The 72,089-nt window shown below is 35.4% G+C and overlaps 5 protein-coding genes across 6 annotated transcripts; all 5 read right to left on the bottom strand.

Annotated features, from left to right (window-relative positions):
* Positions 1-5,886: 5,886 nt before the first annotated feature.
* On the bottom strand, positions 5,887-6,713 carry LOC145005041 (putative germin-like protein 2-2). Its single transcript, XM_078964088.1, has 2 exons — positions 6,531-6,713; positions 5,887-6,437 (listed from the first exon to the last, which is right to left on the bottom strand). Exons 1-2 carry the CDS (start codon positions 6,643-6,645, stop codon positions 5,902-5,904), a joined length of 651 nt encoding a protein of 216 aa, XP_078820214.1. The 5' UTR covers positions 6,646-6,713; the 3' UTR covers positions 5,887-5,901.
* Positions 6,714-15,219: 8,506 nt separating this feature from the next.
* Positions 15,220-16,100, bottom strand: LOC145005037 (putative germin-like protein 2-2). The gene is made up of 2 exons (XM_078964083.1): positions 15,918-16,100; positions 15,220-15,824 (listed from the first exon to the last, which is right to left on the bottom strand). The coding sequence occupies exons 1-2, from the start codon at positions 16,030-16,032 to the stop codon at positions 15,289-15,291; spliced, it is 651 nt and encodes a 216-aa protein (XP_078820209.1). The 5' UTR covers positions 16,033-16,100; the 3' UTR covers positions 15,220-15,288.
* An 8,573-nt stretch (positions 16,101-24,673) lies between these two features.
* On the bottom strand, positions 24,674-25,554 carry LOC145005018 (putative germin-like protein 2-2). The gene is made up of 2 exons (XM_078964052.1): positions 25,372-25,554; positions 24,674-25,278 (listed from the first exon to the last, which is right to left on the bottom strand). The coding sequence occupies exons 1-2, from the start codon at positions 25,484-25,486 to the stop codon at positions 24,743-24,745; spliced, it is 651 nt and encodes a 216-aa protein (XP_078820178.1). The 5' UTR covers positions 25,487-25,554; the 3' UTR covers positions 24,674-24,742.
* An 8,544-nt stretch (positions 25,555-34,098) lies between these two features.
* LOC145004994 (putative germin-like protein 2-2) lies at positions 34,099-34,979 on the bottom strand. Its single transcript, XM_078964022.1, has 2 exons — positions 34,797-34,979; positions 34,099-34,703 (listed from the first exon to the last, which is right to left on the bottom strand). The coding sequence occupies exons 1-2, from the start codon at positions 34,909-34,911 to the stop codon at positions 34,168-34,170; spliced, it is 651 nt and encodes a 216-aa protein (XP_078820148.1). The 5' UTR covers positions 34,912-34,979; the 3' UTR covers positions 34,099-34,167.
* Positions 34,980-50,831: 15,852 nt separating this feature from the next.
* Positions 50,832-59,752, bottom strand: LOC145005578 (putative germin-like protein 2-1). 2 transcript variants are annotated; one of them, XM_078964688.1, is made up of 3 exons: positions 59,642-59,752; positions 59,046-59,074; positions 50,832-51,574 (listed from the first exon to the last, which is right to left on the bottom strand). In XM_078964688.1, exons 1-3 carry the CDS (start codon positions 59,745-59,747, stop codon positions 51,065-51,067), a joined length of 645 nt encoding a protein of 214 aa, XP_078820814.1. In that variant the 5' UTR covers positions 59,748-59,752; the 3' UTR covers positions 50,832-51,064. The 2 variants fall into 2 exon arrangements, with proteins under 2 accessions (XP_078820814.1, XP_078820815.1); XM_078964689.1 differs by lacking the exon at positions 59,046-59,074 and having other exon boundaries at positions 50,832-51,585; positions 59,633-59,752.
* Between the last annotated feature and the right edge of the window lie 12,337 nt (positions 59,753-72,089).

Here is a 72,089-nt window from a genome sequence, read left to right as displayed (position 1 = left end):
TATAGTTGTAGTGAGTCCAAATATGTTCTTTCAATATGACAATAATGAAATGATCTTTGATGTTTACCAAGATAACGATATCAATAATTTGTTAACAATAATATTGGTATGAAAGTAGAGATGTATAGAATGAAAATTCTACTATACATATATATGATACATTAATATTCTGTTTATGATATATTAATACTCTGTTTATTTACTCAATACTCACATATTGGAGTTGTGACCTGACCCAAAGTTAATAATTAACGTGAAATACTTATTTCAATAATTTGTCCGTTGATGTACGCAAATTAGTAAATACAGAAAAAGATATTTTACAAAAAAATCTGTTTTTACTTAACTTTACTATTTTAATATACATATAAAGAACACTCACAAAAAGATATTCATGATTGAATCAAATATGGTAAAAGATATTCAATTGCCTCAACCGACCCAAAATTCATAAACGAATTCATATCTCTAAAATTTATCTTTAACAACATGTTATATCTTAACCCTCGTGGTAACCCAAATAATAAGTAAAAATTTGACCGTTGGTTACCGGCTTTAGGCTGAAATAACAAAAAATAAGTAAAAATTTGATATATTTTTTTTCTAAAACAGAAAAGTCAACATATAAAGTTTTTTTTATATAATAAACATTTTTTATATTATAAATTTTGTTTTGATGAATCGCGGAACAAGAAATTCACATTTCAATATAAGTATTTAAGATGAAAAGTAGCTCACACAAACTTGCGGCTGAAATTCACATTTCGTACACTGCATGCATAGTAAATGGTGTCCGATTTGTCGTGAATAGTCGTGATCTCCGACGCACTACTCAAAATAGTGGTGTTGTTACATTCGGAGAAGACGGTACACCATTCTATGGTCAATTGGAGGAGATCATAGAGTTGCATATATATATGATAAATCAGTTGTACTCTTTCGTGGTAAATGGTTCAATGCCTCATTACGTAATGGACGTTTAAAGACTATAAATAATATGATTCTTATCGATACCAGTCATGAATGGTATGTCGGTAAAACATGGTTTGATGATCAACAATACATCTTAGCCACACAAGCTAAACAAGTATTTTATCTCCAAGATCCCACTCAAAACAATAACTGAAGAGTTGTGGAAGAGGTTCATCATCGAAAACTTTGGAAACATCCAAGTATCGGTGTTGTGAATGAGATAGATGTTGTGAACAACACTCAATCAACTGATTTTACCTTGGTTGTCGACTTAGGCACCTTACCTATGCAGACGACTTTAGGTGAAGTTGGTGAATCAAGTGTGGTTGCTAGGAGGAATGTTGCTCCTAATATAAATGATGACGATTTCATTAACGACGAAAATGACGATGATGATACGTACTCTTCAGATGAAGAAATAAATAATGAAAACTATGACAATGATGATGATGTTGTACATGTATATTGTTCTAGTGATGAATCTGATTGATGGTATGTTATTGTTATTATATGTCGTGATTGCTTATAATATTTGTTAAATTTTGAAATGTTGTTTATTTGTAGTTTTATTATATTTTCTGAATGTTTATAATATTTGTTAAACAGATGGCAGAAGTCGCGATGGGACACGGAGGAGATGGTGGGGATAGACCTCCACACAGGATTGCACGCGGTGTACCATCGGGTTGTCAATCTTGTAAGTTATATGAAATTTTTAATTATTATATATATTAAAGTTTTAAATTTCTAAATTTCCAATTGTATATGTAAATATAGCACAAGCGAAGAATGTGAATGTGAATATGCGTGGCAAAGGGAGAAACTTAAATTTGTACGAGGAGTATGACAAAAACAAGTGTAGGCCTTTGGATCTAAGAATTGATATCTCCGGGCGGACGTATCGATTTATAGGGGACAACGGGTAAATGTTTGTCAGACTGATCTCAAATCTGGTGGGATCAAAGGTACCGTTGCATTATCATACTTGGCGTCGTGTTCCTACCAAGTACAAATAAAGTTACTAGGTCGAAACTTCCACACACTTGGCGTCGTGTTCCTACTGAGGAATACAGACGCACGTCGGAAAAAAATAAAGTTACTAGGTCGAAACTTCCACACACAAGTGCTCACGGATGTAGACCCTATGCTCAACGACGTTATTTAGAGGTAATAAAATACATTAGTATTATTTAAAATTTTTATTAACATTTTTACAAATATATTTATTATTTTTTCACTTATTATAGGAACAAATGGGAATCACGCCGCAACATATTGAGGGTTGGAGACAAATACGCTACAAAGAAGGTTCGGGTTGGTGTACAAGTCGAGCAGAAGAAGATTGGGTAAGTGATAAACGAAATGAATATGTTGTTTAAATATATTATTATTAATTATAGTTTCTTGTTTAAGGAATATTATTATTTTTTGAATGTTTAAGTTTAGTTGTTTGTTTTAATTAACGTATGTTAATTATTTTCTTTATTTTAGGAGAAAATTCAAAATGAATATGAGAAAATGCAAAACGAGGTTGGGGAAGGAGGAGAAGTAAACGAGGAAGAATGTTTAGAATGTACCCTTGGGACGAGACGTGGACATGCCCGCGGGGTGGGTAGGAGACCAATCGCCAACTTCGGTATAATTCCAAATGAATGGCCTTCCACTTCCAAATCGTCTCAATCTCAATCCCAATTCGATGCATAACAAATGCAAGAATATTTGCAACAATATAATGCATCATTGGCGGCTTGTATTCCGAACTTCCAACCACCACCATTTCCTAACTTTCTATTCAACTATAACACACAAGCAATTAGCTCTCAACAATCTGCCGAAAGGATGGAAGAAGACGGAGAAGGAGAAGAAGAAGAAGAAGAAGAAGAAGAAGAAGAAGAAGAAGAAGAAGAAGAAGAAGAAGAAGAAGAAGAAGAAGAAGGAGAAGAAGGAGAAGAAGAAGAAGGAGAAGACGATTATTATAATGATGATTGATGTTTTTTTAGTATTATGAACAATGTTAGTTACCTACTTATTGTAATATTAAACTTGAATTTGATGTTTTGAATTTGAACAAAAGCTAAAAAAAAACAACCAATAGCTATCCCGACGACTAGTCGTCGCTATAGTCCATAACCATTAACTGATAAAACCCTTTAGCGACGACTAGGCATCGTAATAGCCTCAACTTGTCCCGGCGACTTGTGGTCGCCATAGCTATCCCGAGGATAAATAGTCGCCATAGGATTTTAATAAAACATAATTTTTTCCCTCGAAAATGTCGTTGATGAAATCTGTGCCGACGACATGTCGTCGCAATAGAGCTAGCTATTCCAACGACCTAACAGACCTATGCCGACACGCCTGTGGCGACTTTTTCCCGACGACGACTTGTCGTCTCCATAGGGTCTAAAATCGTCGTTGCACAGGCTCCGATTGTTGTAGTGTAGTATTTGACATGTTATATCTACTAGAAAAAGTTAATATTTTACTTATACATGTCATAATATGTGTTCAGATGGTTATGGTACATGATTACATGTGAAAGTATGAAGACTTGATAAAAAACTAAAGTACGTTGCCAATGGTACCGATTTCGGTTTCTATTCTACTTATAAATAAGCCAAAATCAACTACAAGTTAAATGCAAAAGATAATTCTTACACATATCTAAGCCGTACGCATAAATCTAGTAAAAGTATTATCGCGAATCCACATAAGCAAGCAAACTCATGTCTTTTACCATCGGCATCTACCATCATCCATTGTGGTATACATTTGTCTATATGGTGTTTTATTTTCTGTTGCTATCTATCACCATCTGCTATCAAGTATTACCAATTACATCTTCATATCATCATATACATTAAGGTATAACCTACCAACCGCCTAAGTTTTTGTTTTGTCAATATGTTTAAATCAACATTATAAATCTAAATATGATAATCACCATCAATTAAACCTCCTTTATTGTCTTTTTCCATACGATGGCCATCATAAAACTTACACAAGTAACACAACCTAACCGTGCTACAACACCTCACTAAATTCTCCCATCTTTGTCATTTGTACACGCCCTATTGCCGTATACGATAAATAATAAAGAACATTGCTTTTATGGATAAAAAATGTAAGGATATTGTCTATATTGGTATAAAGAATATAGTATGTTGCTATTATGGTTAAAAATAACGTATGATGATATTATGTATAAAAAACAATCTATTGCTATTATGGCAAAAAGTAAAATACATTACCATTATGGATAAAAAACTAATGTAAGTTTCTATTATGAAAAAATGATTATGTCTCCGTTATTGGTAAAAATGTATGTACGTTACCCAAGGTTGTAAACGTCGCTAGCCGGTGGTCGGGCGGTCTACTGAGGTTAAGGGACTAATAGGTCTAGGCGGGATAAATCGACGCGTAAGCGGAGACCCTTAATTGTAGCATAATTTATTTTAAAAAAAATAAATATTACCTATATCCTAACAAAATAAATCAATAATCATAAAAGTTTTGTATATTCATTTGTCTAAATATTTAAATCATGGTACATAATACTTTTTAGACTATTTGATCATATTTGTAATAGTTTTAATCTTCAATCATCATAATTTAGTCACCCAATATCATAAATGTGAATCGGATGCATAAAGACATTTAATTATTTTTTGAACTTCGAGTTTTATTTCTGTTTTTTTACAAATTTTGTAGAAATGTTACGGGATGAAGCACACAATTATGAAAGTTCTTTGTTATCTGTTCAAAACATATATCCAAAGTACCATGACTCAAAAAGATTGAATGAATTAACAATTTTTAGTATAGAAAGTGATTTTGTTACAAAATATGGATTATTGTAAAATAAGAGATGTTCGATTCAAAAAATGCACGAAGACATTGTTTTAGGTGATTTTTGTAGGTTTATATATATATATATATATATATATATATATATATATATATATATATATATATATGTTTTCTCTATTTTACGGTAAATAAAAAAGGGCATAAAATTTTTATCTTGCCCCGGGTAGTAAAAAAGAATGGACCGGCTCTAGTTCAAGTCACGTCGTGGAGAAATGAATAGTTTTGGAGTTGGATTTAAAAGATGTGTTTGTGTAAACCTTCAAAACAAATACTAAAAAAAGTAAAACTAAATAAAAAGAACTCTTGTTTTACGATGGGAAATTTGCAGCTAAAAACTCACTAACAGATTCAAATTGCATTCCATCTGAAATGATCAAAACCGACATCTATGGGTATTTAGTAAAATATGTAACACAAACCGGTCTTTGAGAAGTGCATCGGTAGCATTCAAAATTTTCTTTTGGAGAAGTGTGAAGATGTATATCCATTTGAAATCCTTCATAATTATTTGTCTACACCTTATTTTGGTAGATTTGTATTTCGGAATTCTGTGGTAATAGCTTTTCCATATTATTACCACCGACGGAATTAGCAGTCAGAATGTTCCCATTTTTCTAGTAGTGCCGGTGGCCTAAAACCTTGTCATCTTGGTTATATCAATAGTCGCAAAATTACCTTTATCGACTTAGTTAACATTTTAAACTATGTATTTTTGATGTAGCAATGTAAATACATCATAATGATAGGTGTTCTAGATTTTACTGGTTGTAAATTTAAACCCTTCTTGCATTCTATGAGATTTAAGAGTGTAAAGTTCCGCGTCTACAGGTAATATTTTGTTGTCAGTAATTAAAACTTTCAAAATTATAAGCGCTATCATATGAAACCAACAGATCAGATAAATTACACAATGAATAATAAATACCAACTTGAAAAATCATTGCACACAAATAATTTTGAATGGAAGCTTTAAATTAAAGAAGCCTATGAATGAAATCAAACGCACGATTACGCCAACACCAATTGTAAACCTTTTTAGTCATTGAACTCGTTGTAACTTTAGAACTTGGCTTGTAGCTGATCCACCACACTCTTATCCACTTGGAATGCCCTGGCGAGGATATCCCATGGAATTGAAGGATTTGCACCGAAAACAGCATTTCCAATTGTTATTGCACCTGGGTTTTGACTGCTTAATGCAGCAATAACAACCGCATTTCCATTACCCACATTCCGCTGGAAATGAACAAGTCCCACAGGGAACACGAAAACATCACCCTTTTGCAACACCTTGGTGATAAAGCGGTTATCAGGATTAGAAGTGACAAATCCAACTTGTAGGGTCCCTTCAAGAACTGTAAGAATCTCTGTGGCTCTTGGGTGGGTGTGAGGAGGATTAAGTCCCCATGGTGCATAGTCAATCCGAACCATTGAGATGCCTAAAGTGTTTAGCCCTGGTAACTGAGTCGCAAAGACTGGGGTCACCTTTGATCCCAATTGGTTTGATGTGTTACCCCTCAGGTGTAGCCCACTGAAGAAGAAATCAGCTGCTTGAACTTGCATTGGGTTCTTGCATGTTACACCATTTACTTTGACTGCACGTTAAAGACAATATTTTTTTTGTTAAAAATAAAAGGTAAATGTAATTAAAGGAGCACATCAGATGTGTAACAATGAGTAGACAATACCTGAGCTGTTGGGGTCGGCTACACAAAAATCTTGGAGGGGGCTAGGCTCGTAGGCTAAGGCAAGGTAGTTAAAAGTAAGTGCTACAACACTCAATAGAATTAGTTTGTTCCACATTTCTTTTAATATTAAGAATAACAGCAAAAGAAAGATATGAGAATGAGAGCTCTCGGAAATAGAAATAGTGGAGATGGTTTTTGTTGGTGAAAGAATCTGCTTTGTGGTTCCATATATATAGGGCTTATTTGCATGGTTCATGATTTTGTTCTTTACTGTGTCTTTCCGCATCCAAAGAAAAATAATATATCTATTAGAATTGCCGTCTAACACGTAAAAACAGCATTAGGCCCCACTAAAATATGAATAGATGGCTGATCACTTTGGATTATAAAGAATTGGTCAGCCGGCTTTTTAGCTAATTCCTTTATGTTGCCAAGAATTTGTCAGTATCAGTTCTGAAATGTTAAGAAGCGAAATTACGTACCATGTTCCTTTTAAGTGCTAATTTTACAAATTAATAACACTCGAGATGAGAGTGATTATCATTTCTGGCTAGGGGGCCGATAGGATAGTTAGATATTATATCTGTTAAATAAAACAATATATTATCTGTAGCTGAACTCTAGAAGGATGCCATTGTGAAAGGATACAATTATGTTAGAGTCTCCTAGGAGGAGCTCACCTACATTAAAGTGTGGGTGTGTTGCAACCGAGCATGAAACTCACCTAGCTTTGATTAGGGACATACGATTTGGCGGGCAAACACCTGTTTTGTGTGGTGTCACATAGGCATAGACACAATGTAAAAATGCGCAAAGGTACCAAACTGTGTCGATACACATGTGACACGGTATTTATAGGGATGTGTGTCAATGGTATTGAAAGGTATGAGCTAGACAATGGTAATTAGGTCATTATATATTAAAAAAAATAAACAATATTTATTATCAAGGTTTATGGTATTACTTCAGGACCGATTAGTCTGAACCATTGTATTGGTTTGAATCGATTTAATTTGTTGTTATTTTGTTAGTAATCCATCGTTAATTGCAGATGGTGCTCATGCAATCGATTTCATTTGTTGTTATTCCCGTCATTTTTTTTTTCACATCATTATTATCGTTTTTCGAGCATCAAACATCTTTTGACCACACAATATTCTGTTGTTATTCCGTTAAAAATTCTCCAAAAAATTACGGTTGAAAATTCGTTGATTTTTCATGGGTATTTATCGGAAAAATTTTCATTTGTGATTTGAACTCTATTAGTGGAGCGAAAATGGTCAAACCAATATTATTTTACCGAAGATGAAGGAGTTAAGGGTGGACACTAACCACTAGACAAACTAGAAAGAGTTAATGGTCGCAAATTCGTATTGTTTAGTCAATTTTTTTATTTATTATGTAGTCTTGAAACAATGACAATAACGTGGATCCACATTCAGTTGTTTTCTTCGTGGACAGTGCTTTACAACTGATGTTGGTCCTATATGTAACTTATGTGATGCTTCATCTTATGATGTTAAAATATTTTTAATGCAGTCTTTCAAACGTATTCAAAGTGTTAAATATGCCAAGTCTATAGAAAGTAATGAAATGAGGGCATATTGTAAACAATGCTAAAATATATGCTAATTAACAAGTCTATTGAGCTGTTCGGTAGGTCTTAAAATGTAACTTTGGATGAAAGCTAAAAGTTAAAATGTGCACTTATATAAGGAATGGTTGATTTAGCAACGTACATTGTTAATTTACTCAAAGGTGGGACAAAAGTATAAATGATAGAATATTAGCACTACAAGAATACAAAGCTAAGGCGACGACACCTATCCCGACGCCGGCAGTCATCGCTACAGGTCAACCTATGCCGACGACAAGTTGTCACCATAGCTTTTGGAACGTTTGACCAACTTTCTTTGACCACTAGTCGTCGCCATAGGTCTCGCGGGAACAACGAAAATGTTCGCGGTAATATGAAAATATATACCGACGACGTGTCGTCGGTATAGGTAACAAAAAAAGGATTTTTCCTTTATTTTTATTCCAAATGCCAGAAAAAGAAAACGACGTAGTTTTTGAACACCCTAGCCCGACGACATGTCGTCGGCACAGGGTTTTTAATTTACATTTATATTTTTATTCCAGGATTAAATGATACGGCGTCGTTTATGTCGACCCTATGTCGACGGCATAGGGGTATACCCTAAACAGATACGCAACTTTCTTTCATTTGCACACAGCGACGATTTTTCTGCATCCTCTCCCCCCAAGCGACGAAATCGGCTACCCAGCTTCAATTTCCGATGATTAACCCAATCCAAGATCGTTTCTACCCCCTAATTTGTTTTTTATTGTTGTTTGATATTGATTTTTACCTCTAATTTCGGGTTTTTTTGTGTGTAGCAACCGGTGGTGAAGCTCCACCGATCTAGTGACTGCCTCACCTTCCACCACCTAGTGTTGCCGCCTGAAATCACCACCAGCCACCACCTTGCTTCTTTGAGTAGCAAAAAAAATAGAACATCACGAACAAAAGGTTAGTTTTTTTTTTTTTTTTTTTCTAATTTTTTTTGAAATTGAATTCAAATTGTGTTGAAATTTTTTGTTGTTTGTATGTATGTGTATATATATATATATATATATATATATATATATATATGTGTGTGTGTGTGTGTGTGATTGTGTTGTATATATATGTGATTGTGTTGTTGTTTGTTGTTTTTTTCTAATTTTTTTCTAATTGTATTGTTTGTTTTATATATATATATATATATATATATATATATATATATATATATATATATATATATATATATATATATATATATATACATACATATATATATATATATATATATATATATATATATATATATATATATATATATATATATATAGTTGTAGTGAGTCCAAATATGTTCTTTCAATATGACAATAATGAAATGATCTTTGATGTTTACCAAGATAACGATATCAATAATTTGTTAACAATAATATTGGTATGAAAGTAGAGATGTATAGAATGAAAATTCTACTATACATATATATGATACATTAATATTCTGTTTATGATATATTAATATTCTGTTTATTTACTCAATACTCACATATTGGAGTTGTGACCTGACCCAAAGTTAATAATTAACGTGAAATACTTATTTCAATAATTTGTCCGTTGATGTACGCAAATTAGTAAATACAGAAAAAGATATTTTACAAAAAAATCTGTTTTTACTTAACTTTACTATTTTAATATACATATAAAGAACACTCACAAAAAGATATTCATGATTGAATCAAATATGGTAAAAGATATTCAATTGCCTCAACCGACCCAAAATTCATAAACGAATTCATATCTCTAAAATTTATCTTTAACAACATGTTATATCTTAACCCTCGTGGTAACCCAAATAATAAGTAAAAATTTGACCGTTGGTTACCGGCTTTAGGCTGAAATAACAAAAAATAAGTAAAAATTTGATATATTTTTTTTCTAAAACAGAAAAGTCAACATATAAAGTTTTTTTTTTATATAATAAACATTTTTTATATTATAAATTTTGTTTTGATGAATCGCGGAACAAGAAATTCACATTTCAATATAAGTATTTAAGATGAAAAGTAGCTCACACAAACTTGCGGCTGAAATTCACATTTCGTACACTGCATGCATAGTAAATGGTGTCCGATTTGTCGTGAATAGTCGTGATCTCCGACGCACTACTCAAAATAGTGGTGTTGTTACATTCGGAGAAGACGGTACACCATTCTATGGTCAATTGGAGGAGATCATAGAGTTGCATATATATATGATAAATCAGTTGTACTCTTTCGTGGTAAATGGTTCAATGCCTCATTACGTAATGGACGTTTAAAGACTATAAATAATATGATTCTTATCGATACCAGTCATGAATGGTATGTCGGTAAAACATGGTTTGATGATCAACAATACATCTTAGCCACACAAGCTAAACAAGTATTTTATCTCCAAGATCCCACTCAAAACAATAACTGAAGAGTTATGGAAGAGGTTCATCATCGAAAACTTTGGAATCATCCAAGTATCGGTGTTGTGAATGAGATAGATGTTGTGAACAACACTCAATCAACTGATTTTACCTTGGTTGTCGACTTAGGCACCTTACCTATGCAGACGACTTTAGGTGAAGTTGGTGAATCAAGTGTGGTTGCTAGGAGGAATGTTGCTCCTAATATAAATGATGACGATTTCATTAACGACGAAAATGACGATGATGATACGTACTCTTCAGATGAAGAAATAAATAATGAAAACTATGACAATGATGATGATGTTGTACATGTATATTGTTCTAGTGATGAATCTGATTGATGGTATGTTATTGTTATTATATGTCGTGATTGCTTATAATATTTGTTAAATTTTGAAATTTTGTTTATTTGTAGTTTTATTATATTTTCTGAATGTTTATAATATTTGTTAAACAGATGGCAGAAGTCGCGATGGGACACGGAGGAGATGGTGGGGATAGACCTCCACACAGGATTGCACGCGGTGTACCATCGGGTTGTCAATCTTGTAAGTTATATGAAATTTTTAATTATTATATATATTAAAGTTTTAAATTTCTAAATTTCCAATTGTATATGTAAATATAGCACAAGCGAAGAATGTGAATGTGAATATGCGTGGCAAAGGGAGAAACTTAAATTTGTACGAGGAGTATGACAAAAACAAGTGTAGGCCTTTGGATCTAAGAATTGATATCTCCGGGCGGACGTATCGATTTATAGGGGACAACGGGTAAATGTTTGTCAGACTGATCTCAAATCTGGTGGGATCAAAGGTACCGTTGCATTATCATACTTGGCGTCGTGTTCCTACCAAGTACAAATAAAGTTACTAGGTCGAAACTTCCACACACTTGGCGTCGTGTTCCTACTGAGGAATACAGACGCACGTCGGAAAAAAATAAAGTTACTAGGTCGAAACTTCCACACACAAGTGCTCACGGATGTAGACCCTATGCTCAACGACGTTATTTAGAGGTAATAAAATACATTAGTATTATTTAAAATTTTTATTAACATTTTTACAAATATATTTATTATTTTTTCACTTATTATAGGAACAAATGGGAATCACTCCGCAACATATTGAGGGTTGGAGACAAATACGCTACAAAGAAGGTTCGGGTTGGTGTACAAGTCGAGCAGAAGAAGATTGGGTAAGTGATAAACGAAATGAATATGTTGTTTAAATATATTATTATTAATTATAGTTTCTTGTTTAAGGAATATTATTATTTTTTGAATGTTTAAGTTTAGTTGTTTGTTTTAATTAACGTATGTTAATTATTTTCTTTATTTTAGGAGAAAATTCAAAATGAATATGAGAAAATGCAAAACGAGGTTGGGGAAGGAGGAGAAGTAAACGAGGAAGAATGTTTAGAACGTGCCCTTGGGACGAGACGTGGACATGCCCGCGGGGTGGGTAGGAGACCAATCGCCAACTTCGGTATAATTCCAAATGAACGGCCTTCCACTTCCAAATTGTCTCAATCTCAATCCCAATTCGATGCATAACAAATGCAAGAATATTTGCAACAATATAATGCATCATTGGCGGCTTGTATTCCGAACTTCCAACCACCACCATTTCCTAACTTTCTATTCAACTATAACACACAAGCAATTAGCTCTCAACAATCTGCCGAAAGGATGGAAGAAGACGGAGAAGGAGAAGAAGAAGAAGAAGAAGAAGAAGAAGAAGAAGGAGAAGAAGGAGAAGAAGAAGAAGGAGAAGACGATTATGATAATGATGATTGATGTTTTTTTAGTATTATGAACAATGTTAGTTACCTACTTATTGTAATATTAAACTTGAATTTGATGTTTTGAATTTGAACAAAAGCTAAAAAAAACAACCAATAGCTATCCCGACGACTAGTCGTCGCTATAGTCCATAACCATTAACTGATAAAACCCTTTAGCGACGACTAGGCATCGTAATAGCCTCAACTTGTCCCGGCGACTTGTGGTCGCCATAGCTATCCCGAGGATAAATAGTCGCCATAGGATTTTAATAAAACATAATTTTTTCCCTCGAAAATGTCGTGGATGAAATCTGTGCCGACGACATGTCGTCGCAATAGAGCTAGCTATTCCAACGACCTAACAGACCTATGCCGACACGCCTGTGGCGACTTTTTCCCGACGACGACTTGTCGTCTCCATAGGGTCTAAAATCGTCGTTGCACAGGCTCCGATTGTTGTAGTGTAGTATTTGACATGTTATATCTACTAGAAAAAGTTAATATTTTACTTATACATGTCATAATATGTGTTCAGATGGTTATGGTACATGATTACATGCGAAAGTATGAAGACTTGATAAAAAACTAAAGTACGTTGCCAATGGTACCGATTTCGGTTTCTATTCTACTTATAAATAAGCCAAAATCAACTACAAGTTAAATGCAAAAGATAATTCTTACACATATCTAAGCCGTACGCATAAATCTAGTAAAAGTATTATCGCGAATCCACATAAGCAAGCAAACTCATGTCTTTTACCATCGGCATCTACCATCATCCATTGTGGTATACATTTGTCTATATGGTGTTTTATTTTCTGTTGCTATCTATCACCATCTGCTATCAAGTATTACCAATTACATCTTCATATCATCATATACATTAAGGTATAACCTACCAACCGCCTAAGTTTTTGTTTTGTCAATATGTTTAAATCAACATTATAAATCTAAATATGATAATCACCATCAATTAAACCTCCTTTATTGTCTTTTTCCATACGATGGCCATCATAAAACTTACACAAGTAACACAACCTAACCGTGCTACAACACCTCACTAAATTCTCCCATCTTTGTCATTTGTACACGCCCTATTGCCGTATACGATAAATAATAAAGAACATTGCTTTTATGGATAAAAAATGTAAGGATATTGTCTATATTGGTATAAAGAATATAGTATGTTGCTATTATGGTTAAAAATAACGTATGATGATATTATGTATAAAAAACAATCTATTGCTATTATGGCAAAAAGTAAAATACATTACCATTATGGATAAAAAACTAATGTAAGTTTCTATTATGAAAAAATGATTATGTCTCCGTTATTGGTAAAAATGTATGTACGTTACCCAAGGTTGTAAACGTCGCTAGCCGGTGGTCGGGCGGTCTACTGAGGTTAAGGGACTAATAGGTCTAGGCGGGATAAATCGACGCGTAAGCGGAGACCCTTAATTGTAGCATAATTTATTTTAAAAAAAATAAATATTACCTATATCCTAACAAAATAAATCAATAATCATAAAAGTTTTGTATATTCATTTGTCTAAATATTTAAATCATGGTACATAATACTTTTTAGACTATTTGATCATATTTGTAATAGTTTTAATCTTCAATCATCATAATTTAGTCACCCAATATCATAAATGTGAATCGGATGCATAAAGACATTTAATTATTTTTTGAACTTCGAGTTTTATTTCTGTTTTTTTACAAATTTTGTAGAAATGTTACGGGATGAAGCACACAATTATGAAAGTTCTTTGTTATCTGTTCAAAACATATATCCAAAGTACCATGACTCAAAAAGATTGAATGAATTAACAATTTTTAGTATGGAAAGTGATTTTGTTACAAAATATGGATTATTGTAAAATAAGAGATGTTCGATTCAAAAAATGCACGAAGACATTGTTTTAGGTGATTTTTGTAGGTTTATATATATATATATATATATATATATATATATATATATATATATATATATATATATATATATGTTTTCTCTATTTTACGGTAAATAAAAAAGGGCATAAAATTTTTATCTTGCCCCGGGTAGTAAAAAAGAATGGACCGGCTCTAGTTCAAGTCACGTCGTGGAGAAATGAATAGTTTTGGAGTTGGATTTAAAAGATGTGTTTGTGTAAACCTTCAAAACAAATACTAAAAAAAGTAAAACTAAATAAAAAGAACTCTTTTTTTACGATGGGAAATTTGCAGCTAAAAACTCACTAACAGATTCAAATTGCATTCCATCTGAAATGATCAAAACCGACATCTATGGGTATTTAGTAAAATATGTAACACAAACCGGTCTTTGAGAAGTGCATCGGTAGCATTCAAAATTTTCTTTTGGAGAAGTGTGAAGATGTATATCCATTTGAAATCCTTCATAATTATTTGTCTACACCTTATTTTGGTAGATTTGTATTTCGGAATTCTGTGGTAATAGCTTTTCCATATTATTACCACCGACGGAATTAGCAGTCGGAATGTTCCCATTTTTCTAGTAGTGCCGGTGGCCTAAAACCTTGTCATCTTGGTTATATCAATAGTCGCAAAATTACCTTTATCGACTTAGTTAACATTTTAAACTATGTATTTTTGATGTAGCAATGTAAATACATCATAATGATAGGTGTTCTAGATTTTACTGGTTGTAAATTTAAACCCTTCTTGCATTCTATGAGATTTAAGAGTGTAAAGTTCCGCGTCTACAGGTAATATTTTGTTGTCAGTAATTAAAACTTTCAAAATTATAAGCGCTATCATATGAAACCAACAGATCAGATAAATTACACAATGAATAATAAATACCAACTTGAAAAATCATTGCACACAAATAATTTTGAATGGAAGCTTTAAATTAAAGAAGCCTATGAATGAAATCAAACGCGCGATTACGCCAACACCAATTGTAAACCTTTTTAGTCATTGAACTCGTTGTAACTTTAGAACTTGGCTTGTAGCTGATCCACCACACTCTTATCCACTTGGAATGCCCTGGCGAGGATATCCCATGGAATTGAAGGATTTGCACCGAAAACAGCATTTCCAATTGTTATTGCACCTGGGTTTTGACTGCTTAATGCAGCAATAACAACCGCATTTCCATTACCCACATTCCGCTGGAAATGAACAAGTCCCACAGGGAACACGAAAACATCACCCTTTTGCAACACCTTGGTGATAAAGCGGTTATCAGGATTAGAAGTGACAAATCCAACTTGTAGGGTCCCTTCAAGAACTGTAAGAATCTCTGTGGCTCTTGGGTGGGTGTGAGGAGGATTAAGTCCCCATGGTGCATAGTCAATCCGAACCATTGAGATGCCTAAAGTGTTTAGCCCTGGTAACTGAGTCGCAAAGACTGGGGTCACCTTTGATCCCAATTGGTTTGATGTGTTACCCCTCAGGTGTAGCCCACTGAAGAAGAAATCAGCTGCTTGAACTTGCATTGGGTTCTTGCATGTTACACCATTTACTTTGACTGCACGTTAAAGACAATATTTTTTTTGTTAAAAATAAAAGGTAAATGTAATTAAAGGAGCACATCAGATGTGTAACAATGAGTAGACAATACCTGAGCTGTTGGGGTCGGCTACACAAAAATCTTGGAGGGGGCTAGGCTCGTAGGCTAAGGCAAGGTAGTTAAAAGTAAGTGCTACAACACTCAATAGAATTAGTTTGTTCCACATTTCTTTTAATATTAAGAATAACAGCAAAAGAAAGATATGAGAATGAGAGCTCTCGGAAATAGAAATAGTGGAGATGGTTTTTGTTGGTGAAAGAATCTGCTTTGTGGTTCCATATATATAGGGCTTATTTGCATGGTTCATGATTTTGTTCTTTACTGTGTCTTTCCGCATCCAAAGAAAAATAATATATCTATTAGAATTGCCGTCTAACACGTAAAAACAGCATTAGGCCCCACTAAAATATGAATAGATGGCTGATCACTTTGGATTATAAAGAATTGGTCAGCCGGCTTTTTAGCTAATTCCTTTATGTTGCCAAGAATTTGTCAGTATCAGTTCTGAAATGTTAAGAAGCGAAATTACGTACCATGTTCCTTTTAAGTGCTAATTTTACAAATTAATAACACTCGAGATGAGAGTGATTATCATTTCTGGCTAGGGGGCCGATAGGATAGTTAGATATTATATCTGTTAAATAAAACAATATATTATCTGTAGCTGAACTCTAGAAGGATGCCATTGTGAAAGGATACAATTATGTTAGAGTCTCCTAGGAGGAGCTCACCTACATTAAAGTGTGGGTGTGTTGCAACCGAGCATGAAACTCACCTAGCTTTGATTAGGGACATACGATTTGGCGGGCAAACACCTGTTTTGTGTGGTGTCACATAGGCATAGACACAATGTAAAAATGCGCAAAGGTACCAAACTGTGTCGATACACATGTGACACGGTATTTATAGGGATGTGTGTCAATGGTATTGAAAGGTATGAGCTAGACAATGGTAATTAGGTCATTATATATTAAAAAAAATAAACAATATTTATTATCAAGGTTTATGGTATTACTTCAGGACCGATTAGTCTGAACCATTGTATTGGTTTGAATCGATTTAATTTGTTGTTATTTTGTTAGTAATCCATCGTTAATTGCAGATGGTGCTCATGCAATCGATTTCATTTGTTGTTATTCCCGTCATTTTTTTTTTCACATCATTATTATCATTTTTCGAGCATCAAACATCTTTTGACCACACAATATTCTGTTGTTATTCCGTTAAAAATTCTCCAAAAAATTACGGTTGAAAATTCGTTGATTTTTCATGGGTATTTATCGGAAAAATTTTCATTTGTGATTTGAACTCTATTAGTGGAGCGAAAATGGTCAAACCAATATTATTTTACCGAAGATGAAGGAGTTAAGGGTGGACACTAACCACTAGACAAACTAGAAAGAGTTAATGGTCGCAAATTCGTATTGTTTAGTCAATTTTTTTATTTATTATGTAGTCTTGAAACAATGACAATAACGTGGATCCACATTCAGTTGTTTTCTTCGTGGACAGTGCTTTACAACTGATGTTGGTCCTATATGTAACTTATGTGATGCTTCATCTTATGATGTTAAAATATTTTTAATGCAGTCTTTCAAACGTATTCAAAGTGTTAAATATGCCAAGTCTATAGAATGTAATGAAATGAGGGCATATTGTAAACAGTGCTAAAATATATGCTAATTAACAAGTCTATTGAGCTGTTCGGTAGGTCTTAAAATGTAACTTTGGATGAAAAAGTTAAAATGTGCACTTATATAAGGAATGGTTGATTTAGCAAAGTACATTGTTAATTTACTCAAAGGTGGGACAAAAGTATAAATGATAGAATATTAGCACTACAAGAATACAAAGCTAAGGCGACGACACCTATCCCGACGCCGGCAGTCATCGCTACAGGTCAACCTATGCCGACGACAAGTTGTCGCCATAGCTTTTGGAACGTTTGACCAACTTTCTTTGACCACTAGTCGTCGCCATAGGTCTCGCGGGAACAACGAAAATGTTCGCGGTAATATGAAAATATATACCGACGACGTGTCGTCGGTATAGGTAACAAAAAAAGGATTTTTCCTTTATTTTTATTCCAAATGCCAGAAAAAGAAAACGACGTAGTTTTTGAACACCCTAGCCCGACGACATGTCGTCGGCACAGGGTTTTTAATTTACATTTTTATTTTTATTCCAGGATTAAATGATACGGCGTCGTTTATGTCGACCCTATGTCGACGGCATAGGGGTATACCCTAAACAGATACGCAACTTTCTTTCATTTGCACACAGCGACGATTTTTCTGCATCCTCTCCCCCCAAGCGACGAAATCGACTACCCAGCTTCAATTTCCGATGATTAACCCAATCCAAGGTCGTTTCTACCCCTAATTTGTTTTTTATTGTTGTTTGATATTGATTTTTACCTCTAATTTCGGGTTTTTTTGTGTGTAGCAACCGGTGGTGAAGCTCCACCGATCTAGTGACTGCCTCACCTTCCACCACCTAGTGTTGCCGCCTGAAATCACCACCAGCCACCACCTTGCTTCTTTGAGTAGCAAAAAAAATAGAACATCACGAACAAAAGGTTAGTTTTTTTTTTTCTAATTTTTTTTGAAATTGAATTCAAATTGTGTTGAAATTTTTTGTTGTTTGTATGTATGTGTATATATATATATATATATATATATATATATATATATGTGTGTGTGTGTGTGTGTGTGATTGTGTTGTATATATATGTGATTGTGTTGTTGTTTGTTGTTTTTTTCTAATTTTTTTCTAATTGTATTGTTTTATATATATATATATATATATATATATACATACATATATATATATATATATATATATATATATATATATATATATATATATATATATATATATATATATATATATATATATATATATATATATATAGTTGTAGTGAGTCCAAATATGTTCTTTCAATATGACAATAATGAAATGATCTTTGATGTTTACCAAGATAACGATATCAATAATTTGTTAACAATAATATTGGTATGAAAGTAGAGATGTATAGAATGAAAATTCTAGTATACATATATATGATACATTAATATTCTGTTTATGATATATTAATATTCTGTTTATTTACTCAATACTCACATATTGGAGTTGTGACCTGACCCAAAGTTAATAATTAACGTGAAATACTTATTTCAATAATTTGTCCGTTGATGTACGCAAATTAGTAAATACAGAAAAAGATATTTTACAAAAAAATCTGTTTCTACTTAACTTTACTATTTTAATATACATATAAAGAACACTCACAAAAAGATATTCATGATTGAATCAAATATGGTAAAAGATATTCAATAGCCTCAACCGACCCAAAATTCATAAACGAATTCATAACTCTAAAATTTATCTTTAACAACATGTTATATCTTAACCCTCGTGGTAACCCAAATAATAAGTAAAAATTTGACCGTTGGTAACCGGCTTTAGGCTGAAATAACAAAAAATAAGTAAAAATTTGATATATTTTTTTTCTAAAACAGAAAAGTCAACATATAAAGTTTTTTTTATATAATAAACATTTTTTATATTATAAATTTTGTTTTGATGAATCGCGGAACAAGAAATTCACATTTCAATATAAGTATTTAAGATGAAAAGTAGCTCACACAAACTTGCGGCTGAAATTCACATTTCGTACACTGCATGCATAGTAAATGGTGTCCGATTTGTCGTGAATAGTCGTGATCTCCGACGCACTACTCAAAATAGTGGTGTTGTTACATTCGGAGAAGACGGTACACCATTCTATGGTCAATTGGAGGAGATCATAGAGTTGCATATATATATGATAAATCAGTTGTACTCTTTCGTGGTAAATGGTTCAATGCCTCATTACGTAATGGACGTTTAAAGACTATAAATAATATGATTCTTATCGATACCAGTCATGAATGGTATGTCGGTAAAACATGGTTTGATGATCAACAATACATCTTAGCCACACAAGCTAAACAAGTATTTTATCTCCAAGATCCCACTCAAAACAATAACTGGAGAGTTGTGGAAGAGGTTCATCATCGAAAACTTTGGAATCATCCAAGTATCGGTGTTGTGAATGAGATAGATGTTGTGAACAACACTCAATCAACTGATTTTACCTTGGTTGTCGACTTAGGCACCTTACTTATGCAGACGACTTTAGGTGAAGTTGGTGAATCAAGTGTGGTTGCTAGGAGGAATGTTGCTCCTAATATAAATGATGACGATTTCATTAACGACGAAAATGACGATGATGATACGTACTCTTCAGATGAAGAAATAAATAATGAAAACTATGACAGTGATGATGATGTTGTACATGTATATTGTTCTAGTGATGAATCTGATTGATGGTATGTTATTGTTATTATATGTCGTGATTGCTTATAATATTTGTTAAATTTTGAAATGTTGTTTATTTGTAGTTTTATTATATTTTCTGAATGTTTATAATATTTGTTAAACAGATGGCAGAAGTCGCGATGGGACACGGAGGAGATGGTGGGGATAGACCTCCACACAGGATTGCACGCGGTGTACCATCGGGTTGTCAATCTTGTAAGTTATATGAAATTTTTAATTATTATATATATTAAAGTTTTAAATTTCTAAATTTCCAATTGTATATGTAAATATAGCACAAGCGAAGAATGTAAATGTGAATATGCGTGGCAAAGGGATAAACTTAAATTTGTACGAGGAGTATGACAAAAACAAGTGTAGGCCTTTGGATCTAAGAATTGATATCTCCGGGCGGACGTATCGATTTATAGGGGACAACGGGTAAATGTTTGTCAGACTGATCTCAAATCTGGTGGGAGCAAAGGTACCGTTGCATTATCATACTTGGCGTCGTGTTCCTACCAAGTACAAATAAAGTTACTAGGTCGAAACTTCCACACACTTGGCGTCGTCTTCCTACCGAGGAATACAAACGCACGTCGGAAAAAAATAAAGTTACTAGGTCGAAACTTCCACACACAAGTGCTCACGGATGTAGACCCTATGCTCAACGACGTTATTTAGAGGTAATAAAATACATTAGTATTATTTAAAATTTTTATTAACATTTGTACAAATATATTTATTATTTTTTCACTTATTATAGGAACAAATGGGAATCACGCCGCAACATATTGAGGGTTGGAGACAAATGCGCTACAAAGAAGGTTCGGGTTGGTGTACAAGTCGAGCAGAAGAAGATTGGGTAAGTGATAAACGAAATGAATATGTTGTTTAAATATATTATTATTAATTATAGTTTCTAGTTTAAGGAATATTATTATTTTTTGAATGTTTAAGTTTAGTTGTTTGTTTTAATTAATGTATGTTAATTATTTTCTTTGTTTTAGGAGAAAATTCAAAATGAATATGAGAAAATGCAAAACGAGGTTGGGGAAGGAGGAGAAGTAAACGAGGAAGAATGTTTAGAACGTGCCCTTGGGACGAGACGTGGACATGCTCGCGGGGTGGGTAGGAGACCAACCGCCAACTTCGGTATAATTCCAAATGAACGGCCTTCCACTTCCAAATCGTCTCAATCTCAATCCCAATTCGATGCATAACAAATGCAAGAATATTTGCAACAATATAATGCATCATTGGCGGCTTGTATTCCGAACTTCCAACCACCACCATTTCCTAACTTTCTATTCAACTATAACACACAAGCAAGTAGCTCTCAACAATTTGCCGAAAGGATGGAAGAAGACGGAGAAGGAGAAGAAGAAGAAGAAGAAGAAGAAGGAGGAGGAGGAGAAGAAGGAGAAGAAGAAGAAGGAGAAGACGATTATGACAATGATGATTGATGTTTTTTTAGTATTATGAACAATGTTAGTTACCTACTTATTGTAATATTAAACTTGAATTTGATGTTTTGAATTTGAACAATGGTAACTAGTTAATGTATTTCAATTGATATATGCTGCAATGTTTTTTAGATTTGTTAAAAATGCAGGAATGGTAATGTACAAAACCTATAAATCTAAAAAAAACAACCAATAGCTATCCCGACGACTAGTCGTCGCTATAGGTCCATAACCATTAACTGATAAAACCCTTTAGCGACGACTAGGCATCGTAATAGCCTCAACTTGTCCCGGCGACTTGTGGTCGCCATAGCTATCCCGAGGATAAATAGTCGCCATAGGATTTTAATAAAACATTATTTTTTCCCTCGAAAATGTCGTTGATGAAATCTGTGCCGACGACATGTCGTCGCAATAGAGCTAGCTATACCAACGACCTAACAGACCTATGCCGACACGCCTGTGACGACTTTTTCCCGACGACGACTTGTCGTCTCCATAGGGTCTAAAATCGTCGTTGCACAGGCTCCGATTGTTGTAGTGTAGTATTTGACATGTTATATCTACTAGAAAAAGTTAATATTTTACTTATACATGTCATAATATGTGTTCAGATGGTTATGGTACATGATTACATGCGAAAGTATGAAGACTTGATAAAAACCTAAAGTACGTTGCCAATGGTACCGATTTCGGTTTCTATTCTACTTATAAATAAGCCAAAATCAACTACAAGTTAAATGCAAAAGATAATTCTTACACATATCTAAGCCGTACGCATAAATCTAGTAAAAGTATTATCGCGAATCCACATAAGCAAGCAAACTCATGTCTTTTACCATCGGCATCTACCATCATCCATTGTGGTATACATTTGTCTATATGGTGTTTTATTTTCTGTTGCTATCTATCACCATCTGCTATCAAGTATTACCAATTACATCTTCATATCATCATATACATTAAGGTATAACCTACCAACCACCTAAGTTTTTGTTTTGTCAATATGTTTAAATCAACATTATAAATCTAAATATGATAATCACCATCAATTAAACCTCCTTTATTGTCTTTTTCCATACGATGGCCATCATAAAACTTACACAAGTAACACAACCTAACCGTGCTACAACACCTCACTAAATTCTCCCATCTTTGTCATTTGTACACGCCCTATTGCCGTATACGATAAATAATAAAGTACATTGCTTTTATGGATAAAAAATGTAAGGATATTGTCTATATTGGTATAAAGAATATAGTATGTTGCTATTATGGTTAAAAATAACGTATGATGATATTATGTATAAAAAACAATCTATTGCTATTATGGCAAAAAGTAAAATACATTACCATTATGGATAAAAAACTAATGTAAGTTTCTATTATGAAAAAATGATTATGTCTCCGTTATTGGTAAAAATGTATGTACGTTACCCAAGGTTGTAAACGTCGCTAGCCGGTGGTCGGGCGGTCTACTGAGGTTAAGGGACTAATAGGTCTAGGCGGGATAAATCGACGCGTAAGCGGAGACCCTTAATTGTAGCATAATTTATTTTAAAAAAAATAAATATTACCTATATCCTAACAAAATAAATCAATAATCATAAAAGTTTTGTATATTCATTTGTCTAAATATTTAAATCATGGTACATAATACTTTTTAGACTATTTGATCATATTTGTAATAGTTTTAATCTTCAATCATCATAATTTAGTCACCCAATATCATAAATGTGAATCGGATGCATAAAGACATTTAATTATTTGTTGAACTTCGAGTTTTATTTCTGTTTTTTTACAAATTTTGTAGAAATGTTGCGGGATGAAGCACACAATTATGAAAGTTCTTTGTTATCTGTTCAAAACATATATCCAAAGTACCATGACTCAAAAAGATTGAATGAATTAACAATTTTTAGTATGGAAAGTGATTTTGTTACAAAATATGGATTATTGTAAAATAAGAGATGTTCGATTCAAAAAATGCACGAAGACATTGTTTTAGGTGATTTTTGTAGGTTATATATATATATATATATATATATATATATATATATATATATATATATATATATATATATATATATATATATGTTTTCTCTATTTTACGGTAAATAAAAAAGGGCATAAAATTTTTATCTTGCCCCGGGTAGTAAAAAAGAATGGACCGGCTCTAGTTCAAGTCACGTCGTGGACAAATGAATAGTTTTTGAGTTGGATTTAAAAGATGTGTTTGTGTAAACCTTCAAAACAAATACTAAAAAAAGTAAAACTAAATAAAAAGAACTCTTTTTTTAGGATGGAAAATTTGCAGCTAAAAACTCACTAACAGATTCAAATTGCATTCCATCTGAAATGATCAAAACCGACATCTATGGGTATTTAGTAAAATATGTAACACAAACCGGTCTTTGAGAAGTGCATCGGTAGCATTCAAAATTTTCTTTTGGAGAAGTGTGAAGATGTATATCCATTTGAAATCCTTCATAATTATTTGTCTACACCTTATTTTGGTAGATTTGTATTTCGGAATTCTGTGGTAATAGCTTTTCCATATTATTACCACCGACGGAATTAGCAGTCGGAATGTTCCCATTTTTCTAGTAGTGCCGGTGGCCTAAAACCTTGTCATCTTGGTTATATCAATAGTCGCAAAATTACCTTTATCGACTTAGTTAACATTTTAAACTATGTATTTTTGATGTAGCAATGTAAATACATCATAATGATAGGTGTTCTAGATTTTAGTGGTTGTAAATTTAAACCCTTCTTGCATTCTATGAGATTTAAGAGTGTAAAGTTCCGCGTCTACAGGTAATATTTTGTTGTCAGTAATTAAAACTTTCAAAATTATAAGCGCTATCATATGAAACCAACAGATCAGATAAATTACACAATGAATAATAAATACCAACTTGAAAAATCATTGCACACAAATAATTTTGAATGGAAGCTTTAAATTAAAGAAGCCTATGAATGAAATCAAACGCGCGATTACGCCAACACCAATTGTAAACCTTTTTAGTCATTGAACTCGTTGTAACTTTAGAACTTGGCTTGTAGCTGATCCACCACACTCTTATCCACTTGGAATGCCCTGGCGAGGATATCCCATGGAATTGAAGGATTTGCACCGAAAACAGCATTTCCAATTGTTATTGCACCTGGGTTTTGACTGCTTAATGCAGCAATAACAACCGCATTTCCATTACCCACATTCCGCTGGAAATGAACAAGTCCCACAGGGAACACGAAAACATCACCCTTTTGCAACACCTTGGTGATAAAGCGGTTATCAGGATTAGAAGTGACAAATCCAACTTGTAGGGTCCCTTCAAGAACTGTAAGAATCTCTGTGGCTCTTGGGTGGGTGTGAGGAGGATTAAGTCCCCATGGTGCATAGTCAATCCGAACCATTGAGATGCCTAAAGTGTTTAGCCCTGGTAACTGAGTCGCAAAGACTGGGGTCACCTTTGATCCCAATTGGTTTGATGTGTTACCCCTCAGGTGTAGCCCACTGAAGAAGAAATCAGCTGCTTGAACTTGCATTGGGTTCTTGCATGTTACACCATTTACTTTGACTGCACGTTAAAGACAATATTTTTTTTGTTAAAAATAAAAGGTAAATGTAATTAAAGGAGCACATCAGATGTGTAACAATGAGTAGACAATACCTGAGCTGTTGGGGTCGGCTACACAAAAATCTTGGAGGGGGCTAGGCTCGTAGGCTAAGGCAAGGTAGTTAAAAGTAAGTGCTACAACACTCAATAGAATTAGTTTGTTCCACATTTCTTTTAATATTAAGAATAACAGCAAAAGAAAGATATGAGAATGAGAGCTCTCGGAAATAGAAATAGTGGAGATGGTTTTTGTTGGTGAAAGAATCTGCTTTGTGGTTCCATATATATAGGGCTTATTTGCATGGTTCATGATTTTGTTCTTTACTGTGTCTTTCCGCATCCAAAGAAAAATAATATATCTATTAGAATTGCCGTCTAACACGTAAAAACAGCATTAGGCCCCACTAAAATATGAATAGATGGCTGATCACTTTGGATTATAAAGAATTGGTCAGCCGGCTTTTTAGCTAATTCCTTTATGTTGCCAAGAATTTGTCAGTATCAGTTCTGAAATGTTAAGAAGCGAAATTACGTACCATGTTCCTTTTAAGTGCTAATTTTACAAATTAATAACACTCGAGATGAGAGTGATTATCATTTCTGGCTAGGGGGCCGATAGGATAGTTAGATATTATATCTGTTAAATAAAACAATATATTATCTGTAGCTGAACTCTAGAAGGATGCCATTGTGAAAGGATACAATTATGTTAGAGTCTCCTAGGAGGAGCTCACCTACATTAAAGTGTGGGTGTGTTGCAACCGAGCATGAAACTCACCTAGCTTTGATTAGGGACATACGATTTGGCGGGCAAACACCTGTTTTGTGTGGTGTCACATAGGCATAGACACAATGTAAAAATGCGCAAAGGTACCAAACTGTGTCGATACACATGTGACACGGTATTTATAGGGATGTGTGTCAATGGTATTGAAAGGTATGAGCTAGACAATGGTAATTAGGTCATTATATATTAAAAAAAATAAACAATATTTATTATCAAGGTTTATGGTATTACTTCAGGACCGATTAGTCTGAACCATTGTATTGGTTTGAATCGATTTAATTTGTTGTTATTTTGTTAGTAATCCATCGTTAATTGCAGATGGTGCTCATGCAATCGATTTCATTTGTTGTTATTCCCGTCATTTTTTTTTTCACATCATTATTATCGTTTTTCGAGCATCAAACATCTTTTGACCACACAATATTCTGTTGTTATTCCGTTAAAAATTCTCCAAAAAATTACGGTTGAAAATTCGTTGATTTTTCATGGGTATTTATCGGAAAAATTTTCATTTGTGATTTGAACTCTATTAGTGGAGCGAAAATGGTCAAACCAATATTATTTTACCGAAGATGAAGGAGTTAAGGGTGGACACTAACCACTAGACAAACTAGAAAGAGTTAATGGTCGCAAATTCGTATTGTTTAGTCAATTTTTTTATTTATTATGTAGTCTTGAAACAATGACAATAACGTGGATCCACATTCAGTTGTTTTCTTCGTGGACAGTGCTTTACAACTGATGTTGGTCCTATATGTAACTTATGTGATGCTTCATCTTATGATGTTAAAATATTTTTAATGCAGTCTTTCAAACGTATTCAAAGTGTTAAATATGCCAAGTCTATAGAAAGTAATGAAATGAGGGCATATTGTAAACAGTGCTAAAATATATGCTAATTAACAAGTCTATTGAGCTGTTCGGTAGGTCTTAAAATGTAACTTTGGATGAAAGCTAAAAGTTAAAATGTGCACTTATATAAGGAATGGTTGATTTAGCAAAGTACATTGTTAATTTACTCAAAGGTGGGACAAAAGTATAAATGATAGAATATTAGCACTACAAGAATACAAAGCTAAGGCGACGACACCTATCCCGACGCCGGCAGTCATCGCTACAGGTCAACCTATGCCGACGACAAGTTGTCGCCATAGCTTTTGGAACGTTTGACCAACTTTCTTGGACCACTATATCTGTGCCGACGATAAGTCGTCGCCATAGGTCTCGCGGGAACAACGAAAATGTTCGCGGTAATATGAAAATATATACCGACGACGTGTCGTCGGTATAGGTAACAAAAAAAGGATTTTTCATTTTTTTTTATTCCAAATGCCAGAAAAAGAAAACGACGTAGTTTTTGAACACCCTATCCCGACGACATGTCGTCGGCACAGGGTTTTTAATTTACATTTATATTTTTATTCCAGGATTAAATGATACGGCGTCGTTTATGTCGACCCTATGCCGACGGCATAGGGGTATACCCTAAACAGATGCGCAACTTTCTTTCATTTGCACACAGCGACGATTTTTCTGCATCCTCTCCCCCCAAGCGACGAAATCGGCTACCCAGCTTCAATTTCCGATGATTAACCCAATCCAAGGTCGTTTCTACCCCTAATTTGTTTTTTATTGTTGTTTGATATTGATTTTTACCTCTAATTTCGGGTTTTTTTGTGTGTAGCAACCGGTGGTGAAGCTCCACCGATCTAGTGACTGCCTCACCTTCCACCACCTAGTGTTGCCGCATGAAATCACCACCAGCCACCACCTTGCTTCTTTGAGTAGCAAAAAAAATAGAACATCACGAACAAAAGGTTAGTTTTTTTTTTTTTTTCTAATTTTTTTTGAAATTGAATTCAAATTCTGTTGAAATTTTTTGTTGTTTGTATGTATGTGTATATATATATATATATATATATGTGTGTGTGTGTGTGTGATTGTGTTGTATATATATGTGATTGTGTTGTTGTTTGTTGTTTTTTTCTAATTTTTTTCTAATTGTATTGTTTGTTATATATATATATATATATATATATATATATATATATATATATATATATATATATATATATATATATATATATATATATATAGTTGTAGTGAGTCCAAATATGTTCTTTCAATATGACAATAATGAAATGATCTTTGATGTTTACCAAGATAACGATATCAATAATTTGTTAACAATAATATTGGTATGAAAAATAATATTGGTATGAAAGTAGAGATGTATAGAATGAAAATTCTAGTATACATATATATGATACATTAATATTCTGTTTATGATATATTAATATTCTGTTTATTTACTCAATACTCATATATTATAATTAACGTGAAATACTTATTTCAATAATTTGCCCGTTGATGTACGCGAATTAGTAAATACAGAAAAAGATATTTTACAAAAAAATCTGTTTCTACTTAACTTTACTATTTTAATATACATATAAAGAACACTCACAAAAAGATATTCATGATTGAATCAAATATAGTAAAAGATATTCAATAGCCTCAACCGACCCAAAATTCATAAACGAATTCATAACTCTAAAATTTATCTTTAATAACATGTTATATCTTAACCCTCGTGGTAACCCAAATAATAAGTAAAAATTTGACCGTTGGTAACCGGCTTTAGGCTGAAATAACAAAAAATAAGTAAAAATTTGATATATTTTTTTTCTAAAACAGAAAAGTCAACATATAAAGTTTTTTTTATATAATAAACATTTTTTATATTATAAATTTTGTTTTGATGAATCGCGGAACAAGAAATTCACATTTCAATATAAGTATTTAAGATGAAAAGTAGCTCACACAAACTTGCGGCTGAAATTCACATTTCGTACACTGCATGCATAGTAAATGGTGTCCGATTTGTCGTGAATAGTCGTGATCTCCGACGCACTACTCAAAATAGTGGTGTTGTTACATTCGGAGAAGACGGTACACCATTCTATGGTCAATTGGAGGAGATCATAGAGTTGCATATATATATATATATATATGATAAATCAGTTGTACTCTTTCGTGGTAAATGGTTCAATGCCTCATTACGTAATGGACGTTTAAAGACTATAAATAATATGATTCTTATCGATACCAGTCATGAATGGTATGTCGGTAAAACGTGGTTTGATGATCAACAATACATCTTAGCCACACAAGCTAAACAAGTATTTTATCTCCAAGATCCCACTCAAAACAATAACTGGAGAGTTGTGGAAGAGGTTCATCATCGAAAACTTTGGAATCATCCAAGTATCGGTGTTGTGAATGAGATAGATGTTGTGAACAACACTCAATCAACTGATTTTACCTTGGTTGTCGACTTAGGCACCTTACCTATGCAGACGACTTTAGGTGAAGTTGGTGAATCAAGTGTGGTTGCTAGGAGGAATGTTGCTCCTAATATAAATGATGACGATTTCATTAACGACGAAAATGACGATGATGATACGTACTCTTCAGATGAAGAAATAAATAATGAAAACTATGACAATGATGATGATGTTGTACATGTATATTGTTCTAGTGATGAATCTGATTGATGGTATGTTATTGTTATTATATGTCGTGATTGCTTATAATATTTGTTAAATTTTGAAATGTTGTTTATTTGTAGTTTTATTATTTTTTCTGAATGTTTATAATATTTGTTAAACAGATGGCAGAAGTCGCGATGGGACACGGAGGAGATGGTGGGGATAGACCTCCACACAGGATTGCACGCGGTGTACCATCGGGTTGTCAATCTTGTAAGTTATATGAAATTTTTAATTATTATATATATTAAAGTTTTAAATTTCTAAATTTCCAATTGTATATGTAAATATAGCACAAGCGAAGAATGTGAATGTGAATATGCGTGGCAAAGGGAGAAACTTAAATTTGTACGAGGAGTATGAAAAAAACAAGTGTAGGCCTTTGGATCTAAGAATTGATATCTCCGGGCGGACGTATCAATTTATAGGGGACAACGGGTAAATGTTTGTCAGACTGATCTCAAATCTGGTGGGATCAAAGGTACCGTTGCATTATCATACTTGGCGTCGTGTTCCTACCAAGTACAAATAAAGTTACTAGGTCGAAACTTCCACACACTTGGCGTCGTGTTCCTACCGAGGAATACAGACGCACGTCGGAAAAAAATAAAGTTACTAGGTCGAAACTTCCACACACAAGTGCTCACGGATGTAGACCCTATGCTCAACGACGTTATTTAGAGGTAATAAAATACATTAGTATTATTTAAAATTTTTATTAACATTTGTACAAATATATTTATTATTTTTTCACTTATTATAGGAACAAATGGGAATCACGCCGCAACATATTGAGGGTTGGAGACAAATGCGCTACAAAGAAGGTTCGGGTTGGTGTACAAGTCGAGCATAAGAAGATTGGGTAAGTGATAAACGAAATGAATATGTTGTTTAAATATATTATTATTAATTATAGTTTCTTGTTTAAGGAATATTATTATTTTTTGAATGTTTAAGTTTAGTTGTTTGTTTTAATTAACGTATGTTAATTATTTTCTTTATTTTAGGAGAAAATTCAAAATGAATATGAGAAAATGCAAAACGAGGTTGGGGAAGGAGGAGAAGTAAACGAGGAAGAATGTTTAGAACGTGCCCTTGGGACGAGACGTGGACATGCCCGCGGGGTGGGTAGGAGACCAATCGCCAACTTCGGTATAATTCCAAATGAACGGCCTTCCACTTCCAAATCGTCTCAATCTCAATCCCAATTCGATGCATAACAAATGCAAGAATATTTGCAACAATATAATGCATCATTGGCGGCTTGTATTCCGAACTTCCAACCACCACCATTTCCTAACTTTCTATTCAACTATAACACACAAGCAAGTAGCTCTCAACAATTTGCCGAAAGGATGGAAGAAGACGGAGAAGGAGAAGAAGAAGAAGAAGAAGAAGAAGGAGGAGGAGGAGAAGAAGGAGAAGAAGAAGAAGGAGAAGACGATTATGATAATGATGATTGATGTTTTTTTAGTATTATGAACAATGTTAGTTACCTACTTATTGTAATATTAAACTTGAATTTGATGTTTTGAATTTGAACAATGGTAACTAGTTAATGTATTTCAATTGATATATGCTGCAATGTTTTTTGGATTTGTTAAAAATGCAGGAATGGTAATGTACAAAACCTATAAAGCTAAAAAAAAAAAACCAATAGCTATCCCGACGACTAGTCGTCGCTATAGGTCCATAACCATTAACTGATAAAACCCTTTAGCGACGACTAGGCATCGTAATAGCCTCAACTTGTCCCGGCGACTTGTGGTCGCCATAGCTATCCCGAGGATAAATAGTCGCCATAGGATTTTAATAAAACATTATTTTTTCCCTCGAAAATGTCGTTGATGAAATCTGTGCCGACGACATGTCGTCGCAATAGAGCTAGCTATACCAACGACCTAACAGACCTATGCCGACACGCCTGTGACGACTTTTTCCCGACGACGACTTGTCGTCTCCATAGGGTCTAAAATCGTCGTTGCACAGGCTCCGATTGTTGTAGTGTAGTATTTGACATGTTATATCTACTAGAAAAAGTTAATATTTTACTTATACATGTCATAATATGTGTTCAGATGGTTATGGTGCATGATTACATGTGAAAGTATGAAGACTTGATAAAAAACTAAAGTACGTTGCCAATGGTACCGATTTCGGTTTCTATTCTACTTATAAATAAGCCAAAATCAACTACAAGTTAAATGCAAAAGATAATTCTTACACATATCTAAGCCGTACGCATAAATCTAGTAAAAGTATTATCGCGAATCCACATAAGCAAGCAAACTCATGTCTTTTACCATCGGCAGCTACCATCATCCATTGTGGTATACTTTTGTCTATATGGTGTTTTATTTTCTGTTGCTATCTATCACCATCTGCTATCAAGTATTACCAATTACATCTTCATATCATCATATACATTAAGGTATAACCTACCAACCACCTAAGTTTTTGTTTTGTCAATATGTTTAAATCAACATTATAAATCTAAATATGATAATCACCATCAATTAGACCTCCTTTATTGTCTTTTTCCATACGATGGCCATCATAAAACTTACACAAGTAACACAACCTAACCGTGCTACAACACCTCACTAAATTCTCCCATCTTTGTCATTTGTACACGCCCTATTGCCGTATACGATAAATAATAAAGTACATTGCTTTTATGCATAAAAAATGTAAGGATATTGTCTATATTGGTATAAAGAATATAGTATGTTGCTATTATGGTTAAAAATAACGTATGATGATATTATGTATAAAAAACAATCTATTGCTATTATGGCAAAAAGTAAAATACATTACCATTATGGATAAAAAACTAATGTAAGTTTCTATTATGAAAAAATGATTATGTCTCCGTTATTGGTAAAAATGTATGTACGTTACCCAAGGTTGTAAACGTCGCTAGCCGGTGGTCGGGCGGTCTACTGAGGTTAAGGGACTAATAGGTCTAGGCGGGATAAATCGACGCGTAAGCGGAGACCCTTAATTGTAGCATAATTTATTTTAAAAAAAATAAATATTACCTATATCCTAACAAAATAAATCAATAATCATAAAAGTTTTGTATATTCATTTGTCTAAATATTTAAATCATGGTACATAATACTTTTTAGACTATTTGATCATATTTGTAATAGTTTTAATCTTCAATCATCATAATTTAGTCACCCAATGTCATAAATGTGAATCGGATGCATAAAGACATTTAATTATTTTTTGAACTTCGAGTTTTATTTCTGTTTTTTTACAAATTTTGTAGAAATGTTGCGGGATGAAGCACACAATTATGAAAGTTCTTTGTTATCTGTTCAAAACATATATCCAAAGTACCATGACTCAAAAAGATTGAATGAATTAACAATTTTTAGTATGGAAAGTGATTTTGTTACAAAATATGGATTATTGTAAAATAAGAGATGTTCGATTCAAAAAATGCACGAAGACATTGTTTTACGTGATTTTTTTAGGTTTATATATATATATATATATATATATATATATATATATATATATATATATATATATATATATATATATATATATGTTTTCTCTATTTTACGGTAAATAAAAAAGGGTATAAAATTTTTATCTTGCCCCGGGTAGTAAAAAAGAATGGACCGGCCCTAGTTCAAGTCACGTCGTGGACAAATGAATAGTTTTGGAGTAGGATTTAAAAGATGTGTTTGTGTAAAACTTCAAAACAAATACTAAAAAAAGTAAAACTAAATAAAAAAACTCTTTTTTTACGATGGGAAATTTGCAGCTAAAAACTCACTAACAGATTCAAATTGCATTCCATCTGAAATAATCAAAACCGACATCTATGGGTATTTAGTAAAATATGTAACACAAACCGGTCTTTGAGAAGTGCATCGGTAGCATTCAAAATTTTCTTTTGGAGAAGTGTGAAGATGTATATCCATTTGAAATCCTTCATAATTATTTGTCTACACCTTATTTTGGTAGATTTGTATTTCGGAATTATGTGGTAATAGCTTTTCCATATTATTACCACCGACGGAATTAGCAGTTGGAATGTTCTCATTTTTCTAGTAGTGCCGGTGGCCTAAAGCCTTGTCATCTTGGTTATATCAATAGTCGCAAAATTATCTTTATCGACTTAGTTAACATTTTAAACTATGTATTTTTGATGTAGCAATGTAAATACATCATAATGATAGGTGTTCTAGATTTTACTGGTTGTAAATTTAAACCCTTCTTGCATTCTATGAGATTTAAGAGTGTAAAGTTCAGCGTCTACAGGTAATATTTTGTTGTCAGTAATTAAAACTTTCAAAATTATAAGCGCTATCATATGAAACCAACAGATCACATAAATTACACAATGAATAATAAATACCCACTTGAAAAATTATTGCACACAAATAATTTTGAATGGAAGCTTTAAATTAAAGAAGCCTATGAATGAAATCAAACGCGCGATTACGCCAACACCAATTGTAAACCTTTTTAGTCATTGAACTCGTTGTAACTTTAGAACTTGGCTTGTAGCTGATCCACCACACTCTTATCCACTTGGAATGCCCTGGCGAGGATATCCCATGGAATTGAAGGATTTGCACCGAAAACAGCATTTCCAATTGTTATTGCACCTGGGTTTTGACTGCTTAATGCAGCAATAACAACCGCATTTCCATTACCCACATTCCGCTGGAAATGAACAAGTCCCACAGGGAACACGAAAACATCACCCTTTTGCAACACCTTGGTGATAAAGCGGTTATCAGGATTAGAAGTGACAAATCCAACTTGTAGGGTCCCTTCAAGAACTGTAAGAATCTCTGTGGCTCTTGGGTGGGTGTGAGGAGGATTAAGTCCCCATGGTGCATAGTCAATCCGAACCATTGAGATGCCTAAAGTGTTTAGCCCTGGTAACTGAGTCGCAAAGACTGGGGTCACCTTTGATCCCAATTGGTTTGATGTGTTACCCCTCAGGTGTAGCCCACTGAAGAAGAAATCAGCTGCTTGAACTTGCATTGGGTTCTTGCATGTTACACCATTTACTTTGACTGCACGTTAAAGACAATATTTTTTTTGTTAAAAATAAAAGGTAAATGTAATTAAAGGAGCACATCAGATGTGTAACAATGAGTAGACAATACCTGAGCTGTTGGGGTCGGCTACACAAAAATCTTGGAGGGGGCTAGGCTCGTAGGCTAAGGCAAGGTAGTTAAAAGTAAGTGCTACAACACTCAATAGAATTAGTTTGTTCCACATTTCTTTTAATATTAAGAATAACAGCAAAAGAAAGATATGAGAATGAGAGCTCTCGGAAATAGAAATAGTGGAGATGGTTTTTGTTGGTGAAAGAATCTGCTTTGTGGTTCCATATATATAGGGCTTATTTGCATGGTTCATGATTTTGTTCTTTACTGTGTCTTTCCGCATCCAAAGAAAAATAATATATCTATTAGAATTGCCGTCTAACACGTAAAAACAGCATTAGGCCCCACTAAAATATGAATAGATGGCTGATCACTTTGGATTATAAGGAATTGGTCAGCCGGCTTTTTAGCTGCTTTTATTCCTTTATGTTGCCAAGAATTGGTCGCATCAGTTCTGAAATATTAAAAAGCTAAATTGCGTACGTACCATGTTCCTTTTAAATGCTAATTTTACAAATTAATAAATAATATCACTCGACATGAGAGTGATTATCAGCTAAAGCTAAATTGCGTACGTACCATGTTCCTTTTAAGTACCATGTTTCCATTACTTGCGACTTGACGGTTTTTAACACACGAGCACCTTTACAAGTTTCTTAGTGGCCGAATTGCAATCTTCTCAAAATTAATCTCATCTTCAGTCAATATATTATCTGTTAAATAAAACAATATATTATCTTTAGCTGATGTCTTGAAGGATGACATTAAAAGATACCATTTTCTTATAGTCCTGTTGTTGTGTGGTGTCACATTGGTACAAGTACACATGTATCACCTGTGTGGATACACATGTGACATGGTATCTATGGGATGTGTGTCGATGATGTCGAATGGTATCACCTAGAGAATGGTAATTTGGTCATTATATATTAAAACAATATTTATTATCAAGATTTATGGTATTACTTTTAAACTGATTAGCTTGAACCGTTGTATTGGTTTGAATCGATTTCATTTGTCGTTATTTTGCCAGTGATAGTGCTCACACAACCTATTTCATTTGTTGCAATTCAGGTCATTTTTTTACATCATTATTATCATTTTTCGAGCATTAAATGTCATTTCTAACGAAACAGTATTTTGTTGTTATTTGGTTACAAATTCTCCAAAAATTTATGGTTGAAAATTTCATCATTTTTTCATACGTAATTCTCAACAGGAAAATTTTATTGCCATTTAAACCGATTTTCTGTTAGTGGACTGAAAATAATCAGACGGATATTATTTTACCGATGATGGAGGAGCTAAGAGTGGAGGCTAGCTAGAAGGATTTAATGGTCACAAATTTGGCATGATTAGGCAAAAAAAAAAAAAAAAAAAAAATCATTATGGAGTATTAAAACAATCAGAATTTCTTGGATCCACATTTGGTTCTTTTCTTTGTGGATAGTGCCTTACATCTAGTGCCGGTACTATATGTAATATCTGTAATGTTTCAGTTTATGATTTTGGAATAATTTTAATGCAATCGTATTCGAATTGTTAGATATGCCAAGTCTATAGAAAGTAATGAAATGAGGACATATTTTAAACAATGATAAAATATATCCTAATTAATAAGTACATTGAGTTACTCGATAGGTCTTAAAATATGACTTTGGATGAAAGCTATCAGTTAAAATGTTCCCTTGGTTGATTTAGCAAAGTACATTGTTATTTTACTCAAAGGTGGGTAAAAAGTATAAATGATTGAATATTAGTATTTTACATATTACATAAATTAGAAAAAGTGATGATTTTACTTAAACATGTCATAATATGTATTTAGATGGTTATGATATAAGATTACATGTGAAAGTATGAATACTTGATAAAAATCTAAAATATGTTGCCAATGGTAATGATTTCGTCTTCTATTCTACATATAAAAAACCAAAATAAACTACAAGTTAAATGCAAAAGATAATTATTACTCACAAATCTAGTAAAAGTATTAGCATGAATCCACATAAGCAAACAAACTCAGGTCTCCAACCATCTATCGGCGTTTACTGTAATCTATTATCGTATACCTTTGTCTATATGGTCCCTTATTGTACGTTGCCATCTATCACCATATAGAATCAAGTATTGCCATCTATCACCATATAGAATCAAGTATTACCAGTTACATCTTCATATCACCATATACATAAACCTATAACATATTACCAACCACTTAATTTGTCATATTACCAATATGTTTAAATCAAACTTATAAATCTCAATCTCATAATCACCATCACAGTCAGTCATACCTCCTTTATCTTCTTTTACGTATGATGGCCATCATACAACATATACAAGCTAACCCTCCTACAATTCACTAAAGTCTTCCCTCTTTGTCATTTGTAAACACCTTATTGATGCCACATAATACATCCATGATTGGAATTCTCCCCCATTGTAATAGACTAATTTTTACCAAAAACTTTCATTTATATAATAAGAAAAAACCCACCAATGTCATGAAAAATCCTAGGTACATCACTATAATCATCCAAATCAGAGTATTAAAAGGTGACTAATCATAAAATATGCAAGCTGGAGTTTATAGTCAAGCGTTCGCCTTCCCGCCATCATCCGAAGAACCTAAAACACATTTAATCAACAATTATAAGCATAAATTTTAGTGAGTCCTTACCAAAATATCCATATGGTACAAAATAATAAACAACTATGGGTTATCAGCAAACCTACGGATTATCAACAATCTCAAGAGCCTAATTGTATGCTTTATGGATTAACAACATGTTCTAGGGGTTATCAGCAACCCTAAGGATTCTCAGTAATCCAAACTTATCAGCAAAAAATATTCAATGCAGATATAATAATAATCACTAGTTAAGACCCAACTGATCACATAAAAAATTACCACACCGGTAAATATAGTGAGAAGACTCACCTCACAAGTAGCACCTAAGTACAACAACTCACATCAGGTAGACATGTATAAAATAAGCACCTAATTAGCCATAAAGAAGTACCTTTCTCAAACTATGTTCAAAACCTAATTTTGACCCAAAGTCAACAAGTCAATATCCACGGCCCATCTTCCTACGCCTTACATACCAATTTCAGTACGCATGGCGTAGAAGCTACTAGATTACAATTCAGCATCAAGCTACGCCCTGCATAGCAAGATGTATGCTCTGTGTAGTAAGTTTGATTGCTAAATGGTGCATTAAGCTCTCAATTCAGACAATTAACTCCTTAAACTTCCAAATATGAACTACATGGACGCTTAACGGATAAAGTGTTGGAATAGTGTCTAAGACTGCAACTATATAAGGCAAGTATTTGACCCGATTGTGCATGGTCCTTTTGGGTTGCCTTCACCATAGCAACTTGGTAGGATGATTTATTATGAGAGAATAGATATTATTAATATATTATGAGAATAATATAAGGAATAATAATATTGTTATTTGATTAATATAAGTCATAGATTAATTAGTATTAATTTGGTGACTTAAAGAGATTAATTAAATAAGAGGGTATAAACTGTCAATTGTTTGATAGTTACACTTTGGGCTGTAAATCCTTATGGGATAGGGTTTGGACAATTTCTAGTGCTAGGACAAGCCTCAAATCGTCCAAGGCATATCTAAGGAAAGGATTAGGATTGCTTAGAGTCTAAGTTATCCAATTAGGGTTTAAGGGTGAAACCCTAGGAGCCTTACAAGTATAAATAGACCCCTTGGGATAGGGAAATCGGCACTTCTTCTACAGCAAGGGAACCCTGGCCGATTTCCTCCTCTCTCCTCTCTCTCAAATCATTCTCTTTGCTAGTTGGTGTTTGTAAGCCATTAGAGGAGTGACAATTGTGACTCTAAAGCTCCAAGAATAAGAAGATCAAACAAGTGTTTCAAGGTAAGCTTCTAACTCTGGTTTTGTATTGTTCTTATACCTAATTAGCCATTAGAAGTCTTGGATTCAATGCATGTTTAATTAGAGAAACCTAGATCCGAGCATTAGGGTTTGTATGTGCACATAGGAATGTTCTTATAACAAAAACCCATCAGTGGTATCAGAGCAAGGATTGGTTTCTATTAAATTGTTGCCTGATTGTTTGAATCTTACCTGCAAAATTCAAAATTTGTGATTCAGAGTCGTGGACTCGGCGAGTCCCATAGTGGACTCGGCGAGTTGGTCTGACTCGACGAGTCCAGAGTGGGTACTCGGCGAGTCCGAGCATCAGGAAGAGCCAAAATCGGGATTTTTTCATATTTATCTTATGGAAACTTACCTTTATCATATTAGATCAACCCAAATCCGATTTTATGATATATATATATATATATATATATATATATATATATATATATATATGTATATATATATATATATATATATATATATATATATATATATATATATATATATATATATGACTATATTTTTGATCTAACTGAAGATATTTATCAATTAATAAAATAGTTAATTTTCTTATATGATAATTATTAGTTATTTTGATTAAATTGGTAAATTGTTTTTCAAGAAATCATAAATAAATCAAATATGGATAAATATATGATTAATTGTTAATTTGAATTATTTGTTATTTGATCCTTTATGTTTTAAATGTTTAAAACTTGCCCTCAAGTTTAGAAATTTATGTTTTGTGATTAAAAGTTTAATTTAGACAATTTAAATTTCAAACCGTAGAATTTTACAAGTTTAAAATCCAACCCTATACTAATATAATATTACAACGTTAATATCTATATATGTATAACTTAAATGTTAGTCTTACCGTTAGTAGGCCTCATTCACGAAGCCGGTCTATAAGGTGGGTATAAGGTTGCGGCCTATAAAATGGCGCTTAATGGGTGTAAACTCACATTCACCGCTTGCTTGATCGGTGGAGGGTCGTTAGCCGAACGGGTAGGATAGTGCAACCTCATCCTCTCATTAAAAGTATAATATGAAATACAAAGTAACTACATGTTTTCTTAAAATTTCCCAATCTTAGTTACTTTAAGAAAAGTGAATTGATGCAATCCCATGAAATTACACTTTGCACCTTGCTAAGAAGTTAGTGGAGCGTGTGTGGTTTACCGGCACACTAATTGGTTCTAAGTGAAGGTGGCAAAGGGTGATTTATTGTTTATCATAGTTCGATGGAGCGTGTGTGGTTTACCGGCACATCGAATAGGTGATCGTTACAATGAAGGCACCATGTTAATTTGCATGGTAATTCACACCCGCTTTGTGATCCTCGGTATCCCAGTCAAAAACAAGAGGGGCATATCGAGATTTAAACATGCCATTGAAAAGTTTCAATGAATCTCATGCAAACCTAGGAATTCTCAATACATTTAGGACTTAAAGTTATGTTTTTCATGGTGGAGAATTAGTGAATCGTCAATCACTTACCTTCAAATTGTTTGCATATTAGATTACGGCATCCCTTTTCTAATGTGTAAATATTGTTGTTGGATCCTAACCCTAATTTTTCTTATTTGGTGATAATTATGGATTCATATTCTAATCTATCTTTGTCCTTTGTATTTGTAGATGTCGAACGCTAACAACGCTGTTGCGAGTTCATTCACTTTGATGAGCCTTTGTCAAAAGGTCACCTTCGATGGAACGAACTTTACCGAATGGATAACATGCATTCGCATGATTGTTCACTATGAGGATAAGGAGTATGTCCTCGATGAGAAGCTCGAGAAAATCAACCCTGAAATCGCTACTCCGGCTGAGATGACCGCTTTTGAAACTCACGAGCGTGATGCAATGAAGGTACATTGCATCATGATTGCCACAATGAACTCCGAATTCCAAAAGTCCTACGAGGACATGTATCCGTACGAAATGCACCAAGACTTGTTGGAGAGATACCACCAAAACGAGAGACAAAAGCGTTATGAGATTTTCACTAACATGATTTCCGCTAAGATGGGTCATGGAGAGTCTCTTACCGTGCACCTGCAAAAGATGCAAAGGTATGTCGACCGTCTTCGCAAGTTAAATGTTGACTTTGGGGAAGACTTGGCAATCGACATGGTGCTTCACTCTTTGCCTCCAAGTTACAATCAATTTAGGATGACCTATCACATGAACAAAGAAGAGGTCACCCTAAGCAAACTCCAAGGTCTCTTGAGGGTCGCTGAGAGCAACTTCAAGGACAAGTATGTTGCACCAACTCCCAATCCTCCCGCCGCTCCTGTCTTGGCAATTGGACAAGGAAAGGGAAAGAAGAGGAAGGCTTCGTCTAAAAACTATCGCAAGGTTAAAGCCCGAGATGGTGCCTCTTCTAGTGGGACCAAAGTTGATCCCGCTAAACCCTGCCCTAACCCGAAAGAGGCAGAGTACCACCACTGCCACAAGATAGGACCTTGGAAAAGAAGCTGCCCAGAGTACCTGCAAGCCATCAAGGAAGGAAAGATCAAGCCGTCTTTCGCAGGTATATACACAATTAAATCTAACGATTCATCTCATGATATTTCTTGGGTTCTTGATACCGGTTGTGGTTACCACATTTGTTCTAATGTGCAGGGACTAAGAAGAAATAGAGATGTGGAGCATGGAAGAATAAATCTAATCATGGGGAACAAAAGATCGTCGCCTGTGACCAAGATTGGAGTGTATTCTTTAGTGCTTAGGAATGGTTTATCTTTAGATTTAAACAATTGTTGCTATTCGCCAGAAATGGCTAGAAACATCATTTCATTTCATGGTTTGTTTAGATAAGGTTTTAGATTTTCTTTTAATAATGAGAATGGTTCTATTTTGGCTTATCTAAATGGTGTCTTTTATTTTGAAGCTATACCATGTAATGGAATATATGAAACTGTTATGATTGTTGATAACTTAGGAAATGATGTTTTATGCATGGATTCTTCCAATAGTATGGATAAGGCATCCTTGTGGCATTGTTGTCTTGGACATGTCAACAAGAAACACATAGCCTAACTCCAAAAGGATGGAGTGTTGGAGTTATTCGATCTTAAGGAAGATGACACATGCGAGTCTTGTTTACTTGGAAAGATGACTAAGTCACCCTTTTTTGGTACGTGCGAAAGGGGTGAGGGTCTATTGGACCTCATACATACCGATGTGTGTGGACCGTTTAGATGTACCACGAAGGATGGAAACCGCTTCTACGTGACTTTTACCGATGACTATAGTAGATATGGGTATATCTACTTAATCAAGCAAAAGTCAGAAACTTTTGAAAAATTCAAAGAGTTCAAGAATGAAGTGGAGAATCAATTGGGCAGGAAAATCAAGATTCTTCGATCCAATCGAGGAGGAGAGTACCTAAGTCTTGAGTTCCACGATTATCTCAAGGAGTGTGGAATAATTTCACAATTGATGCCACCTAGGACACCACAATTGAATGGTGTAGCAGAAAGGCGTAATCGAACCTTGTTGGACATGGTTCGCTCTATGATGACTCGTGCTTTGCTATCTATCTCTTTTTAGGGGTATGCCTTAGAGACTGCCGCCCATATCCTTAACTGAGTCCCTACTAAGAAGGTTGCCAAAACACCTCACGAGATGTGGACGGGGAAACCTCCTTCGTTAGCACATATCAAGGTTTGGGGTTGCGAGGCTTTCGTAAGACGAGATACTCACGACAAGCTCGAACCTCGTAGTGAGCGATGTATATTCATCGGCTACCCGCAGAAATCCTTTGGATATCTCTTCTATAGACCGAAGGACAATGTTGTCTTTGTTGCGAGGAGAGGAGTTTTCCGAGAGCGAGAACTCATAGGCCAAGGAGACAGTGGGAGGCAAATCGAGCTTGAAGAGATTCAAGAGTCGATAGATGAAGGAACCTCTACCGCTGGCGCTCAACCCGAGGAGGAAACTCCGGTTGAACCGATTGACATATCATTACCTCTAAGACGTTCCGAAAGAGTTAGAGTTCAACCCCAGTTGTATGGTTTTCATATTACTACCGAAGGGGACACGCATATTAGTGATAGTACACTACTAAACCTTGATGAACCTAATAGCTATAAGGAAGCCATGGCAGGCCCGGAGTCTGCGAAATGGAAAGAGGCAATGGATAGCGAGATCCAATCCATCTATGATAACCAAGTTTGGTATTTGGTTGATAATGTACCCGGACGTAAGACCATTGGATGCAAATGGATTTTCAAGAAGAAGACCGACGTGGATGGAAAAGTACACACGTATAAGGTGCGATTGGTTGCGAAGGGCTTTACTCAAACTCCCGACGTTGACTATGATGAGACCTTCTCACCAGTTGCGAAGATAAAGTCTATTAGAGTGATGCTAGCAATTGCCGCATTTGATGATTATGAGATTTGCCAAATGGATGTCAAGACCGCTTTCCTTAACGGGAAGTTGGCTGAGGATGTTTACATGGCTCAGCCAGAGGGGTTTATGGATCCGAAGCATCCGAATAGAGTGTGTAAGCTTGAGAAGTCCATTTATGGACTTAAGCAAGCGTCTCGCAGATGGAATCTTTGCTTCGATGAGAAAGTCAAAGAGTTTGGATTTGTACGAAGCGAAGATGAATCGTGTGTATATGTCAAAGCCAGTGGGAGTATAGTAAGCTTTCTCGTTCTATATGTCGATGACATATTACTCATAGGAAACGACGTCCCGACTCTGCAAGAGGTTAAGTCATGGCTCGGGAAGTGCTTTGCTATGAAGGACCTCGGAGAGGCTTCCTATATTTTGGGAATAAGGATAGTAAGAGAAAGAAGTAAGAGAATAATAGGACTTAGTTAGAACACTTACTTAGAGAAGGTACTAAAACATTTTAGTATGGAAAACTCGAAGAAGGGAGAATTACCGATACAAAGTAATGCCAAGTTGAGTAAGACTCAAAGTCCGAGTACCGAAGCTGAGATAGCTGAAATGAGCCGAGTTCCATACGCTTCCGCAGTTGGCTCAATCATGTACGCTATGACTTGTACTCGCCCTGATGTAGCCTTTGCTTTGAGCATGGTTAGTAGATATCAAGGGAATCCAGGCAGAGCCCATTGGATTTGCGGTGAAGAATATCCTTAAGTACCTTCGGAGGACGAAGGAATGGTTCTTAGTCCTCGGAGGGAATGATGACTTGAAGGTGCGAGGGTATAGTGACACTAGCTTTCAAACTGATAGGGACAACTACCGTTCGCAGTCAGGTTGGGTCTTTACCCTGAATGGAGGAGCAGTGACTTGGAAAAGTTCCAAGTAGGAAACCGTAGCTGATTCAACGTGCGAATCAGAGTACATTGTAGCGAGCGAAGTGTCAAAGGAGGCAATATGGCTGAAGAACTTCATTGGTGATCTTGGAGTTGTACCTGCCATAAAGGAGCCCATGGAGATTTTCTGTGATAATGAAGGAGCGGTTTCCTTGACCAAGGAACCGAGAGATCATGTTAGATTACGACATATCGATAGAAAATATCACTTTATTAGACATCGTGTAGAAGAAGGACAACTCGTAGTGAAGAGAATATCATCAGAAGATAACCCAGCAGATCCGCTTACGAAGGGACCGAGTAGGGTTAAGCACTTGCAGCATGCTAGGAGTATTGGGTTGAAGGATGATATTAGCATAGATTAGATAGTATTAGAAACGTGTAATAGATAAATGTAATTAACATTTGATGATTAAATAAAGGAGTTTTATTTATAAGTAATGTTACTGTCTTATGTTAATTGTTTAACTATTGTTTCACTTTGCATGTTTTGACTTCCAGAATAATTGAGTTTATTAAGAATAATTGAATTATTCAAATTGTCCACAATCATTCATATGTCGGAAGTAGATATGAATGAAGATTGTCATGAATAGGTGTGTAGATTGTCTAAATGGTTTTAGACATAGCAAAAGATTGCTGCAACGTTCATGAGTGCTTATGAACCTGTTTTGAGCATTAGAACAAACCCGCGCTTGCTGGAATCACCTTATGGAATGTGATAAAAAGGGTGATCGCAAGATGATAATATCATATAGTCTTAAAACCTAGATATATGGTTTGTTTTTTGTTAATTGGTTGTACATTGATAATGCGAAAACGCATTGGTAACTCGTTGTTATAAAACGCATTGTTGTGTATAGTTGATTAATGAATAAGTAAATGCATATAAGTTGAAGTTTATCTGTAACTTTTATCCTAAGAAGGGAAAAGCCATATCTCGGCCGCTCGATGATTTGATTTGACTTATGTGCCGGGCCCGGTCAGAACTGAATTGATGTGTTTGATTAAGTTCTATGTCAAATAAATCGGAGATCGAGAAACCAAATGCTAGACTAATCATTCCATAGAATTGTCTGCATGATATCTAACAGAGCACTGTACGATCCCTTATCTAAAGGACAAGATTGATTAGATCAAAATTTGACAGCGTCTTGGAGAGCTATGATTTCAAATCGGATTGTACTTGTGCATATAGTTACTAGACTTATCCAAGTGGGAGACTGTTGGAATAGTGTCTAAGGCTGCAACTATATAAGGCAAGTATTTGACCCGATTGTGCATGGTCCTTTTGGGTTGCCTTCACCATAGCAACTTGGTAGGATGATTTATTATGAGAGAATAGATATTATTAATATATTATGAGAATAATATAAGGAATAATAATATTGTTATTTGATTAATATAAGTCATAGATTAATTAATATTAATTTGGTGACTTAAAGAGATTAATTAAATAAGAGGGTATAAATTGTCAATTGTTTGATAGTTACACTTTGGGCTGTAAATCCTTATGGGATAGGGTTTGTACGATTTCTAGGGCTAGGACAAGCCTCAAATTGTCCAAGGCATATCTAAGGAAAGGATTAGGATTGCTTAGAGTCTAAGTTATCCAATTAGGGTTTAAGGGTGAAACTCTAGAGCCTTACAAGTATAAATAGACCCCTTGGGATAGGGAAATCGGCACTTCTTCTACAACAAGGGAACCCTGGCCGATTTCCTCCTCTCTCCTCTCTCTCAAATCATTCTCTTTGCTAGTTGGTGTTTGTAAGCCATTAGAGGAGTGACAATTGTGACTCTAAAGCTCCAAGAACAAGAAGATCAAACAAGTGTTTCAAGGTAAGCTTCTAACTCTGGTTTTGTATTGTTCTTATACCTAATTAGCCATTAGAAGTCTTGGATTCAATGCACGTTTAATTAGAGAAACCTAGATCCGAGCATTAGGGTTTGTATGTGCACATAGGATTGTTCTTATGACAAAAACTCATCATAAAGTCCCTGACTTTATCCATTTACATGCCATAAATAAGTAATAAACCAAGCCCTAAGTCCACAAAATGCACCAATGCTCAAGATCTCATGCAAGGGGGTGAATGGGAGTGTTTAAGCTTGCAACTATATGGTTCTACAGCCCTAAAAATAACAAAAAATGGTCTTCAAATGGTTTGGAGTAGGACATAGTCGCTAGAACCTAATATCATAAATTTGACTAATTATGATTTTTTTTTAAAAATTTTGACTGTCTTGTTTTTTTTATCAGATTTGACCTTTTAGATCGCCTATGACTGACAACGACCACCTAGGACCGCCTACAGCCGCTCAGGACCGAGTCCGCCTAACTCGACAGACTAACCTAGGACCGCCTACACCCGCTCAGGACCGAGTCCGCCTAATTCGACAGACTAAAATCGTAGACAATAAGAGGCCGCCTAGATCGATTTTTACAAAACCCATGTTGCCTACACCGGTAAAAAAGATAAAGTACGTTGGTACTATGAATTAAAAATAATATATATTGCTATAATGGTTAAGTATTAATAGATATAGTTTGTTTAATCATTATATGTGTTTTTTATTAACTTTTTAGGTTTGGGAGAGTTGCAAAGGGAAACTAAACGAAAAGCACTCTAATTTACTCAAGATCATATTTTAAGGGAAATGGAAATGAAAAGAAAAAGCACATGAAGGTATCCAAGTTTAAATATCATAACTTATGACACGATTTTGTAACACTCCTGTTAATCCACCAAACTGATCATTTTAGTTTTATGTTTGTTTGTTTATGCATTTGTTGTAAATGTATCTTTATCATATTTGTAATTTATACATTTGTTAAAACTTTTGTATTGGATAATTTTTTGATTTATTTTTATTATCCTTGTGGTTGAATATGTATAACATGAGTTATTATTGTATAGGACTTTTTCTTCACTTTGGACGGATATAACATGGATTTGTTCGTATTTAATTAAACTACATACCAAAGGGTAATGATATCATGATGTTTGAAAATGTATCACTCCCTTTTAATTGATGGTTCTAGTCACTTTGTGGACCAATGAATAGTTTTGGAATACGATTTAAAAGATGTCTTTGTGTAACCCTTCAAAAACAAATTAATAATTAAAATAAACTAAAAAATAAAAAACTATGTATTATGATGAGAAATTTGCAGCTAAAAACTCTAATAGATTCAAATTGTATTCCATCTTAACGGTCAAAACCGACTTCTACGGGTATTTACTATTTAGTAAAATATTTAACACAAACCGGCCTTTTAGAACTGCATCGGTACGGATCAAAATTTTCTTTTGGAGAAGTGTGAAAGTATGAGTTATTTGTAAAAGTAGGTTGGTTTTGAAAAACTATTATAGAAATATGTTAGTTTTAGAATCTATTGTAGAAATAGATTGGTTTGAATAAGGGCCTACCATTCCAATCAATTCTTTCCGAAAAATAAATGTATATTTTTATTTTTAACACTTCAACTTTAATATTTTTTTTAATTATATTTTACAATTGAACAATCCATTTTTTTACCCTTGTTAAATATTATACATAGATTACTTTATTCTATAATATATGATTATATCTTATGTATTATTATTTACGAATTATACCTTTAAATAGAGTTTATAAAGACCTTCAAATAGATACTAATACTGAATATTTTACAACAGTATGAAATTACAAGAACAATTAAAAACGATATTACAATACGAATTAAGCGTAATATTACAATACAAGCTAAACGGTAACTTAAACATTAATTGAAAATGTTACAAAGTTCACGTCTCATTGAATCTTTGCAAGGAATTTGGACAATTTCTTCTATTATGACCAGTTTGGTGACATAGTCTATATTTACGAGGTTCGTTGGGATGAGGAATGTCCATCTCATTATGAAATCGATTTGCACGCCTCTGGCTTCTATGCATAGAAAGTTTCGAGTTATCTGCTTTAATCTTCCAATCCGACTCTAACCAATAATCAACATGAGAAAGTGGGATAAAAGCCGACGTATATTGTTGTTTATACGTCATAGTAGTGTACACAGTATTAACAATAGAAATAGGGTTATCCCCTCTATAACCGCAAACTACAATAGTGTGCGAACGTGGAAATCTTTCCATTTGCCACTTACCACATGTGCATGTTTGTTGAAAATAATGGACAGTGTATGTATTTCTCCCTTTGCCATTTATCTGTAACTTTGTGACAATTCTGTAGACACCTTCACTGTAGTCAAACTCGGTTAATGTATGGCTTTGTGCACAAGTTTCTCGCTTTCGAAAGAGACGCCACATACATGATGGTAGAGGTGTATTGCAATTCATTGCAATATCACTATACTTTCTAAAAAGTTGTACAGTTCTATTGAATGTAAGGTCAATACATGCCCTGGTCGGTAACTGTCTTGCTCCGCGAAGTGCATTGTTCAGACTCTCAGAGATATTTGTTGTCAAGACACCCCATCAACGATTGTCATCATATAAAAACACCATTGGCTTCTTTTAATTTCCTTTAAATACTGCCAAGTTTCAAGATTGATATTTTTTATTTCATTCATATACATAACAAACTTTCTTCTTTGTGTGGTGCTACCAATAGACCAACAAAGCTTTTTAAGGCGCACATTCTTGTACCTTTTCATGAAAATACTTCTAATGTGTCGAAGACAAAAGCGATGGTATGCTAATGGCTCTTGCCATTCTGGTAGATTTTCCATTGCATGAATTATTCCTTTGTGCCTGTCTGAAACAACACATAATTGTCTGTTTTGAACAACAAAATGTCTGAGTTGGTAAAAAAAACCAACCCCAACTATGTGAACTCTCTTCATCAACGATAGCATACGCAACACGCAATATACTATTGTTTGCATCTTTTGTGACAGCAACAAGCATTTTTCCTCTATATGAACCCTTCAAATGGCAGCCATCTACTGAAATAACAGGTCGACATAGACAAAACGCATCAATAGCTGGTCCAAAAGCCCAAAAAACATATTTGAATGTCGCTACATATGATGATGAGCTATTTGGACAATAAAAACCACTTCACAACTGTATCAGGATTTGAAGCCTGCAATGCTGCAATGTGCTTGGGCAACTCATCAAAGTTACTCTCCCAAGTTCCATAAATACTCTCTATGGCTTTTCGCCTACCATGCCATGCCTTATCATAAGAAACATCAACATTCAGACTATTTTTAATATCTGATTGTATATGTTTCACTGGATAAGCAACATCCTTTTCAATTGAATGGAGGATATACAAGGCAATAGTTACAGAGTTTAGATTTTTGTTATTATTGCCGGTACATGATCCAAAACAATTGTGTGCATCCACCCAACGTGTAATCTTCCATATGTTTTGATTTTTCTTCTTAACTGCACGAACATACCATGCACAACGGTGCGTACAGTACACACTACCAGAACTTTCTTCTTCATTTCCTAGAGTCCTACACTTTGCTACCCACAAGTTAGGCTTACTATCATACACTTTGAACTCTCTATTTTGGTTGATAGACCAAAGTGTCACTGCCTTTTTTACTTGCAACTTACTTTCAAATTGCATTCATAACTTTATTTTATTTTCTGACTCCTTCCAAACATCTATTTGAATGCGGTCTTCCAAACCAGCTATGTCACCGTCTCCTATATCTCCAACATCACTCGTAAAGTTCATAACTGGAGTTTCACACACACCATCATCATCAGAATCTTCCCCAACACATAATGACTCGCTACTATTATCTTCACTATATAATGAGTTGGCTTCATCACAATCTCCCTCAAATGTACCACAATCAGGCAAAGGAAATGGTACATTTGATGGATTGGGCTCCAACACCTCAAACTTTTGAAGGAGATCTACAAAACTAGTACTTGTAGGCGACATTATTTTTTCAACTTCAATTAAAACTTGACCCCACTAATTTGCAACATTCTCAGCCAAATAATACATTACGTATAAACTTGAATCATTTATCACCCGTGAAATAGTGGAATGCCCTCCAAATTGATAGCATAATGAGATATCCAACTTATGTGATGCTTTTTCAACTCCAACATGTACATAACATAAATCTTTAAATTCTTCATATCCCATTTTGTGCCTAACAATATTTGAAGTAGAAAAATTGAATGGTCTCCCTTTATGATACCATTCTCATATTTAATATTACCAACCCAGTATAAATTAATCATAAACGGACGATCAAGAGTCATAATGATATATAACAAAATATAACTGCAGAATAAATCAAAATTTAAAAAAGAAACTATTATTAAATATATGACATAAAGCCAATAATATGTACCTTGTTATGGATGAACGAATGTTGAAGAAAAAGAAGAAGGAAATATTTAAGTTCAAGAATTGTAAGAGAAATTCATTAGCTAGATTGGAAGAGATGAAAAACTATTGATTATAAGAAAGAGGATTTTAATACAAAAAAAGTGAGATGATTTGACGATTCACTCAATTATTTCTAGTGAGTTTACACCTTATTTTGTTAGATTTGCTTTTCGGAATTCTGTGGTAATAGCTTTTCCATACTATTACCACCGACAGAATTAGTAGTCCGATTGTTGCCATTTTTCTAATAGTGTCGGTGGCCTAAAACCTTGTAATCTTGGTTATATCATTAGTCGCAAAGTTACTTTTATTGACTTAGTTAACATTTTAAACTATGTATTTTAGATGTAGCAACCTAAATATATCATAATGATACGTGTTCTAGATTTTACTGGTTGTACAACCCTTCTTGCATTCCGTAAGATTTATGAGTGTAAAGTTCCGCATCTACAGGTAATATTTTGTTGTTACTAATTAAAACATTCAAAATTATAAGCGCTATCATATCAAACCAACGGAACATATAAAGTACACAATGAATAATAAATACCAACTTGAAAAGATAATTGCACACAAATAATTTTGAATAGAAGCTTTAAATTAAAGAAGCCTATGAATGAAATCAAACGATTACGCCAACACCAATTGTACACCTTTTTTGTCATTGAAGTCGTAGTAACTTTAGAACTTGGCTTGTAGCTGATCCACCACACTCTTATCCACTTGGAATGCCCTGGCTAGGATATCCCATGGAATTGAAGGATTTGCACCGAAAACAGCATTTGCAATTGTTATAGCACCTGGGTTTTGACTACTTAATGCAGCAATAACAACCGCATTTCCATTACCTACATTCCGCTGGAAATGAACAAGTCCCACAGGGAACACAAAAACATCACCCTTTTGCAACACCTTGGTGATAAAGCGGTTATCGGGATTAGAAGTGACAAATCCAACTTGTAGAGTCCCTTCAAGAACTGTAAGAATCTCTGTGGCTCTTGGGTGGGTGTGAGGAGGATTAAGTCCCCATGGTGCATAGTCAATTCGAACCATTGAGATGCCTAAAGTGTTTAGCCCTGGCAACTGAGTCGCAAAGACTGGGGTCACCTTTGATCCCAATTGGTTTGATGTGTTACCCCTGAGGTGTAGCCCACTAAAGAAGAAATCAGCTGCTTGAACTTGCATTGGGTTCTTGCATGTTACTGATGGGTTTTGAGCATTCTAACACTTCCTAAGTGTACATGCAACCCTAATAACCTTGGATCTATGTTTGTCTAATTTGTCATGCAAAGTTGATTTCCAAGGTTATATTCCTATCTAGCATACATGGGGAACAATTTTAACATAAAGTATAGATAGAATAACTTACCTTGTTGTTGCTTGTGTTCCTTGAAACCTTGTGAGCCTAGCACCCCAAGTGTGATGCCTCAAATGCTTCACACAACACCAAATGCTCTTGGAAGAACTTATGAGAGAATACTCACTTCACAAAATCGGCCAAGCCCTCTATATTCTTAGTGTGTATGTGTAACCGATTTGGGAGGAGATCATATTACTTATATAGTGTTGACACATCTAGGGTTAAACCCTAATGTGTCATGACTCTTCATTTCCATGACCCATGGGTTTGTAACTCCCATGGAGCATCCATGGAGCATCCTATGGGTGGAACCCAACTTGATGATCCATGGAGCCTTTTAGCCCACTATACAAGATATGGATGATTTACTTAATCAACCCATATATTTAATTAGTTATCTTTTGATCACTTAATTAATTCTAAATTAATTCTTGATCAAACTAATCAAATAATATTATTATTAATATATTAGAACTTATAATATATTAATAATCTCCAAGCGTTATTTCTCTCATTTAGTCTATCCAATTGCATGGTGCCATGCAACCCAAATGGACCATGCCGGGTCGGGTCAAGTACATACCAGAAATAGTTATGGACTTAGACACCTTATCCAACAGTCTCCCACTTGGATAAGTCTAGTAACTATTACTGCAAGTATGACTTCAGGAACCGATCGACAATCGTAGCTCTTTACAAGGTTTCTCGAAACTTGAGAAGACGATGGTACGCCATTTAAGATAAGTGATCATATAATCCTCTGTTCTAGATATCAGTCGGACAAATACATGGAACAATGTCTTACTTATTGTCCAACATTTGTTTCCCGATTTCCGATTTGTTTGACAAAGAACTTCATTGAACACATCAATTTAGTTCTGACCGGGCCCGGTACATAGGTCAAAACAAAATCATCGAGGGGCCCATATATCAGCTTCTAATCCAAGAAGGAACAGATAAACTTCGACTCATATGTTTGTTCTACTACTTATTGAATTACACATAAGAGCACGATTTTATAACATCGAGTTACCAATGCGTTTTTCGTACAATTAATGCATAACCAACTCGTAAGTAACAAATCATATCTCTAGGTTTAAAGACTTATATGATATTACCGTCTCACGATCACTCGAGATAGAATTCCATGAAGTGATTCCAGTGAGCGTGGGTTGAGTCCAATGCTCAGAACTTATGAGCACTCATGATTGTTGTAGCCTTGTCCCAGACCTCTACAATCAAACATGACAGTCTTGATTCATACCTACTTCCGACATATGACTGACTGTGGAGGTTTGAATAATATGTTATACCAAACAAAATTATTCTGGAAGTCAAAACATGGAAAAGAAATATAGTAAACGATCGACAAGAGATAGCAACACTTTACTCATAAATAAAACACTTTTATTCATCATCAAATGTCAATTACACTTTACAAATTTCGAGATTATCTAACTACTAAATCTAATATCATCCTTCAGCCCTATGCTCCGAGCATGCTGGAGATGCTTAACCCGAGTCAGTCCCTTCGTGAGGGGATCTGCCGGATTCTCATCTGATGATACCCTCTTTGCCACGAGGAGTCCTTCTTCGATCCGATGTCTGATGAAATGGTATTTTCTGTCGATGTGTCTGGATCTCCCGTGATCCCTTGGTTCCTTGGCTAAGGCAACAGCACTTTCACTATCACAGAAAATTTCCATCGGCTCTTTAATAGCTAGTACAACTCCAAGGTCTCCAATGAAGTTCCTCAGCCATAACGCCTCCTTTGCCGCTTCGCTAGCTGCAATATACTCTGATTCACAAGTAGAATCAGCCACTGTCTCTTGCTTGGAACTCTTCCAAGAAATTGCTCCTCCATTTAGGGTAAAGACCCAGCCCGACTGAGAGCGGAAGTTATCCCTATCAGTTTGGAAGCTAGCATCACTATACCCTACAACTCTCAAGTCATCACTCCCACCGAGGGTAAGGACCCAGTCCTTAGTCCTTCGCAGGTACTTGAGAATATTCTTTACCGCAGTCCAGTGTGCCTTGCCAGGATTCCCCTGAAACCTGCTAACCATGCTCAAGGCAAAGGCTACATCAGGTCGAGTACACGTCATAGCATACATGATCGAACCTACAGCCGAAGCATAAGGTAATCGACTCATTTCTGCTATCTCAGCCTCAGTGCTAGGGCTTTGTGACTTACTCAGCTTGGCGCTACTCTGGATGGGCAACTCTCCTTTCTTGGAGTCTTGCATTCTGAATCTCTTCAGAATCTTCTCCAAGTAGGTACTTTGACTAAGTCCAATTAGTCTTTTACTCCGATCTCTCAAGATCCTTATCCCCAAAATATAGGCAGCTTCACCAAGGTCCTTCATAGCGAAACACTTTCCAAGCCAGGACTTTACTTCCTGCAGGGTTGGAATGTCGTTTCCTATGAGTAGTATGTCATCCACATACAATACCAAAAAGCTAACTATACTCCCACTAGCCTTGACATATACACAAGATTCATCTTCACTCCTAGAAAAGCCAAATTCCTTGACCTTTTCATCAAAGCAAAGATTCCATCTGCGAGGTGCTTGCTTTAATCCATAAATGGATTTCTCAAGCTTACACACTCTATTAGGGTACTCGTTACTGACAAAACCCTCTGGCTGACTCATGTAAACATCTTCAGCCAACTTCCCATTAAGGAAAGCGGTTTTGACATCCATTTGCCAAATTTCATAGTCATGAAATGCGGCTATGGCTAACAGAACCCGAATAGACTTAATCTTGGCTACCGGAGAAAAGGTCTCATCATAGTCCACTCCAGGAATTTGAGAGAAGCCCTTTGCAACCAGTCTAGCCTTGTAAGTGTGTACTTTACCATCCATGTCGGTCTTCTTTTTGAAGACCCATTTGCACCCTACAGTCTTTCGACCTGGTACATTCTCAACCAAGTTCCAAACTTGATTGTCATACATGGATTGTATCTCGCTATCCATAGCCTCTTTCCATTTGGCAGACTCGGGGCCCGCCATGGCTTCCTCGTAGCTGTTAGGGTCATCTTGACTTACTAGTGTCTCATCACTAATAAGTGTCTCACCTTCTGCAGTAATATGAAATCCATAGTAATGCTCAGGTGCACTCCTAACTCTCGTGGAACGCCTCAGAGGTACAGATTCGTCAATTGGCTCAACAGGAGTTTCCTCCTCAAGTTGAGGGCTAGAGTTTGAAGTTCCTTCACCACTTGACTCTTGAATTTCTTCAAGATCAACTTGCCTCCCACTGTCTCCTTGGCTTATAAACTCTCTTTCTCGAAAGACTCCTCTTCTTGCTACAAAGACCACATTGTCACTAGGTCTGTAGAAGAGGTAACCAAAGGATTGTTGTGGGTAGCCGATGAAAATACACCTCTCGCTTCGGGGTTCGAGCTTATCATGAGTCTCGCGTCTCACGAAAGCCTCGCAGCCCCAAATCTTGATGTGGTCTAGTTTAGGTACTTTACCAGTCCACATCTCGTGAGGAGTTTTGGCAACTTTCTTTGTAGGGACTAGATTGAGGATATGGGCGGAAGTCTCTAAGGCATACCCCCAGAATGAGATTGGTAGCAAAGCTCGACTCATCATGGAACGAACCATGTCCAACAAGGTTCGATTACGCCTCTCAGCCACACCATTCAACTGCGGTGTCCTGGGAGGTGTCAATTGTGAGACAATCCCACATTCCTTTAGATAGTCGAGGAACTCTGAACTAAGATACTCACCACCTCGATCGGATCGAAGCATCTTAATGTTCCTGCCCAATCGATTCTCGACTTCCTGTTTAAATTCCTTAAACTTCTCGAAAGTCTCTGACTTATGCTTGATTAAGTAGACATATCCATATCTACTGTAATCATCGGTAAAAGTCAAATAATAACGATTAGCATCCCTTGTGGCATGTTTGAATGGTCCACACACATCCGTGTGTATAAGGTCCAACAAACCTTCACCCCTTTCACATGAGCCTGTGAAGGGTGACTTTGTCATTTTTCCAAGTAAGCATGATTCGCAACTATCGTTTGACTTTAGGTCAAACGACTCCAAGACTCCATCCTTTTGGAGTTGGCCTATGCGTTTCTTGCTTATATGTCCAAGACGACAATGCCATAATGATGCTTTATCCAAGTTATTATTATTAGTAGAATCAATACATAAAACATTATTTCCTAAGTTATCTACAATAGATACAGCTTCATACACACCATCACAAGGTAATGCTTTAAAATAAAGTACATTATTAAAGAAAGCATTAATCGAACCAACTTCATTATCAAACGAAAAGGTGAAACCTTGTTTGTACAATGCATGAAAGGAAATAATATTTCTAGCCATTTCTGGCGAATAACAACATTTATTCAAATCTAAATTTAACCCACTACTTAGCGATAAAGTATAAACTCCAATCTTGGTGACAGGTGTAACTTTCCTATTCCCCATGATTAAGTTTATTCTTCCTTGCTCCACATTCTCACTTCTTCCTAGTCCCTGCAAGTCACAACAAATATGAATACCGCAACCTGTATCAAGGACCCAAGATTTCGAATGGGATGAGTTATTAGAAATGATAGTGTAAATACCTGCATGGTTGGGTATGACTTTCCCATCCTTTACATCTTGCTGGTACTTTGGGCAGTTCCGCTTCCAATGACCTTTTTCATGGCAATAGAAGCATTCAGCCTCTTTTGGGTCAGAAGAAGGAGTAATGAAACCTTTCTTGGTTCCACTTGAAGAAGAGCCATCAAGGGTCCGAGCCTTGGTACCCTTTGAAGATCTCTTTCTCTTCCTCCCTCGACTTTGCCCGATTGCCAAGACCGGAGTTGAGTCTGGAGTAGGAGTGATTGCAACCGACTTCCCCTTAAGACCTGTTTCTGCGGTCTTGAGAAGTCCCTGAAGTTTGCTGAGGGTGACCTCTTCCTTGTTCATGTGATATGTCATGCGGAATTGATCATAGCACGATGGTAAGGAGTGCAAAATGATATCTATTGCAAGCTCCTCAGGGAAGTTCACATTGAGCTTCAGCAACCGATCCACATACCTTTGCATTTTCTGCATGTGGCTCGTGACGGACTCTCCGTCCTTCATCATGGTTGTTATCATGGAGCAGATGACTTCGTACCTCTCTTGCCGTGCACTTTGATGGTATCTTTCCATCAAATCTTGGTGCATTTCATAAGGGTAGAAGTCTTCGTAAGACTTTTGGAGTTCAGCTGTCATGGTGGCTAACATGATGCAAGCCACCTTGGTTGCATCTCTTTCATGAGTATGAAAGTCAGCGATCTCCTGGGAAGTTGCAGTGGACTCGTCAATTTCCTTAAGCTCCTTGTCAAGGACATATTCTTTGTCCTCGTAGCGGGTAATCATCCTAATGTTTCTGATCCACTTATTGAAGTTGGATCCATCAAAGGTGACTTTCCCACATAGACTCATAAGAGTAAAGGAGCCATTAGGATTCGAGCCAGAAGCATTAGTTGAAGACATCTGAAAAAGAAGAACAAGTTTAGTTTAGATTTAAGAGAGTCCTTAATAAAACACCCAAATGTAATATTAAGGCTAGGATCCAATCACAATATAATATAACTTAGAAGAGGTATGCCGTAATCTAAGCTATACCATATTTGAAAGGTAGGTGAATGACGATTCACCAATTTCCACCACAAAAACCGAAATATTAATATTTAGTTTTTATTGGTTTTAGAAATTCCTAGATTCTTTGAGATCCAATGAACTTTTCAAAGGCATGTTTCAATCTCGGGAGTGCCCTCCAGGTTTTGTGACTGGGATGCCGAGGATCACAAAACGAGGTGTGAAGTAACCATGCAAATCACTTGGTACCCTTAAAGTTTATCACTCAATCGATGTGCCGGTAAACCACACACGCTCCACCGATACTATAATAAACCTTAAGTCACCCTTTACCTACCTTGTTAAGTCCAAGTTAGTGTGCCGGTTAACCACACACGCTCCACCAACGACTCAGACAAAGTGTAAAGTGTAATTTCATGGATTAGCACCTTATTCACATTTTTCCTAAAGTAACTAAGATTGGGAATTTAATAAACATTTAGTTACTTTATTTATTCATTATACTTTGAATGAGAATTTATAAGTCCTTGTCTTACCCGTTCGGCTAACGACCCTCCACCAGTCAAGCAAGCGGTGGGTGAGAATATACACCCATTAAGTCACCATTTTATAGGCAACAACCTTATACCCACCTTATAGACCGGCTTCGTGAATGAGGCGTACTAGCGGTAAGACGACTTGTTCTTATACATATATATATATATATATAATTATTAAATCATCATAATATAAGTATAAGGGTTGAATTTTAACTTTTAAAATTCTAGGGGTTGGAACTAAAGTTTTAACTTAACTTTACTTGTTCCAAAACTTGAGGGCAAGTTTTGTAACTTTCAAAACTTTTCATTTCTTGTAACTTATGAGTTTAATAGAGTCATAAAATGAAGACTCTTCATTTCTATAACTCTTGTGTTTTCTTAATGGTTTTAACTCAAGTGTGACTCTTGGTTTTCCATAACTTAAGGATAAGTTATGGACTCCATTAAAACACATTATGATCAAGAATTAAACTACCAAATAGGTTACAAATAATTCCTATGATCATCTAAAACATCATAAGAACAAGAACATGAATATGAACACAATCAAAAATTACATAAAACTTTGTAATTTTTGATAACTAGTTGTTGTAAATGAATTAGCAAGACATTACACCACCAAAAACAAGTTTACATTTACTAAAACAGTTTAGGGTAATGTTTCTAATTCATTTTCTAGCAACTGAATCGAAATTCTGCACTCATTCGACCCTACTCGCCGAGTGCATGAACATGACTCGCCGAGTTGGTTGAAGATACACATGGACTCGACGAGTCCCCCCAATAGACTCGACGAGTCCATTCGCAGGCAGCAAATTTTTCGATTCTGTTTTCAACTTTTAAGCACAAATAAGAACAAACAAGCCTAGGCTTTGATACCACTGATGGGTTTTGAGCATTCTAACACTTCCTAAGTGTACATGCAACCCTAATAACCTTGGATCTATGTTTGTCTAATTTGTCATGCAAAGTTGATTTCCAAGGTTATATTCCTATCTAGCATACATGGGGAACAATTTTAACATAAAGTATAGATAGAATAACTTACCTTGTTGTTGCTTGTGTTCCTTGAAACCTTGTGAGCCTAGCACCCCAAGTGTGATGCCTCAAATGCTTCACACAACACCAAATGCTCTTGGAAGAACTTATGAGAGAATACTCACTTCACAAAATCGGCCAAGCCCTCTATATTCTTAGTGTGTATGTGTAACCGATTTGGGAGGAGATCATATTACTTATATAGTGTTGACACATCTAGGGTTAAACCCTAATGTGTCATGACTCTTCATTTCCATGACCCATGGGTTTGTAACTCCCATGGAGCATCCATGGAGCATCCTATGGGTGGAACCCAACTTGATGATCCATGGAGCCTTTTAGCCCACTATACAAGATATGGATGATTTACTTAATCAACCCATATATTTAATTAGTTATCTTTTGATCACTTAATTAATTCTAAATTAATTCTTGATCAAACTAATCAAATAATATTATTATTAATATATTAGAACTTATAATATATTAATAATCTCCAAGCGTTATTTCTCTCATTTAGTCTATCCAATTGCATGGTGCCATGCAACCCAAATGGACCATGCCGGGTCGGGTCAAGTACATACCAGAAATAGTTATGGACTTAGACACCTTATCCAACAGTTACACCATTTACTTTGACTGCACGTTAAAGACAATATTTTGTTAATATACAAGTAAGATTTCAAATAAAAGAGTACGTAAGTAGATATACCTGAGCTACTGGGATCGGCTACACAAAAATCTTGGAGGGGACTAGGCTCGTAGGCTAAGGCAAGGAAGCTAAAAGTTAGAGCTATAACATTCAATAAAATGAATCTGTTCCACATTTCTTCAATTATTTTTAATACCAGCAAAGAAAGATTAAAAAAAAAATGAAAGCTAAGGAATTGAAGAGTGACAATGCAGATGGTTTTTGGTGCTTTACCAAGTTGCTTTGTTCCATATATATATAGAGGGCTAATCTGCATGGTTTTTTATCCTATTGTTTAATACATATATCTTATGTTTCTCTCTGCTTCCAACGTAAAATAAGCTATCTATCAGAATTGCCGTCTAGGACATTAAGAACAACATTATGCTCGTTTGGATAAGGAATTGGTCAGCCGGCTTTCTAGCATCTTTTATTCCTTTATAGTTCTGTGAAATGGTCAACTTAAATCTATAAATGTTAAACACCGAAATTTCCTACCATGTTCTTCTTAAGTGCAAGTTTTACAAAATTGATGATACCTCACATGGGCAGTAACTATCATTTTGTGGTGTGGAGGATAGGATAGTGATTTTTAGAATGGCATTATATTATTAAAATAAAAAGCCAGTTGGTGACCCACAAGAGTACACGCAGGTGGCTGTCAAGAGCACCAGAATGGAAACAAAACACCAACAATACATTGGGAAGAGTAAGATGACTAGGGTAGTTAAAATTGTAGCATGGAAAACAACCAACATTTACTTACCGAACTAATAAAATTTGTAGTCAACATGTTTGGTTGGTAATACTGTACCAACTGAGCAATCTTGGTACAGTAATGGTACAAAAGTTTCGATATCATGGTAATACCATACCACTCAATTCATTATATATATATATATATATATATATATATATATATATATATATACACACACACACACACATATATATACATATAAACTTAATCATATATTTCAATTGTTAATTGTGTTAATATTTATAGTTTTAAGAAAAATATATAAGTCATTTTGTTGTATTAGTCAATAATTATTACAACGTTAAAACAGAAAATTAAAATTTTACTTTAGCGTTATTTCAATAGATTTCTTTTGTAATTTAAAAGAACTACATAAATAATATTTTTACTAAACTTCAAAATTATCCGATGTTTTTGTTGGAACCAGAAAGTGAACCTCTAACAATCACTCAAAGAGGATCCGAAGTCAGTCTTGAGTCGAAGGTGTGTTGAGGTACGAGATAAGCTTGAGGTTAGAGATAGAGTTAGAGTCATAAGTCAAGGTGGTCCGAGATGAAGAATTAATGTGAGACTATCTAGAGCATTTATTATTCTTGTCTTTTTGTTTGATGTAACCTTACATAGGACTAAGTATTTTTGACAATTTGGATAATCAGAGTGTCAGGTTTAACTTGTTTATCCAGTCATTTATATGTATTTCGGTTTGTACCATGTACCTCCTTTTGCTATATAAGGAGGGTTTAATGACAAAAATAAATGACGGGTTGTTGCTCCATATATATATATATATATATATATATATATATATATATATATATATATATATATATATATATATATATGAATTTACTTCATTTTTACTTTTCTCTCAAATCAAACTCTTTCAAACATTCTTCATATTCATTTATTGTCTTTACCTTGATTATGCTCTTTGTTCTTTATTTATGATTTGAATACTTTGTTAAATCTTCTATTTCAATCTCGACTGGTTTTACTAGATTTGACTAGGACACTTAATCAGAAGCAGACATTGATCTTAAGCATTAACTCAAGGTTTGAGTTTTCAAACCTTATCATGCGCATTCAAATCCTTGTTCTCACAATTGGTATCAGAGCTTGAGTGGTTGTTATTTGAATCCATAAGAACATATTATAATTTATCTGAAATTACCTTGGTATTTAAGTCATTTCTGTATTCAGGATAAACGTTCTTCTATATACCATTTTTGCTCGAGATATCTTAACTTTAATAGATGCTTCTAATTCTCAACAAATGTATTCAATGCAAATAACAAATAGCGTGGGTTATCCTTCTTGTGCACCACTGCTAGTTGTTGAAGAGTATGATCACTGGAAAGTCAGAATGGAAAGATTTTTACTTGATAAAGAAAAAGGTGAAGCTATCTAGAGATTCGTTAAAGAAGGTCCACATGTTCCAATTCGAACAATTGTTAGAGATGTTGTTGCAACTCTCATAGGACAAGATGAACAACATCAAGCACCTCTCACTGCTGATGACATCGAAAAGTTCCATGCATATTAGGTTTCCTTTTCCGAAATGGTGTTTGGTGTTCTACCTTCTCTCTTTGAGTACATTAAACTGTGCAAATCTGCCAAAGAGATTTGAGACACACTTCAAGACCTATTTGAGAGATCAGAAAACATGAAGGATAAGCGTCTAATCTCTATTGTCAACGAGTTCGAAACCTTCACTACAACTCCTAGTGAATCTATTGCATCAGCTTCAAAGAGATATCGAATCGTCGTCAACAACATGACAGCTCATGGGATAGTCCGAACCCCACTTCAATACAACCTCAAGTTCATTAACAGCCTCATAAAGGGATGGGGAAATGTGAAATCGTGTCTTCAGAGTAATGGATCTATGAAAAAGCCAAAGATCTATCAATTGTTCGATGAGCTTCAAGGCCATGAATCAAATTTTGCACAAACCCTACAAGAACTCACAATAGGTCCTTTAGCTCTTGTTAGTTTTTACGGTCCTCAGATTCTGAGCCTTGCTGTCTCGGACCCCTTCATAGCAGTTGTTCCATATATCCCACATGTTCGACCATCACCTCGAGTCTTACCTATTCCTACAAACAGCAACTATCAATTAAATAGTGACCTCAACTCTGAAGAAACGAACTCCGAAGTCCGTTTCCAATAGGAGTTTGCTTTGCTTTCAATGAAATACAATCATCCTTTCAACAATCCATATCATAACCGTTTCCATGATCCTCAACAAAATAATCATTAACCATTCAACAAACCTTCAGAAAACCCACCAAATTACAAACCTAACCTTCCTACACCAAATCACACCATGGAATCTTCACAGATTCTGAATCTGATAAACCCAAGATTGTATGTCACAAATGTGGTCACGCAAAACCATTTTGCCAAAGATTTATTAGCTGATGTCACACAGAAACCTAAGATTAAAGACTCAACTTACTATACACGTCGAGCTCAAGAAATGGCAGAGAGTGAAAAGGCTTTTATTACAACTGTATCAAGAGAAGTGGAAGGATATTGGTCTTCTAGAGGTGATGATGACATGTGTACTAGAAGGAATATGTGTCTTATGGATAGACATACAATTGAATGTGATGAAGGCTACTGGTCATCTGGATCAGAGGGAGATTATCAAGATGCTGAACTAAACTACTACTACATAGCTACCAACGATCCATCCGGTGGAAGCATCGTTCAAAAGGTAAAATTTATGATTACTGATAATAACTTTGATTTATCTCTTTGTGAACCATATCTAACCCAGATCCAATCAGATATGAACATCATTTACAAAGCCTATGAGTCATGTAACACTCCAAATCAGGTACACCTTTGAAACCCTTGAAAATAAATTAATTGGCAAATATGGTCCCTCTCATACGCTGGGTGTACCTAATGGTACGCTTAGCGTACTATCGGAGAAAGATTGCGAAGGAGCCTTGCGTACGCGGGGCGTACGTAAGGGTACGTCGGGCATACGCAACAGAGGGCCACAACCCTAAATCTCAGACTTAACCCCTATTTAAACACCTTTTAGCCTCTTGGACCAAACCCTATTAGTCTCTTTAGCCTCATTCCGTCCACCTACAGCTGAGATATTGTGTGAGAGGGTTTTGAGCTTAAGGAGTGGGTTTTTTGTGGCCATTTTAGAGTTCATTCAAGAAGGAGAAGTTGTCAAGGAAGCTTGGAGTGTCATTTGGCTTCAAGAATCTGCATATAGTCGACCTTGAGGAGCTTCTGGAGGTATAAATCTTGGACCTTTCCATCTTAATCACTAGATTTAGCTAGCGTTTTTTAGTTTTGTCCCTTTGGTTGATTTTAGACTTCCTTTTGTGAGTTAAGCAACTCCAGAGGATGGAAATGACAGATCTGAGGCCCCTTGGTCCTTTTGCATCATAAAAATGGATTCTTGGTGGGTGTTTTAACCTCATGCATGGGTTAAGAACCTTAGAAAGGTCTTAATGAGTGTGTTGGGAGCATATGAGGCGTGCAAAAGCATAAAGTTGCCAACTTTATGCCCTAGGTCGTCTTAATAAGCATAGATCTAACTTTTTGACGGAAAAGAATCGAGTATTAAGCATTTAATGGAAAAAGTGCTTAATCTGTTAGTACGTTGGGCGTAACCCAATGTACGTTGTGCGTAATTCCCAAAGCCCGGGTATGTTGCGCGTATTAGGGTGGTATGTTAAGCATACACATCACAGATGGGCTTGGATTTGTTTTGGGCCTTTGAACTGTTGGGCATCATTTGGTTATTAGACTTGGTTGCATTGTGAGAAAAGTGGGCCATTTTATCTGTATTGGGCCATTGGTGTTATGTAGGGTCTTATTGGGCCAAGAGGCCCATTAATGATTATGGACATAGACTTTAGGCCCATTAACAAAGAAAGGATAATTGGGCCTTTATGGAAGGACTTGGGGTTGGGTTCCAGTTTGATTAAGTAAAGTCCTAACATTAATTAATATTAGTATTTAGCACGGAAGGTTACAGACCATTAGGAGATCAGTTTTCGCATTCAGCAGACAGGGGTGAGTCTTCTCACCATACCTATGGGTCTAATGCACTAAGGTCGGCTCATTATGTGATTATGGTTTATGGGTTAGTCATTTATGTGATTTGATATGCTATGTGATTATGTGTTATTGCATGGAAGACCCCTGGGGAAGCCTGTGGCATCAGATGTAAGACCATGTGGGGTAGCCCATGGCATTCCTAGGTAAAGACCATGTGGGTAGCCCATGAAATTGGATGTAAGACCATATGGGGTAGGCCATGACATTCCTAGGTAAAGACCATATAGGGTAGCCCATGACACGATGGTGTAAGACCCTGGGGGAGCCCATTGCATACTTACAGGTTTATGTATGTATGGCTTATGTGTTATATATAGCTTTTATACCTAACAGGATATATGATATGTGTATTTTGTGTGGTATGATCTTGGAAACTACTAAGCATTTAGCTTATAGGTTGTGGATATGTTTCAGGTACTTCAGATCCCAAGGGCAAAGGCAAGGCGTGATGGTGCGACGTGCACTCTAATGTTTGGAATAAAAGTTGTATTTGACATATCTTTTGAAAACAATTATGATTGGATTTCTTAAATCATGGAAATGTATTTAACTATTCAAAAATGAAAATTTTCTTTAAAAAATTGGGTCGTTACAAGTTAACAACAGAAGCCAGTGAGAAGATGGAGATTGAATTAAGTCGTCTTAGATTACGTTTCGAGGATAAGAAGTTAAAAATATAGTCTTTAGAATGAGAGCTTGTAATGTCAAAATATGAATGTATCATTCTTAAAGACAAATGCAAAATCACTTATTCTGAAAGAAATGTTTTAATTTCTGGAAAAAAAACGTCTCAATGCCAAAAAAGATGCTTTGCATAATTCCATTGACATTCTTGAAGCAAATGAATGTATGACTCATAATTTTCATCATCCTTGGTCAAACGCTCCTGGCAGGTTTCTGAAACCTATTGCTCATCCCTTAAAGGAACTGCAAAACCTAACTTTTATGGGAGACTTTCCGAACCACAAATATTCGGACACCCCTGTCTCACCTTTGTCACCCCTTCCTGAGACTTCTGACCAATTTGAAACACTGATTCCTGAGTTTCAGCCTATAGTTGTCAAGCTTCCCGATTCCACGCCTCTTCTGCCCCTGACAAACCTGAATCTGAATTGGACCTCAGAATCCCACTCTAGTATTCCAAACATTATCGGTCATATTCTGAACCACAGTCCTAACAACTGTGTTGTTGAAGAAATCATTCGAGAGACAACTGAGCCTGATACTTCTAAGTTTTTTTAGGCATCCTTAGACAGTGACGTTGATGTTTCATCAAATTCATGTGATTCTGACTCACAAGTGATTTCTAAAACAAATCTTGTGCCAATCAAGGCTGTGTTTATGTAACACCGAAAATTTTCAAACAAAATTTTCATTTAAAATCACATAATTCTCATAACTCATTTCATAAAAATCTCATTTATTTATTTACAACTCACAACTCCATAATTGTTTGATTAAAATCCAGGATCCTCAAAAGCATAACTCTTTCACTGGTGTGTACAATCAAGTCGGTGCCTTCCCGCGATCATGAGAAAAACCTGAAACACATAACATGATAAACACGAAGCTTAGTGAGTTCCCCAAAATACCACACACAGCTCATTAGCTACTTGAGGCTATAACACAATAAGACAATCCGGTCAATGTGTCTTAGCGGGACCCTTCGGTCCCATAACTCGGGTGGATCCTAACTTAGTAAGAACAAAATAATGCACAACATAAATCACGTAGACATAATGCATGATATCTCAGTACTTAATATAATCACATAAGACATCTCCGTCACACAAAGATACCATTCATGGTAAGTATAGTGAGAAAACTCACCTTGACAGCAAGCAATCATCCTCGCACTCGAATCTCGAACTAGCCACCGCCTAACACATAGGGTAATTATCTCAATAAATACTTGATTCTCGACTCTAAGTAAACCAAAGGTTATTCTTCCTCTTTCTAACTATTGAAGTGGGTAAAACACCATTTTACCCCTCCATGGTCTCCATCACTAATGTTCAATCAAACCCTAAAGTCAACAGAAGTCAACTCGAGTCAACAGTTCATGTTTGACCCGACTTGCTAAGTGCACCTATGTGACTCATCGAGTCAACTCGTTTCCTAAGAAGACTCGTGAAGGTTCAACTTAGCTCGTCGATTTGACCCCCAACTCGCTGAGTTATCGCATGATCAAGCTCATCAGGACAAACACTAACCGAATTGTCGAGTAGGGTCATCGACTCGGTGGGTCCATTCAGACTTGTTTCTTATTCAGACGATTTCAAGGCAGGAAAACTTTCCAAACTTTAGATCTACATTCTCAGGGCTCGATTATCACATAAAGTCACCAGCTTTACGTCCATGCATGGCATATGTTGCTCTAATTGCCAATATAACTCTAACAAGGATGTTTAACCATAATAACTCTTATATGGTTGAATAAAGCTATAATCTTTGGACTCTCTAGACCTCACAAGGTCCAGATCAGAAGTCTCGGCCTCCTCCTAATAGACTCCATGCACTTATTGTCCCAACAAAAGGTAGAAAAAGACTGAACTTCCATAGTCATGAGATCCAACTAATAAGATGAGAAAGGTGTAGGATTTATACCTTCTACAGAAGCTCTAAGCGAAGAAATGCTAGATCTCACAGCCTCTTCTCATTCCTTGCGTGTTTCTCACTCCTTTCCTTCCAAAAGATTCACCAAAAACACTTGATATTATCTCAAGCACTCTCTTTTAACTTCAATGGCAGCGAAGGTTTCACACATGAGAGTTGGGCAGCTGGTTAGGCGCATTTGAGGTTATAAGTCCCTTTAAATAGACCCCAAACCTAGGAATTTAGGATTTCCTCGCACAGCACCAACTCGGCGAGTCGGAACGCTGACTCGTCGAGTCAGTTCATTAAACCCACTTGGATAACTCTACTCTACTCGACGAGTTGGACTCACAACTCGTCGAGTCACTCCATAAATCTCAAAATTACTCTTATAATGATATACCTGAAAATCCAGATGTTACAATTCTCCCCCACTTGAATTAGATTTCGCCCTCGAAATCACTCCTCCACAACACAAAGATCGAACCCAAAAGCCCGAAAGGTACCATCAAAAGGATCTCATACCACACAACTATCTTCCTCCAAAAGCACCTGAATCCAAACAGAAACTCCCAAACCCGGAAAAGGATACACCCTCCTGCCGCTACGTTACCCCTTCTAACTCTCCAAAATTTGGAAACTCTAGTTGCATGTCTTACTGACAGACCGCCCTCTCAGGATATCACCATGTTATTTGCTCCTCGAATAACAGACCCCGAAAACTTACTGCCCCTCTGATTATCTTGTTGCGACTGATAAAACAAGTCAATGCCCAAAATTTGGCTACCGATCATTCTTACCAAACATACAAGACGATCCAGATCATACTCCAATGAACGAAAGGATCACATCACCAGGAACCCGCCAATTGTACTGCAATCAAAACCCAACTGAACAATGAACTCCCAACACCCTGTCCCCAGACACATGAAAATGACCATGCTTGCTCGGAAGTATCCTTTGACATCTATTAATCATAAGCCCGAGCTCCCTTCTCAATATCCCTTTCAACACTAAGCACCAGTTCAACTCCTGACCCAACAGTTGAACCTCCAAAGGTTACCCGTTGCATACCCCAAAACATCTTACAGACTTCCTTCTCACACTAAATTTCTCGGCCCAGTGTGACACACTAGTCATGAAGTTCGCTTTACCTAAAGCGAATACTACAACCCCAACTGAAATCATCTCACCCTCAACCTCTGTCGCCTACTACTCATTAGTTCCATATGTCTCTCGGTCCTTCCCATACAGACGAACTGACCCACTCAGGTCTCAGACATCAGATGACACACAATACCCATCAAAATGGAACCTATATGTGAATCCAGAACCTCATCTCAGCTATTCAATACATGAATTGTCCCAAATTCAACTCGAGAGTCTGATTTCACAGCAGAATTGGAACCACTCATTCCCAATCTGATACTCAACCCTTACTTGTGATTTGCGAATTTATGCACACACCATCTCTCCAATTCCTTATGATTGCGGTAATCCTTCCTCAACCCGAGATACAACATTCCTCATCCGACACGGAGACCCCAAGCCTAAGAACTCTTTTTCATCATACTCTAACTAGTGAATACTACAGCTCCCCACAGAACAGTATTCACTCTTATCGACTACTGAGTGATACGGTTCCCCCCATATGCTTACGATACCCTCTCACTAACCAGTGAGTACTATGGCTCCCTACGGTATCATAACACTCTCCCACTAACCAGTGAGTATTATGGCTCCCTGCAGTATCACGACACTCTCCCGATAACTAGCGAATACTATGACTCCCCTTAGTATCATGATACTCTTTCCCACTGACTCATGAATGCTACGGCTCCCCGTAGTCTTACAACACTCTCTCATTCACTGATTCACCATGGGCTCACTCCATGGTTTCTCTTGATAATCCCAAGCGATTATTCCTACGCAGATCCACTCGCTCTCTTATCACCCCATAATCTCATCATCAAGACATCACTACACTGAGTTCACCAAATCATGCTCTACAGCTTAACCTAGACAAGTGCTTACACCCACCCAGCTTATACACCACCACTTCCTGATGTAAATTCTCAAAGGCACGACACTTTTCTCAGTAAAGATACACCGTTAGACAGTCCCACTCTGGCAACACTTAACCGATGGTTTCCCCCTGGAACAAAATCTCTCGGTACTCCACTCGTCATCTCACACTCGAGTCTCAACATGACCAAAAATTAGACATCATACTCAGGTACCTCGGTACACCCTCACATTATCTCACGATGTCTTGCCTCAACCACTAATCTTCTACTTACGCAACTCGAAACCTCAAAATATTCCTATCTCACGAATTGAAACACAGAGGAATCATCAATGACTGAAAACACGATGCCAAAAATTCGAAGTTCCATCCTCTATTGATCACCACCCATACGTAACTACTCATACCGACTTTGTAAATGGTTGACAAATCAACTGATGCCCCTCCTGGAGTATAGATCACAATTTATGCCTATACCCGCAAATCTAAGCTAGTGTACCCTGAACTCAACGATCCAACCGCCTCGAACTCAAAATTTGTAAACCCGAAAAATCCCTGGCCACAATAAATTCTCTGACCAACGGCCACCTGCCTTGGATTCACTCATCCTTTCTTAAACACATACTTATACATTTTCCTGCCTTGAGAACTCCAAAAAGAGTGCATCTCGGACTGCCAATCCATCAACTAGGAGTCGCAACACATTCGTACCCATCAAGATTCTCAAATGGCCATCTAATTCTCCCAGTCAGTTGGATCAAAAGAAAGTGGTCACTCCTACCTCCAAAAGACCATTATGGATACTCAATCTGTTAGAACTAACTCTCCTCGGATTGTTTCATCTGTTTTTATAGCCAAATCTGATGGTACGATTTTAAAACAGCTTTCAAAACCAAGTGTGTCATCAAACAAAAAACGAGTTTTAAGAAAACAATTTCATAAAAATCTTCAAAACAAAATCTTGTATGGAAAGTGAAAAATCTCAAAAATGAAACTGCAACTCCGAAAGACACAATGATTCTCATTGCTTCAGAAGTTGCTGGTTCGAGAAAAGTTGTTCCGAAACCACATGTCATTGAGGATGATTAGTGGATAGATGACAAAACCATGTCTTTCTGTTTGTTCCCAAAATAACCGCGGATTAAACCTTCTAAAACTATTGTTGCTCAAAAGTCACAAACAAAGTCCAAAACACATGCCCTTATCCCAAAACCTAATTCGTAGCCTAAAAACTCCACAACTCACTAATTTTGCAAGCACTCTATGCATCGGAGCAAGAAACAATATGATATATTGATAGTCCTTGCTCCATGCACATGACGGGGCAGAAGGATTTTCTGCAAGATCTTAAACTTTCACAAAATGTTGGCTACGTGATGAATGAAAACAACTCCAACTCTCAGATAAGATATTATGGCATCCTCACAAATGGAAACTTCTCCATTTCAAATGTGGCATATGTAGTTCATTTGAAGCATAATCTGATAAGTGTGGCTTAACTCACTGATGCGAATCGACGAGTTGAATTCTGCAACACGGGTCGACATATTAGAAGATAGCAACACGGGAAAGTGCCAATCGCATGATCAATTTTGGTTACGTGTTATGGAGTGGTTTTGTACTGGTATGGTTCAAGACCCAGAATATCGGACGTACAACCAATGTAACTAAAAATGGAATGTTCTTAACAAACTCGTGACACGTTGAAATGGAATTTACACAAACTTCAAAAGGTAATGGTCTAGTGGTGAAAGTGAAGTAAGTTTGTTGGAAAAAAAAACGCACACGACATTCCAAGATGACATGTTGAAGCCTTTTTAAGTTCATTCATGTGTGAGAAGATTTCAAAAGAAGCATCAGGTGGAAGGACCTTGCAATACATGAACAGATTGCTAATCCACCAAAAAGAAGTCGAACATCTTCATATTCAAGCACACAACAAAATATCATTAAGTGGTCACATTGGCGTTGATCTTAACAATGATAATGACGACATCGAAGAAATACACCCTCATTCTCGTCCATTGAGAAAGGACAAAGCAAAAGCTCAAGGGAAAGGAAAAGGAAAAGGAAAAGCGACATCGTCAAATTCTTTAGTCGAAACAGAGAGGTCAAATGGCGCAATTGAATATAACTTTGGAGAAACATATGGCTAAAACAGTTCAACTCACAGAATATTCGTTGTTGATGCAAGATGTGAGACACCTCGACCGCGAAGATCAAGAGGCAGTTAAATTGGTGAAGGCTTCGATTCGTGAAAAATATAAGCTCAAATGCAATTGAAATTTGTATATTATGTTTGTTTTCTAGGTTTTTTTTTATTTTTTTCACTTCATGTTTTTTTCGGTTTTTAATGTAATTTTTAATTTCATGTTATTTTTTATTTTTAGGATTTCTAAAATGTAATTTTTAATTTTACTATGTTTTTATTAAAAATTTGAAATTGAAATTGAAAAAAATATATATAAAAAAATAATAATAAATAAAAATAAACTTCATAGGTAAAACCATTTACCACACCACTAGTTCGTAGGTAAAACTTATAAAAAAGGTAAAATATAATGTGACACCTAGATGACATTCTTTTAACATTGGCAAAAAAATACACCACACCCTTTAACCTAATAGTATAGTGGCCTAAAGCTTTGTAATCTTGGTTGTTTCGGTAGTCGTAAAGTTACTTTTATTGAAAAAATTAAGATCATCCTCAATGGAAGTTCAATGAAAAGTTTAATGAACAAAAATAGGGTGATACAAGGTTCAATGGGATAAACTTTGCATTGTAATTGAGTTCAATGGAGGTTTAATCTCCATACAACCGTTATATAGGATTTTGGTTTTTTTTCTCAATTTAATATAACCATTTATATAGAAAACATTTTATTTGTTTTTTTTTTCTTTAACAAACTATATATTATTATCTTTTTAATTCATACTATATTTATAATTTCATTTTTATATTTAATAACTTAATATATTAACGTAATTTATATTTTTTATTCTAA

Source organism: Lactuca saligna, chromosome 7 (genome assembly GCF_052625555.1).
Source record: "Lactuca saligna cultivar CGN05327 chromosome 7, ASM5262555v1, whole genome shotgun sequence".
In the NCBI taxonomy this organism is placed as follows: Eukaryota; Viridiplantae; Streptophyta; class Magnoliopsida; order Asterales; family Asteraceae; genus Lactuca; species Lactuca saligna.
The sequence above is the reverse complement of the archived record's forward strand: the minus strand, read 5'-3'. Positions and strand labels throughout refer to the sequence as shown.

Coding starts and splice junctions, on each gene's coding strand:
- LOC145005578 (XM_078964688.1), bottom strand. CDS start 59,747: ATGTGGAACAGATTCATTTTATTGAATGTTATAGCTCTAACTTTTAGC. Junction 59,075..59,641: donor TTTTTGTGTAGCCGATCCCA/GTAGCTCAGGTA, acceptor ATACACACTAAG/AATATAGAGGGCTTGGCCGA. Junction 51,575..59,045: donor GGCTTGGCCGATTTTGTGAA/GTGAGTATTCTC, acceptor GTAACATGCAAG/AACCCAATGCAAGTTCAAGC.
- LOC145005037 (XM_078964083.1), bottom strand. CDS start 16,032: ATGTGGAACAAACTAATTCTATTGAGTGTTGTAGCACTTACTTTTAAC. Junction 15,825..15,917: donor AGCCGACCCCAACAGCTCAG/GTATTGTCTACT, acceptor TTTAACGTGCAG/TCAAAGTAAATGGTGTAACA.
- LOC145005018 (XM_078964052.1), bottom strand. CDS start 25,486: ATGTGGAACAAACTAATTCTATTGAGTGTTGTAGCACTTACTTTTAAC. Junction 25,279..25,371: donor AGCCGACCCCAACAGCTCAG/GTATTGTCTACT, acceptor TTTAACGTGCAG/TCAAAGTAAATGGTGTAACA.
- LOC145004994 (XM_078964022.1), bottom strand. CDS start 34,911: ATGTGGAACAAACTAATTCTATTGAGTGTTGTAGCACTTACTTTTAAC. Junction 34,704..34,796: donor AGCCGACCCCAACAGCTCAG/GTATTGTCTACT, acceptor TTTAACGTGCAG/TCAAAGTAAATGGTGTAACA.
- LOC145005041 (XM_078964088.1), bottom strand. CDS start 6,645: ATGTGGAACAAACTAATTCTATTGAGTGTTGTAGCACTTACTTTTAAC. Junction 6,438..6,530: donor AGCCGACCCCAACAGCTCAG/GTATTGTCTACT, acceptor TTTAACGTGCAG/TCAAAGTAAATGGTGTAACA.